General features: G+C 43.5%; 1 protein-coding gene across 4 annotated transcripts; it reads left to right on the top strand.

Moving 5' to 3' along the window:
• Window positions 1–6094: 6094 nt before the first annotated feature.
• HTR1A (5-hydroxytryptamine receptor 1A) lies at window positions 6095–53172 on the top strand. 4 transcript variants are annotated; one of them, XM_083465426.1, is made up of 3 exons: window positions 6095–9948; window positions 49431–49633; window positions 50240–53172. In XM_083465426.1, exon 1 carries the CDS (start codon window positions 8150–8152, stop codon window positions 9476–9478), a length of 1329 nt encoding a protein of 442 aa, XP_083321552.1. In that variant the 5' UTR covers window positions 6095–8149; the 3' UTR covers window positions 9479–9948; window positions 49431–49633; window positions 50240–53172. The 4 variants fall into 4 exon arrangements, with proteins under 4 accessions (XP_083321552.1, XP_083321550.1, XP_083321551.1 ...); XM_083465424.1 differs by having other exon boundaries at window positions 49431–53172; XM_083465425.1 differs by having other exon boundaries at window positions 49456–53172.
• The last annotated feature ends 18917 nt before the right edge of the window (window positions 53173–72089 follow it).

Genomic DNA, 72089 nt, shown 5'->3' on the forward strand with positions numbered 1-72089 from the left:
ACCTCCTTTTTTGTATTCTAGTTCAATTAAATGTTCTAGCAAGTCCTCTCCCTCTTTCACAAATTTAGTTCCATAGTTTAATTTAACAAAGTTTTAAACTTAAATTTACATCTTTACCCAATGTCAGCTATTCATACTTAATTCTTTATAATATTTCTACTAAAGTCATATAACTTCTTTCCAGCATCTTTCTAACATTCATTAATTTTAGAATATTTCTGTAAATAAGCTTTAAATTTCTTCCAAACTTCTTCCACCGACTCTTCTCCCTGGTCTCAGATTCTGCCAGTCATTTCCGCCAATTCCATATAATCCATCAGCTTCATCTGCCATTCTTCCCTGGTAGGTAGGTCTTGAGGACAGCAGAGTTCTAAATTGCTACAGTAGGTTCAGTGAGGTCATGTCCCGCTTCTCCTGAGACGAAGGGATTAAGACTTGTTTCCTGTTCCTGTTCCTGTTCCTCTCCCTCCATCCCTCCCACCCTCCCTCCTCTCCACTGCAAGTGATGGAGGCAGACATACCTCAACATATCTCTCTGCCTCAGATATGTGTCTGAGGCTGCCTTTGCTATACATTTATGGACATATTTTTAGCCGATTTTGAGCCCCCAAATCGCCTGTGCCCCTAGCGGGGGCCCACCTCACCACCCCCTAGCTATGGCCCTGAGAAGGCATTAAAATAAGGATTAATAACCAATTCCTATGCTTCTTTAATCTGCCTACTGGGTAGAGTTTTATAAACTCTGCTACTGGGGCTGTTTATGTGCTAGTCCCACGGTTTTAAAACAGGCACCAGTCATTTTCTCATTTGTTACTTAACCCAAACACACGAGTCTGTAGACGATTAAATATAACTGATATACCCTCTTACTAGTACCCATGAAATAAAGCTCAGAATTATTGTATGAGTAGGAGAATATCTGATGCTGGAAGCATGGTGGTGGTGGAGAAATGGGGTACTTAATTCTTTTCTTTCTAGCTATTTCCCTTCACTAAAATGCCACATATATTTCAGTTTTGAGAAAGAATGTTACATGGGGAGCCAATTTTGGGCAGAACAATCGCCAATGTGGAAATGACTATGCCCCTACTGAGTCTACCACTGACGCTTCCACTTCTGATTTCACTCTCCCAATGCTGCTTTTCAGTTAAAGAGAAGAAAGAAAATAAAAATGCGGAGGTGCCATTACGTACATGTGCATGAAGGCAGAAGTTGGTGACCACAAATACAGGGTTTACCTCTAACCGTGTGAAGGTTATTGGAAGCCAGGAAATTAAAACCTATATTGTCTCCAAAAGGAAACAATAAACCAATTGCAAGCCAGATCTTAGGCAGGTCTACTCAGGAGTCCAATGGTGTTGCAGCCTAAGTCACAACTATGAATCAAAGAATTGTGGAGTTGGAACGGATCCTGAGGAGCTAGTCCAATTGCCTGTGATGCATGAATCTCAACTAAATCATACATGACTGATGGCCATCCAACCTCTGCTAAAAAACCTCCAAGGAAGTGTGAGAACTTAACAAGAGATGGTCACATAAGAAAGTGATGTGCTGGAAATGTGTGTTCTATGGCAGTCTTCCCCAACCTGGTGCCCCCTAGATGCTTTTGGATTGCTACTCCCATCATTCCTGTCCTTTGTGGACATGCTGGATGAGCCAGGAGTTCAATAACACCTGGTGGGCAGCAGTCCAGGGACAGCAGCTCTATGCTTTTGAAAACAGCCCAATTAAATGTATCTTGCCTGACAGTGGAATTAAATAATGTTCATTTTGTATTCAGATGGTACAGCAACTCAATAAAATGACACAGTAACATCACAAACCATTCCTTTACAGTTGTGCCTGTTGTATTTCCTTCCTATGTTTATTTCTGCCCCTGAGACTCACTGATCTCAGTGAGACTTACTCTCTAGTAACACAGCAATCCTAGCATGCCTACTCAGAAGGTACCACCTTCCTCCCAGGTAAGTGGGTATAGGATGGGTGGGAAGGTGTTATGGAGTCGGGGTCAGAAATGATCTGGAGCCATCAGTTAATAGTAAGAGGTAAGTTTTTGAAACATCATGTTATTGAGGGGCAACACAATCATAGAGTTGAGATCAAGTGTGTGTAAATGTAAACTGCTGCACTTTTCCCCACAAAAAGAACAAGAACACTTAAGGGGGAAAATAAATCCCAACTGCTATGGAAATCTAGAATAGCTGCAGTTGCCTACAAAAGAGGTCATGGGGCAGAGTAGAAAGCTCAGTAGAAATACTAGCACAGTCCGTTGCAGCAGCAAAATAACTGATTATCAAAAAGTACTAAGAAAGGGACTGCAAATAGAACACTGAGCATCATTGGGCTTGTTTGGACACAGTTTAGGAGAAGAATGAGCCTAATCTCTCTCCAGTGTTGCTACTTCTTCTCTGGTGTGACCTTGAGGGCTTTGGAATCCTCTATTTTTTAAAATTAATCAGAGCATGCTATATTGTCTGAACCCAAATATTTGTTAATATAAACCTTGATTTGAAAAATCGACTTGTTTCAGCAAACCATAGTTAAGATTAAACACTGTTTAGGGTTCAGACATAACACAAAACTGCACTTAATATAAAATGGAAGTGGAAGCTTGGAACTGCTTCATCGTGGTTGCATTGGAGGAGAAGAGAAGCTGCAGCTTGTCCTATGGTTCAGCATTACATGTGAAACCCTCCCCCTATGTAGTCCTGAGCGGAAACTTCTATGAAGGTGCCAAAATTGGAGAGTGGAAGAAAATGATTGAAAAGAAGGGGGGATTGGGGGAACTCACCTTTCCTTTAGTAGTGGCTTCTTTCTTTCTTTCTTTCTTTCTTTCTTTCTTTCTTTCTTTCTTTCTTTCTTTCTTTCTTTCTTTCTTTCTTTCTTTCTTTCTTTCTTTCTCTTTCATTCTCACCATCTGTGTGTTCCTCTTCTGGCAGCCACTATTCCTTTCCAGATTTCCCCACACCCCACACCCTTATATTGTCATTCAATGGCCATCCTAGGAGGACAACGTGGTATACCAAGTCATTTTACTGGGGCTGACAGTCCCAGTTTTAGTCCAAAGCATCTGAAGGGCACCAGCTTAGGTTTGACTGGTCTACACTGGTCTGCTCTGACTGGCAGTGGTATTCCAAGGTCTTGTACATAATTCTCTCTGTTCCCTGCTTCCTCAGATCCTTTTTAACTGTGATGAAGCACCAGAAAGAGAACCCAGGGCTATAGCTGTATCAATAATGTGCTCTTACCATTGAGCTATGGCTCCTTTTATGTAAGCTCATGTAGATGTAGGATTATGAAATCCACAATGCAGTGTTCTGTTTAGGAAAGAAGATATGTATGCATGCATGAAGGGCCTCATCATAAAGTTAATAATAGTCTCCCCTGCCAAGTATTATTGGGGACCCAGCAGCAGCTGATATTCAAATTCACAGTTGGAAATGCAAACACAATTTCTCTTTGCAGGTTTCACATATGACTGCTTTACCCAAAATGTGTCTAATTGCTCAAGAGAAGGTGGGACTAATGTTATTAGACACTTCAAGGGGCACCTCTGTGACTAAATGTTGCAAAAGGAGTGCTACTGTTCAGAGTTCCAGCCAATTAATGCCCCGTTCCAGGACATTCCATTCCTTTCTCCCTGATTTTCCATTCCACTCCCAAAAGGATATTCTCCCTTCTATGTCGCTCTGTGTTCTGTGGCCACTGACCATGCTGAGTCCTCACTAGACTATTTTGGGACTCTCCTTGGCCCCCCGCCCAATTTTGTGGCATTTCTGCAAATCTTGGGGTTCCTTCGAGCCAACTCATGTGCATGATAGTGCCATTTTGGCTACATAATTATTAGCACTCAGATAATGAGTTTGCTGTTAGTAGTATATATGATAGCTGAAAAAGGAGCTTGTGTGTGTGTGTGTGTGTGTGTGTGTGTGTGTGTGTGTGTTGTGGACTTGATTGCTAGTTATTAAGAACCAAGGACAGAGGTAGTTATCTTCATCATACCCTTTTTAAGGGTATCTGGCTGTCATGGTTGGAAAATGAATTATAGATTAGATAAACCTTTGGTCTGATCCAACAAGGCAATTTATAAATTATGTTCTTACGAGCAACATTTTTAAAAGAGAAAACTTTGTTATAAGTAACATTTAACTCTAAAAATGTGTGAGGGCAAACTGGGGTGCAAAATCCCCTTTCTTTATTAAAAGAACCTTGTAAAGAGATGCAAAAAATCCCACCAACCTAGTGACATTATTTTCCTCAGGATTTTCAGTTCTTTCTTCCAATGAAACTGACACTCTTGTCAACAAAATAAAATTGTCAGCTAATTGTCACCAGCCCCAAACCCCCTGAACTTTTTGGAGATGTTTACCAGCTAGAAATGCATTGATTTACGATGTGCCAATCTGATGCTCATTTCAGATTGTTCCCAGAGATACTGTTTTCATTTCATGCTCTCTTTTAGTTGTTGTTGTTTTGGGTTTTTTTGCCTCTTTCTATCAAGTGAAGCTATAGCATCCTTTATCTTTTGGAGATCAGCAATTTCAATACTTGGTTGCATTGTAATTTCCTGCAGTGCAACTTTCCTTTGAGCAGAGAGAGCAGGACAGAATGGATCCTTGCTTTTGTGTGTGTGAGAGATGACAGAATCCAGAAAACAGATTCAGAAACAACCAGGCAAACCTCTCCACTTTCAGTGACCAGTATCTAGTGGATGGATAAGATTTTCCTAAATGACTCTGTGCTACAGTGCTTCCAAATGATTTGAGTGGACAACATGTAAACAAATCCATCTTAAGATACTTCAAGGACATGGCGCTATAGAAACCTGCCTTGGTCTATTCCCCTTACTCTGGCTCTTTTATTGATCATTGTGTGACCCAACTAATTCAGTTCAAAGGTTCTAGGACAAAACGATTCATTTACTCTAGTGGAAGTGGGAAGAGCTTAGAAAAACAGCTGCACAGTCATTGACAATGACTTTCTGGTGCGATTGCACACCCAGAAACGAAACAAACTCTTTAGCGGCTATACAAGTCACCATTCCTTACGGGAAATTTCAACGGGCATATAATTCTTTGGGTTGGGGTTCTTTTTCATTTAAGTTCACTGAAAATCATTGTTGGCTGCAATTAAAAAGTATCTGGTGACCGTATGCCTTCCCATATGCTTATATTATAAAGTGTTGGTGAAAGCTAAGAGTCAGCTCCAGAACCTTTCCAGGGAGCTTAGTGGTAAATCATTTGCTCTGTCTGCAGAAATTTCCAGGTTCATTTCCCAGCATTTCCAGATAGGGCTGGGAGGGGAGCGGGGAACATCCGTGTCTGAAACCATAGACAGTCGCTGCCAATCAGTGTAGACAATGCTGAGATAGATGGGAAGACTCAGTATAAGGTAGCTTCCTGTGTTCTTGTTTTTAGTGACAAAGCACCCCCCCCCCTTAACCCTGAAGTGATAGCTAAGAAAGGAGTACCTCTGCAGAGCACTTTTTCCTAACTGCTTAGTAACAGCCACCTTTAAAGATCACCTGCAATTAGGAGTGGGGTCTTTCAAAGCAGATAGCGTGGCTTATATCCAGCCTTTGTGCTCCATCATTTTGGAACTGAAGTGCTGCCTTTTATGGATTCCCCCACTCCAAACAATCCAAACCCCGTTCGAGCCTTTGTGGTTGGGCGAAATAAAAGGGCTAATTGTAACCTCCAGGCAAATGCGCCCACACACCGACACTCCGCTGCTCTGAAACACCAGGGCGGTCCGATTTACCTGTCTGTGAAATGGTAGCAACAAAAGTTCAAGGAAAAAGGAGAGGAGGGAGAGAATAAAAGACGGAGCGTTCGAGTACATTTCGCTTCAAGGCGCCCAAGCGATGCCTTCCCCCGCCCCTCCCCCCGCCCCTGCTGACCCGAGGTGGGCAAAGGCGACGTGGAGTTTCAGGGGCTTTTCGGGCAGATGCATTCAAGCGACCCGAAGCCTTTTTCAGCGGGGAAGCAGCTGCCCACGGCCGTCCTCTGCCTACAGAGCTATCTGGGGAGGCTTTCCGAGTCTCCCAGCGCAGGTACGCGAGCTGAACAGGCGAAGCCCGACGTGGCGCGCCTGCAGGTGGCGACAAATGCCCTTGAAGCTCAGCGCTGTCCAGGGTGCTGAAATGCTGGCGCTCGCCAGCCGGCGCCGAAACGGACTTCGTCGCCTCTGCTGCCGCGAGGAAGGCGGGGAGCGGAGCAGGGATGCCCATTCGCCGCCGCCGCCGCCGCCTTCCTTGCAAAGCGCCGGATTCCAGCTAGGGAACGAGATGGCTGGGGGGGGGGAGGGAAGGGGGATCCCTTCCCTACGGTTCTCGCAAGCCTCGCCAGTCATCCTCCGCTGATTCAGCGGAGCTGCTTCCCCGGGCAAAGCGCTCCAGTGGAAACGAAGCGAAATGAGAGACGGGGAGCTCAGTTCAGCGGTTCTCGCTGCTTTCCCTCGTCAAGCCCCCGCCAGTTCCTCCGGGTCGCCTCCGGCCAAGACGAAGCTCAGTCTCCATTGCATCCTGCCTCTTTGGCACTCCTGGCTGGGTAGACGTGAGGGCGCACCTACAGGGACTGGGTTTTCAAGGGGAGGGGGCTGACGCGCGGCGAAGAAGTCCCAGCAACACCACTATAACTTTTGCTCTTTTTTAACGATTCTCGCCTGCTGTTGGAGGGTTGCGATGGGGGGCGGGGAGCAGGAGGCGGTTTGCGTTGCGTGTAGGGGGTTCCCCTTCCTTTAGAGAATCTATCTGGTCTAGTTTCTGACATGTGTATGGATCATGTGTGAATGTGTGTTGGGGGGGGGGAGGAGAGAATGTGTCCTATCGGTCCTATCCTTACTCCCCTACGGCTGCTAAGGCACCCAATGAATGCTGCCCCAGATTCCATTGACGAAAAGGACCATCAGCCCAGAGTCCCATGTCATCCGGCGAGAAGCACCCACTAACACACACGAGGTGTCTATGTGGGGGCGTTGTGTGTGTGTGTGTGTGTGTGTGTGGAGGGGGGGGCGGAGAAGTGAAAGGGAGGGACCGAGGGGAGGAGGAGGGAGGAAATAAACCCAAGAGGAGGAGAATTGGGGGGAGGGGGGCAACAAAATGCTGAAGGCGAGAGATCTCAGCAGTCCTTGGCAATGGAGAAGTGAAAAGAAGAAGGAGGGAAAGGAGGAGAGGAGAGGAGCCGGGGGCAGACCCAAAGGCTGAAAGAGGAGCAAAGAAGCCGACGGGGTGACAAGGAGAAGACGAAGGGGAGGGCTGGCAGCAGGCAGCGAGGACTACAAAAAGTGTGTGTGTGTGTGTGGACGGGGGAAGAGCGGCTGCAGAAAGAGAGCAGCAGCAGCAGCAGCAGCGAGGGCTAGAGAAGCGGAGCAGAAGCGAGGGAGAAGGCGGGAGAGGGAAGACAAGGGAGGAAGAAGAGAAGAAGTGGGGCAGAGAGAAAAGGGATATAAATTTATAAATAAATGGGAGCCAGGCAGAAGGAAATAAATAAATAAATGAGACAAAGAAGTCGAGGAGGGAGCCCAAGAGGCAGCGGCAGGAAGAGGAGCAGCAGAGAGAGAGAGAGAGAGAGAGAGAGAGAGAGGACGGCGAGAGCGACGGGAGGCTGCGAGAAGCCAAGCTCAGTGAGTGAGTGACGGGGGGATGTGGCAGGGAGGATAAGAAGCGGCGGGCAAGAGCCAGAGAGAAGCAGAGAGACTTTGAGAAGGAAGGGCGAGGAAGAGGAAGCAGGAGAGCCAGCCCAGCAGCAAGTGGGGGCCGCCGGAGGGTTGAGCAGCGGCGGCGGCGGCGGCGGGAGGGGGCAGTGGCAGCAGCAGCAGCAACAGCAAGGAAGCTCGAGAGGAGGTGCTGGGCACTGCTCCCGGGAATGCCTAGCCGAGGAGGAACAGGAGGAGGAACAGGAGGTGCAGCCGGTGTGTCGGGACTGGCGCTAGCCCGAGGCGCTGCCTGGCTTTAGCCCGCCGAGGGGCGCGTGAGTCCCGCCAGACGCCGCCGCCTCTCTCTGCCCGTCCCGTCGGGGGGCCATGGTGCTGCTGACCCTCTGGAAGCACTGCTGCCCACCGCCGCTGCCGCTGCCGCCGCCGCCGGAGTGAAGGCGCTGCCTCCTCGGCCCCCCTCGCTCCCCGCTCCTCCCTCCGGCCCCCTTCCGCCATGGAGATGCCCAACAGCACGACGGCGGCCAACGGCAGCCAGCCGACTAGCCCGGCGCCCGCGGCCACCCTGGGTTACCAGCTGTGCACGTCGGTGGTGCTGGGCGCGCTGATCTTGTTCGCCGTGGTGGGCAACGCGTGTGTCATCGCCGCCATCGCCCTGGAGCGCACCTTGCAGACTGTGGCGAACTACCTGATCGGCTCGCTGGCCGTCACGGACCTGATGGTGTCGGTGCTCGTGCTGCCCATGGCCGCCCTGTACCAGGTGCTGGGCAAGTGGACGCTGGGCCAGGTGACCTGCGACATCTTCAACTCCCTCGACGTGCTGTGCTGCACCTCGTCCATTCTGCACCTGTGCGCCATCGCCCTGGACCGCTACTGGGCCATCACGGACCCCATTGACTACGTCAACAAGCGGACGCCCCGTCGGGCCGCCGTCCTCATCAGCCTGACGTGGCTGATCGGCTTCCTCATCTCCATCCCGCCCATGCTGGGCTGGCGGACCCCAGAGGACAGGGCCGACCCCAACGCCTGCACCATCAGCAAGGACCCCGGCTACACCATCTACTCCACCTTCGGCGCCTTCTACATCCCGCTGCTGCTCATGCTGGTCCTCTACGGGCGCATCTTCAAGGCGGCGCGCTTCAGGATCCGCAAGACCGTCAAGAAAGCCGACAAGAAGCAGCAGCAGCACGAGGACTCTGAGAAGGTGGCTGACACCTGCCTGTCGGCCTCGCCGTCCAGCGGGGAGCCCAAGCGGAGCAACGGGGGTCCCCAGCAGCAGGCCAAAAGCTGGAAAAGCACCGTCGAGCCCAAAGCGCCTGAGGGCCCGTGCGTCAATGGGGCCCTCCGGCTGGGAGAGGACGGCCCGGTGGCTGCCTTGGAAATCCTCGAGGTCAACCCGTCCAACTCTACCAAGAGCCACCTGCCCCTGCCCAACCACCATCACCATCACCACCACCATCACCACCACCACCACGCCCCTCCCCAAGGCAGCTCGGGAGCGGCCACGCCGTCGACGGAGCGCAAGAACGAGCCCAAGAACGCAGAGGCCAAGCGCAAGATGGCCCTGGCCCGGGAGAGGAAGACGGTCAAGACTCTGGGCATCATCATGGGCACCTTCATCCTGTGCTGGCTGCCCTTCTTCATCGTGGCGCTGGTCTTGCCCTTGTGCGGCTCGGGCTGCTACATGCCGGACTGGCTGGGCGCCGTCATCAACTGGCTAGGCTACTCCAACTCGCTCCTCAACCCGGTCATCTATGCCTACTTCAACAAAGATTTCCAAAGTGCTTTTAAGAAGATCATCAAGTGCAAGTTTTGCACGCAGTGACTGGAGCGCAGGGAGGGACTGCACACACACACAGAGACACGCTTTTTGAGGGTGAAGTGGGGGGCTGGGAGAGGGGTAGGGTAGGCACTGGGTGTGTGGGTCTTATCCTCCACCTCACCTCTTCATGAACTCCCCTCCCCCCAGGCACCTCCTTCTACCATGGATGCTTTGCAGACATCTGATGCCCTGTAATGCCGTCGGGGCTGGGCCATCCCACCTCTGCTGCGCCATTTTCATTGGGCACTGATGGCTCTTTTATTTTCGGGAGAGGAGGGCGGGGAGCGTCGCCTGGATCCCCCCCCCCCTTTCCCCATTTGGGACGCTCGAATGGAGGCTGCCCTGTGCCTTGGGTCCCAATACAGACCGGGGCCCAAAGCCAACTGCTCTCGCCCAGCAGTGTTGCTCATCCGGCGCCCTCGGGGGTCCCTTTTCTGAACTCCTGCTTCAACACCGCGAGGCGGCTCAGGAAGGTAGGAGCGTCCCAGGGAAGCCTGACAGTCTCGTTTGTTGTTGCTCCCGGCCTCGACTCCTTCTCAGAGTTTCCTCCTTACTCCAAACTGTGCATAGAAACAATCCGATCTAGGGGAGCTGATCTAGGATTTTGAGGGTGTGTGTTTGCGTGTGGGGGTGGTAGGATGGGCTGCAGACCAGGAGACTAACCAACCGACCAACAAACAAACAGGGTATCTGCCCGAATTGAAACCACACAATAAAACCATCCTATGCATAACAACGTAAATCTCGTCTGGTTTCTCTCCTTCGCTCGCTCCCCACACGCCCCCCCCAAAAACCCCCTCGGATTTATTTATTTTTATTATTTTAAAGAAGCTAAAAAACTTCTTTGCTTCTTTTAAGGCCGAGTAAGTACGAACTCTGAAAGGGAGCGAAGCAACCAAGCCAACTGGAGCGGCTTCCAGGTGGTCGCTGGCTTGGGCAAAGTGCATTTCGGTGGGGTGGGAAAGGAGGGAGGGAGCCAAGCGGATCCGCAACCCTGTAAGTGACTTGCTAACTGATCGGTCTGTACCATGTATTGTAGAGAGCGCTCTCCTGCTTCTATGTTGTCAGCCATTTCTATGTCCAGGACTCCCGCGAAAGGGCAAGCCGATCCCACGCTACGCATGTTTACTCGGAAGTAAGTCCTACCGAGCTCAATGCTCCCAAGGAAGCCCGCGGTCCTTGGCACACTTGGGTGGGAGGAGAACGGAGAGAAGAGCCATTGGCTGAGGCGAGATTTACTTCAAAGTAAAAACGTTCATCGGATCGGGCCGCCGTTAAGGCTTGAAGGCTGAAATGGTGGGAAACACACCTCTTATGAAAGATTTAGCAGACGAGGAGATAGCTTTAATCGGTGTTTAAAGCGCTAGAGGCAAGCTTCCGGGCCACACTGAACTTCCTGCAGCAGACAAACCGATGCGGTAGGGTTAGCTTGATATTTACATAGCTTTCGGTTGAGTTCAGCTAGATTTTACTCAGAGCAGATCCGCTGAAATGAATGTTTGGGGTGCCCGTTATTTTCGGTGGGTTTACTCTGAGTAGAACTAGCATAGAATTCAACCCTTTATCAGGACAAATAAGTAGTGAAATGCTTAATGCAGGCAGCGTTCATTAGATCAAAAATCCTTGATAAGGATGCAAATTAGAAAAAGTTGTTCCAGGGACAAAACAGCTTCTGGTGTCCTTTGGAAGCAGAACAAAGACAGATCTGCATCACTGGAGTCTCCCACAATGCTTGAAAAAGTGAAAATAAAGAAGGCAGTCCTAGCAATTATAAATTATTAGCAAATGCTTGCAACATTTGGTCCAGATAAATACATGGTCTCAGTTGAGTATTGCTCTTTCTTGTTTGGGATTAACACGTGAGACTTGGAACTCTTAATATTGCATCAATAGATGAACGTGATGCCCTTAACTTACCCTGCTGGCTTCAAGCCTCTAGACACTTACTCCCAAGTAGACACATTGTCTGCAGAGTAGGTGAATGAGTGATCTGTAAGCCCAGGGAGTGAGCAAAGAAGTTAAAACATTGCTCAAGAGATAGCAAAAGTCCATAAATCAAATGAAATGTGTAATATAATGCCATTACATATTATTTAAATGTCCCATCAGAGAAACGTGGCCACAGACTGAGTTTATCTGCATGCATGTCTGCATATAAAAAAGCCCTCATGTCTAATAAACTTTGCTGAAAGTTACAATGCAGCTACTGACTGCAGTTCACAAGCCCAAGGATGTGGCTTGTGGATTGCAGACTGTAGAAAACTGTCACTCTGCTTTTTTATTTTATTTGAAAAGAGCATTTTAAAGTACCACTAAAGATTAGTAGGTGTAAAGGGCATATGTTAGCAGAGGCAGCAAGAGGTCTCCTAACTCCTCCCACAATGACTTTGACTCATATTGAATCCTTTATTTTAATCATCTCAGTTCTCTTGCTGAAGATTAATGAAGAGAGGCAAGTTTTACTTCCAAAGTTCTGTGCATTCCATCATTGATATGAATGGAACTTGTGCCAGAGCATGGGAAGTGCTCTCAAATCCTTCAGAGGAGTTTGCACAAAGGTATGTCTGGCGTCTTGTGCATCACACAGCTGTAAAAATAGCCATGCAGCTGTAAATAAATAAAATGACAGCTTAAACTCATGAGCAACCATGTTAGAGTGCCCAGTGCTTCAGTCCCTTCAGCACATGACTGGAAAATGCATTGAGTTGCTTCCAGGGAATGAGATTTTCTGACAAGTCATGGACTGTAGAACATAATGGGCACCAGCTGCAACAAGCCTAAGCACATACACAAAGAAGTAATGGGCATTTCTATGTAAAACTTGCTTCCATGGGAAAGCTTTTGGAATACTTCTTATGAAGACATAATAGACCTAGGGAAAAAAGTCTTGTCGGAATTCATTAGCAGCACAGATTTTTAAAGGTTGAATTCATAAGGAGACTAGATTTGTGTTGGTTCAGTTACTGGGCTTCACCAAGAAAAACACACATGGATAACTACACAGCAGATATCTCCCTGAAGGGTAACTCCAGAAGACTAAGTTATAATAGAAACAAAATGTGAGTCATTTATTGTGAAGGACTCAGATATATTCTCTGAAAGCTATGCTTCTGTTACAGGGATCCAATATCCAATTTCCACTGCTCTCCAACTGGTAGGATCCCAATAGTGCATCCATTGATATTTTTATTATTGTGTAGAATGTGGCAGCGTCAATGTTGCAGGCACATATTGGAGAGTGTCTGTGACATTATCAGTCACAAGTGGTACAACTCTTCCACATGGCTGCTTCAATTTCATGTACGTACAAGAAGTCCAATTTAGCAAATTATAATTACCATTAATCTTCCAGTTAGAGATGGGAAATATGCAGCCCTCCAGATATTGTTGGACTTTAACGCCCATCAGTTTCAGCCAGTGTGGACAATGGTCAGGGATAAAGAGAGTTGGAGTCTGAAAGCCTTTGGAGGGCTGCAGGTTCCCCATACTTGCTTTATATGTGCAGCATAGCAATATTTGTGTAGCTCTTAAAAAAATAATTCACTCCCAGAATTTCTCAGGCCTGAAGCCTACATCCGTATTTTTTAATATATAAAAAAGCAGCAATATTGTTGTTCCCCTAGAGCAAGATTATTATTTGCAGCAAAGCTACTTCAATCTTGACCCAATATCAAGCTATTACTTTTGAGTTAGTCCTTGCTGAACAAATTAACACAGGCTAAAATCCATATCTAGAATACAGTTTGACTGCTAATTATTTAAGTCTAAAATCCTAAAAACACTTACTAGGGAGTAAGTCTCACTGAACACAGTGGGACTTCCTTCCAAGTCAACATGCAGAAGAATGCACTTTTCCTTATGGGACTAAAAGTAACACCAAAGGCATATCAATGGGACATAATTTCAAGTGAAGTCTATCCATGTTTTAAGCATATTTATACAGAACTGAGTTCACTGAAATCTTATGGGGGCATGCTACTATGAAAGTGGATTGTTACTACCTAAGAATCATATTTGCATGTAAGGTTTTAATAGCTATGGGTTGATGTACACATTACATCTTTATTGTATAGAGACAATTCCCAGGTAGTTAACAAAAGTGTTCTCCATCATTTCAAGGGTGCTTTTGCAGCCAGTGTGCTGATTGGGCAGTTGATACACTTTACAGCAAAAGGATATTTAGTTGTAGTGGATCTTGCACAATTTTGCAATTCTTTTTCTTCTTCTTTGGCGATCACTCGTAGCCGAGTAAGATTGTCTTCCATAAACACAGTTTTAACAATGAGTCCGTAAGTGACTGTGGAGGCCAATTCTGGATCCACATGTCCTTCCACAGTGGGGACATTGGTTTCCGGGCAGGAGTTGATCACGGTGTGAATGAGCTAATGCTATATTTATACTAAATGCCCATATAATTGGAGTTAGAAGCAAAGGTTGTGATTCAGGACCACTTATTCTTTTTATTCATTCATTCATTTAATAATAATAATAATAATAATAATAATAATAATAATAATAATAATAATAAATGTGCACCCCACCCCTGAAACTATTCCATTGTAACTATCCAACCTCCCAAAATTTCAACATCTCTTGCGATGGTTTGACCCCTTTCCATTTTAACAGTACAAATTCTACAATTACCTTCCATATCTCCTCAAAATCATTTCTCCTGCAAATGGGACCGCTTATTTTTGAGCATGGCAGCTGAAGTCACTTTGAAGGCTCAGTGACAGTACCAGTTCAAGATACTTCTGCAAGGGCCAATACTTGAAAAAGAAGCCAATTCTCTCCTTCATCTATAACCTGCCTTCTCCGTGGTGCCACCTGAAGCAGGTTACTTCACCCTGTTGCATAGCAGGGGCCGGACTTGCTATGTGAATACCTTGACATTGCTCCAGAGCAACTGGCATGTAGGGTTTAGTCTTTTACATAAGTTACTTTGAAAAGATTTATACCCCACCATCTCCCAGGCCTCACGGTGCCTCACAGCAGCTTTACCTATATGCATGTCCTGCCTCCGTGGGACTCAAAGCTTTAGGCGCTTAAACAAACAAGTAACTAAAGGAAGCCAAAACAATGAAAAGCCCCCTTTTATGGCAGGGTTGGGGAAACCATTGCCAGCCCAAGGGCTGCACTGTCTTCTGGGCAACACTTTGGGTACCACATGCTGGTGATGGATGAGGCCAAAGGCAAAGGTTGGCAGGGCAACATATGTGAATTTTACATATGTACAGTAGGCTGGTTTCTATGCACAGCAAGACAGACGCATTATCCAAATTCAAGGATACATTTATTCGAGACAGAAACACTAAATGCTGGGTGTGACCTGGGGAGAAGGATGGTGGTGAGAGCTTGAGAGCCAGATGGAGATGCCTGGAGGACCACATTTCCCCTCCCCACCATCCCGAGGTTCCTGATCCCTGTTTTAGAAAAATCCACACACAAAAAGGAGTTAATGTAAACCAGTTAGCAAGCAGCAAGTCCCATTCAATTTCCTGGAAACTTACAAATAAACAGAAGTCGAGTCATGTTGCATTTCATGTTGCATTTCATTCCAACCCTTTCCTGCTGTTTCTTGCCCCCCCCCAATTTCCCCAGCCCCTCCTATTACACATAGTTTACCTGACTGGCTTGCCCCTTTCAATGTAATCCTGACCTAAACGAAATCCATTGACATCAGCAGTGTCAATAGCATGGATAGAATTAACCCAAGTCCCATGAAAACCCATTTTGAAAATGAATTTTGTTTTCTTGGCTTCAAGCCCAAGCACTCTGGCTTGGAAAGATGTTCTATAGAAATCCACCGGACCTGTTTCCAAATATATGTGTTTACAATCCAGGTACAGATCTCTCAGGTGCTGTTAAAATGTCAACCTTGTTATCTCGAGCCTGAAAACAATTTGTATGAAAAGAGAGATGTATGTGTTTGGGGTCAGTTTTCCAGCACTTAAAAGTTACCACAAAGAAGACAGAGAACACTGAGGGATGTGTATGGTGAGATATTTTAACATGCTGTAGTATAAACAAATGTTAGGTGTTAGGACTCACTTCCTGACTGCAAGATCAGTTGGGCAATAATACAAGTTATTGAGAGTCTTCTACTCTGGAATGATCCTTAACCTGGATGGGTTAAGGAAGGCATGTGTTGTCTTAAGGGAGATGGGTTTAGAGTAGATGATCCTTGAGGTCCTTTCCAGAATCAGAACTCGTAGGGAGGTGACAGAATGCCCATTTTGCACAGCACCCCCTATCTTCATACAGGGTATGGATTGTGATCTAGTCTAACGTTCCCAACTCCTGGTTTGACAGGGATGCTAATTTTGCACTATGAAATAGTCTGAAACCTTTGTGAAGTTCATCTACGATCTCATGCTTGAGCCAAAGACAGAGAAAGAGGTGATTGTCCTGCTTAGTTTGATACAGTATGTGCTACCTAGCGATAAAGGGAATGTTTATTCTGTGATTCATGTGAATGTATATGTCCACTCATGAACTGATGCTACTACATACTGTGTTCGATGACGTTGATAATTTTAATATGTTCTATAAATAGTCTAATTTTCTGATTAAAATGGACTGCATTTTCTCAATTAAAGTGATCTTTGATCTCACTTTCCCCTCTTTCTTTGATCGACACGTTCTTGAATTTCCGCTCTTTGAAAATGAAGTTGAGGTCTCCACAACATTGCAAAAGGCGAACACACAAGAATTAACAAGTGTTGCTGATATAGCCAAATTAAAGCAACAGACACAACTTGTACACAGGGATGCAGGAAATTTGTTAGCCATACATATATAAACAACATTTCAGGGGACTTTACAAATTAATTCATTAGCTCTGTGTTACTGGTGGGTGATATTTGTTGAAACAAAAAGTTCCCTATGCATGAGTAGTGATGATGATGATGATGATTTGAAAAATATGCATCATTTATCTGTGTAGGTGTGGAACTGTTTGCATCTGCAAATTTGTTGGTTCCTACTTTCCCTTCCTTCCTGTAACTCAGTGACAGACAGCATGGTTTGCATGCAGTGGGTCCCAGGTTTAATCACTGGCATCTCCAGCTAAAACTGGGAAAAGACTTGCATTTGAAATCATGAAGAGTTACTGTATGTTAGTGTAGTCAGTAGTGAGCTCAGCACAAGGCAGTTTCCTATGTTCCTTTCCCTTTCCTGGTATAAAGCACTAGATACTTTCTAAATGTAGTTATGTCAGCTTATAATGCCGGATTAGAGCTGGATTTATTTTAGTGGAAGATTAAATGGGATAACAAATGGGTTGTATTTCTTGTTTCACCTAACTATCACATGGTCAGAAGCTGGAGGTGATCTAGTGAAGCACAGGGTGCTCAGAGCTGCTTGTTATTTCACACACTGAGAGGACCTAGACCTGGCTATGTATGAGTGTCACCCTACTGGAATAGACAGGTCATTGCCATAAAGCTGTTCTTATACTATATTCTGATTTTCCTGCCCAGTTTAATGAGAACTTGAGGATCACAGGGGAAGGACTAGTGCCAAATCTAGTCCAAGGCTGGATGCATCTAGATAGTAGCACTAGTGGAAGCCACAATGGGATTCCCCTCTCCTCATCCGTGCCCCCTAATTCACACTAGGAGGTCAGGAGAATCCCCAGAACAGGGCAAGAGTGGAAGAGAGGTGATATCATTTCATCAGGCTAGTAGAGATGCTAGTGCTGGTGGAGTGATCTCCTCAGCACTACTTCAAATTCCACCTCAGGTCACATCTTGGAACACGCACTGTCCTCTGGAGGAAGCTACAGATGATGTTGTTTCTGCAGAGATGTTGTAGGCTAGAACTAGAATATGGTAGGATCTGTCTCTCTGGAGGAGCTGGCTGGTTATTTAAAGGGCTCTTGCCTTGTTTTGTAGGGACGCAGGTGGCGCTGTGGGTTAAACCACAGAGCCTAGGACTTGCAGATGAGAAGGGTGGAAGTTCGAATCCCCATGACGGGGTGAGCTCCCGTTGTTCGGTCCCAACTCCTGCCAACCTAGCAGTTCAAAAGCACATCAAAGTGCAAGTAGATAAATAGGTACCGCTCCGGCAGGAAGGTAAACGGCGTTTCCGTGCGCTGCTCTGGTTTGTCAGAAGTGGATTAGTCATGCTGGCCACATGACCTGGAAGCTGTATGCCGGCTCCCTTGGCTAATAAAGCGAGATGAGCGCCGCAACCCCAGAGTCGGTCACGACTGTACCTAATGGTCAGGGGTCCCTTTACCTTTACTGTTACCTTTACCTTGTTTTGTATCCTTTGCCTTTTGCAGGGCTGGGGAGACAGAAGCAATTCATGGGACTCATTCTCTGAGTTAGAGGGTGTTGGCAGGGCTGTGCCCTCTGACATGCTCATGGCTGTCTTCTCAAAGAAGGCATCTGAACCTTGTCATCATCAGAGTCCTCTGCCATACGCTGCAAGTTCCCTGTGTTGTGGGTCATGATGGTTGCCTCTCTTTCTTATTACTCCTTTCAGGGAGATGTATCACAAAATGGAAGGAATGGTCAGTCTAGATCTCTTTTATATGCACCACTAGTGTGGAATATGTGGTCTTCTACATGGTGCTAGACTACAACCACCATGATCCCTGACCACTGGCCATGCTTGTTGGGGCTGACATAATCCACCAACCCTTGGAGGGCCACAGATTAGAACCCATACCCTGATATAGGTATGCACAATCTCTTTCATTTCGTTTTTTTAGTCAATTAATTTTCTTTTGCAACAGTTTTATGAGTGTTCCACTTTGGCTGGGCAATCAAAGAGCTTTGAAGCAAACAGAAAGCTACATGCATGGCTTCTGCTCTTAATGGACGATCTGGAAGAGGCTATATTAGTCATCAGTGGACTATGCCTTCAGAGAAATTATGCCTTTAGAGAAATATAACTCGTAAATCATACTTCTATTTCAACCACGTGTCTGCCTGACATAATTTGCCATTTTAAGTGGAAGTTGAATTATGGGTTGTGGGTGATCAGTAGGACCATATTTACATTATAGACATGGACGATTTTTCACACCACTTTGACTGTCAAGGTTTCCCTAAAAGAATCTGGGAATTGTACCTTGGTGGAGTGTTGACAAATCTGCTTCCCCTCACAGAACTACAGGCCTAGACTTCCCTGGAGAGGGAGAATGACAGTTAAACAAATATATCTATCGTAGAGAAGTCATTTGACTCAGCTTTCTTTCAGCGGAACTGATTTGAGAAGCAGATTCACATCCTTGGCATCAGTTTTATTTCCCACAGCCACATATTTGTAATAATTTGGATGCAGGCAACCCACTGATGATTCACATAATCAAACTAATCACCACTGGATTGTTTTGAATAGTTTTACGCACAAACATTGTGCCATGGAAGCTGAAGGGATGTTTCCCTTGGAAAACATGGTTGTGGGAATGTATCCTGAGTCCTCCAGTTTACTATGGTAATTTCCTTTTTCATGGAGAGGTGGAGATTGCTTGCATGGTTCTATTATTGTTAATTAAATTTGTTAGATGCTTTACTTTGCCCAAGGTAACCCAAAGTGACTTACAACCAAGCAGAGAGGGTTGCAGAGATGCACCAGATTCCATGTTTAAGCATGAACGTGAGAGGGAATCTTTTTATGAGGGATGTTGTTTCAAGTATATTGGAGTGCTTTAGAAATCAGTCTGAATACATACAAAAGCCAGTAGTGTGGAGTGCTCCTGTTCAGGGTGATAGTCCAAGGAAACTCCACTCCATTCCTCCCCATTCCATCTCCCTCTGGTTTTCCATCCCTTCCCCAACCACCAGTCAACATTTCACAAAAATGATCACGCTCAGCTCTCAGTGGGCTCTTTTTTGGGTTCTTTCCTTACATTTTCTTAAAAAAGAAAAGGGCTTCTGCAAATTTTGGGTCTTCTCGATCCTGCTGATGTCTCTCTCTTGTCTCTAAGTGGTGCAGTTTTGGCTATGTATGTAACGACATTTAAGCACTGGATATAAAGTGCTTTATATCCTGACTTTAGCACAGTTATAGAGGAGCATAAGAGTTCAACGGATATTACCGAGTGTAGTAATAAGCAGAGGGTTGTGGTTCTCTGTGGGAATGTTTCCCTAGCCCAAGGTGAGCTCGGATGCCCCTGAAAACACCACCCATCAAACAACAGGGAACCACAGAAAAAAATCCACTGTTGCTTTACAATTCTATTAAGCTCATAATATTAGGTTAGAACTGGATTCATCTTCCTTGATTGGAAACCTGTTTCCAAAGTGATAGTTCAAATGAAGCTTTCTGTTTTTTGACTGCTATCAAAGTAGTTCATTTTAGGTACTCAGGAGTCCTCTTGGTGGATCTGTGTGTCTAGCAAACAGGTGCAGCGTTCAGAGAACCTTGATAGCTCCAGCGAGTTACAGATGCCAGCTCTCCCTGCAAAAACCTCACACAGAGCTCATTAAGGAAATTAAGTCTGATGCTGATTCTGTGTCTTCTCTCTAAGTTGGCAGTTCCTGCTGTACAGGCAGGCTTAAGTTTGTTGATACTTTACTGCTGAATATCGTTGCAACAGGGTACCATAAAGAGCTGGCACTAGCAGACAGCTGATGCTACCAGATGGAATATTTCTACAGAGGAAATACGTAGTACTGCTAGGGTAACTCAGCAATGGCCATTGCGAGCATAATTAAAGAACCCGCCTAGAATTGCTGTGGGAGAGGAACAAGAAAAATAAGGCGGCAGTAAAATAAATGAAGGCATTTTAAAGCTGCCTAATGGGTTTTATAAAAAGAGAGAGGAAAAAAATCCTGTTTTCACTTGCCCACCTTCGTTGGACTTACCTTTAAAGGGAACTAGTTTTCATTAGCAAAAAAATGAAACTTCATATGAAAAAGCAGGGGTGTGATATATACTTATTCTCCACCTAATCTGAACATGTATCTGGTCAGTGACCTTCAATAGCAGATTGGAGAGATGAAAAAAATAAACCATCCATGTAGTTATGCATGCCCAGTGGAGTTCAGGAAACTAGGAACATGCCATATCAAGCCAGGCCATTAGTTCATCTAGCCTGATGTTGTCGACACTGGCTGGCAGTGGCTTTCTTTCTTTTTTGCAAGGATCCACCCAGCCTCACCTGGAGACGATGGGAGACACTTGGGACCTTCTGCATGCAAAAGAGATGCCCCCAAACTGAGCCATAGCACTTCCCTCTAGCTTGGGGCTTATACTTCGCAAATAGCATTCCTTTCTACAGAGATGCTCAAGGTAATTTGTCCAGCACTTTAATGTGAACAGACCAGAGCCACACTTTCTAGATCAACATATAGATTGGAATACAACCATCCTTTGTTTTTCACTCTTCTCCAGATTATGCAATACTGAATGTACTAAAATGTGTACACAAATGCATATTTGGGGGCAAAATGTGCAGAATACAATGCAAAATTTGTGTGGGAAAACTTTACAATTTTCGTAATAATAGATGGGGACATGCAGCTGTTGCAAATACTGCTGCGGTAACAGTGTTGATAATAAAAAATAGAATTACTGATGCTTTGGGTTCCCCTTTTAAAACTGGAATAGGTAATTTGGAATGTCAAAATCCAGGGAGAAACTCCAAGGAGAATTTTGGAAGGATCCCCACTTACTGGTTTAATCCAGTTTTGAATATTTGCTTTCTCTATTATTGACTCTTGCCCAGTGGCAATAGAGTGTGGCTTTTAAAAAATAGGTGTCCTGTGGGCAGCTAATTGCCATTGTTAAAGCTCACATAGGGCTAAGCCCCAGCACTTGTTTTCTCTCAGTTCATTTGCTCTGATAAGGAATTAATGTTGAGAAATTGCACTTGTCTGTAGCAGCTTTCATAGTACCCTGGTCCGACTTTCTAATCGCATTATGGACTTGTTCTTGTAGAGAAGAATATTAAATCAATATTTTGAGTAGCAGGTATGCACAAATGTGAATGCTTTCTTTAAGTCTTAAGAAGAATGTTAGCACAGGCAATGATGAAAGAGAAAATCTAAATGGACAGCAAAATAATTTTTGCTCCTTGCTGTGGGGAATAGGTCCTGCAGTCATTTAAGGGCGGAGAAACTGCATTACCAGAGGTACTGTATATGAACTTCCCTTGAAGACTGCTAGAATCCTTCTTTTGATATTAATGGAGGTTGGTAAAAGTTTCCCTGAAAATGCAATATCTATAGAGAAGATTATGCTTATTTATTTTGTTACTGTAATATACAGGCAGAGAGGTGAGTGCAGAAGTCAGCATTCTGGGGTTTTTTGGTCACATTTTCTTCAGAGTAGACTCACTGAAATGAACAGCCTAAGTTAGTCCTGGCCATTAATTTCAGTGGGTTTACTAGAAGCAAACACTAGTTGAATACAAACTGGCAAGTCAAAAGTTTAACCTTTGGAAAGTAAAAATCTAGTTCTTAAGTTTCCAGCTGTTTTTGGACTAAAGTTCCCATAATACCAGATCACTGGCCCTGCTAGCTAGGGATGATGGGAGTTGTAGTCCAAAAACAGCTGGAGACCCAAGTCTGGGAAGCACTGATCTAAGGGAAGGATTGGAACCTGGTTGATGAAGATGGGGCTTCATCCCCTTCAGTAGCTGAAGGTGAATGAATTAGGTCAAATAGGTAATTCTGATGGTGTAGTGGGGTCTGGGTTTGCATGTAACGCTAAATTATGTTTAACATTAACCAAGGTTTATAAACCCACTGCAAGCCTTGGCTGACAAGAATCCTTTAACTATAGTTAAGCTGCTGGGCTGGGTTAACACTTAAAGGAGAACTATGGTTCAATATCATGGTTTAGCATTGCTACTGTACTGCACAACATTATTTACTGTTACCTGTGCAGATCCCTATTTATGCAATGTGTGGCTTTGAAAATAACCCCTGTGCCTTTGTAGACTTGCATGGCACAGAGGCACACTTCTCTTCAGTACAGGGCTAGGAAAAGCTGCATCTTCTGGTTTCTTTATATTTTCAAACAGCTTTCAAAGGCACAAAAGCGATGAAAGGTTTTGATGAATAGTTTGGAACTGTATGTTTGCTGACTCAGTATCTGTGTTAAATACCAGGGGCTCCAAAATGGGCCATAAGTGTAAGCAAGTGTACAATGATGAACACTGGGACAAAAGGCCCTGTCTTTACATACACACCAATGGGCTCAGTACTGGCAATGACTGCCTTGGAAAGAGACCTTGGGGTCATGGCAGGTCACTCAGTGAAAATGTGAACCCAGTGTGCAGCAGGTGTGAAAAAGGCAAATTCAGTGTTGGGGATAATTAAGAAAGGGATTGACAATAAAAACTGCCAATATCGCAATGCTGCCCATTATATGTATCTATGTATCTATGCATGCAAAAAGGCCTGCATGCCACACGTCAAAAAGGATATTTGTAGAACTGGAAATGTTTTAGAAAAGGACATCAAAAATGATCAAGGGGTTGGAGCAATGCTCCTATGAGGAAAGGTTGCGACATTAGAGATAAGGAAAGTGAGGGAGGACATGAAGTTAAGCATGAGGTGGACAAAGTGGATAGTCCACTGACCCTAAAAGTTGGAAGATTTAAGACAGATAAAAGAAAGTACTTCTTCATGTATCACATAATTAAACTGTTCAGCTTACTTCCGCAGGAGACAGTGATAGCTACAAACTGGGATAGTTTAAAACATCTTTCAACAAATTAATGGAGGACAGGACTATCAGTGACTATGAGACAGAATGGCTATGTTGTTCCTTCATTGGCTGGGATACAGGTGGCCCTGTGGTCTAAATCACTGAGTTTGCTGATCAGAAGGTCAGCAGTTCAAATCTGTGTGACAGGGTGAGCTTCCATTGCTCTGTCCCAGGTTCTGCCAACCTAGCAGCTCGAAAGCATACCAGTGCAAGTAGATAAGTAGGTACCGCTGTGACGGGAAGGTCAACGGTGTTTCCATGTGCTCTGGCACCCGTTATGGTCCTCCATGCTCCAGTAGCGGTTTAGCCATGTTGGCCACATGACCTGGAAAGTTGTCTGTGGACAAACGCCGGCTCCCTCGGCCTGAAGTGAGATGAGCACCGCACCCCATAGTCGCCTTTGACAGGACTTAACCACCCAGGGGTCCTTTACCTTTACCGTTGTTCCTCCATTACTGGAGGCATTGTGGATCTGAATGCCAATTGCTGGGAATTACAAGTGGAGGCTGTGCTGTAATACTCAGGTCCTGCTTGTGGGCTTCCCATAGGTTGGCCACTTTTTTTATACAGGATGCTGGACTGATGGACCATTGGTCTGGTGTCCTTCCTGTGTCCTTACCACAAATGGATTGATTACTAGCTGAAAACAACAATGATAATTATAATGATAGAACAACAACAGTAGCAATGATTCCTTCCGTGTTCTTCCACTCCCCGCCCACAGAAACCTTCAAGATAAAAAATACATGCAATACATTCCTAAAATACAAGACAATAATCAAATTGCCAACAGACAAAAACATATATAAAACAATTACCTAGAAACCTGACAGCCTTAATCCTAATAGATATTGTAAATGAGAAGCCTGTTGAAACAACAGTGTCCTCAGTTTCTGTCAAAACACAATCAAGGAAGACAACACTGACTTTGACAAAAAATGGAACGTTCCATTGTGTTGGTGATGGCTGGGATCTGCTTTAGCGCTCTCAGAATTTTTTTAAACACAGCGACGGCTGTGAATTCCAGAGATTATTGAATGGTTGCTTTGCAGGAGAGATCCTGGTTTACAGCAGAATAGGAAGCCTCTATTCTGGCTTGCCATTTGTATTATGTCTGTGCTGCACACATATATCCAGCAAGATGATTTAGAATACATTAAGGGCACTGTGTCACCTTCATAGTGCTGAACAACATGTATTTCATCTGCTCTGTGGCTTATAGTACCCATTCACCAAGTCATTTCCCTTCTACAAGCAGCTCTGGTTTAATATATATTTAGTGATAGCAATGCTTGTGCAGAAATCAGCAACAATATGCCCATTATGTGACTAGACAGCCAATGTGATGTAGTGGTTAGAGTGCTGGACTAGGACCTGGGAGACCAGGATTCAAATCACTCCTCAGTCATAAAGCTTATTTGGTGACCTTGGTCACAGTCCAACCTACTTCCCAGGGTTTCTATGAGGATACAAATGGGAAGGAGGAGAGACACATGTGTCACCTTGAGAATGGTGGGATATAAATGCACTAATAAATGTGCAGAATTGATCAAAGTGCTGCTAGATCTTAAGCCAGTTCAGCATCCAGATGGGGATCCAGTCTGGGCCTCTGTAGTGTACCAGCCTCAAGCTGTTGTTGTTTAGTCATTTTGTCGTGTCCGACTCTTCGTGACCCCCTGGACCAGAGCATGCCAGGCACTCCTGTCTTCCACTGCCTTCCATAGTTTGGTTAAACACATTTTAGTAGCTTCGAGAACACTGTCCAAACATCTCGTCCTCTGTCGTCCCCTTCTCCTTGTGCCCTCCATCTTTTCCAACATCAGGGTCTTTTCTAGGGAGTCTTCTCTTCTCATGAGGTGGCCAAAATATTGGAGCCTCAGCTTCAGGATCTGTCCTTCCCGTGAGCACTCAGGGTTGATTTCCTTCAGAATGGATAGGTTTGATCTTCTTGCAGTCCATGGGACTCTCAAGAGTCTCCTCCAGCACCATAATTCAAAAGCATCAATTCTTCAGCGATCAGCCTTCTTTATGGTCTCACTTCCATACATCACTACTAGCCTCAAGCTAGCATAGCATAAGTTAAGGCAAAAACTGCCTCCCCCTTCTGCCCTGGCAAAAGGCAGGGCCCAAAATGCAGTAGTGGAGATGCTGCTCCATTCAACACAGTTTCCCCTTGACTAGGAGCTTTAATTGCTCTCTAAACAAGTTTGTACTAGCCATCTCCCCCAGGAAAACATTGTTCACAAATCCCTCTCAAATGTTCCCTTTTCCTACATATTGGGGGATTGGCAATTTACCAGCAAAGCCCTGCTTAAATGTCTGTTTTTAGACTGGCTGTGAGATGTCGCTCTGCATATTTACATCCTTTGTCACGTTTGCTCAGCTTACGTTAAAGAAGAAAGTATAGCGACCTAATTAAAAGAACACCATAAAGACCATGCAAGGTAGTAGGAATATTTGGGGGGGGGGGAAGGTCTGGGAAAGGCTGGAGTTATGGAGACATTTACTTATATAGGTTAGGTGTTGTAAGCAGTGCTTTTTTTCTAAGAAAAAATGTTTAGGGGTACTCTCATTTTCCTACTCATATTGAAATGCTGCCCCTCAATGAGGCCAAAATGTTTAGGGATATGCATACCCCTGCATCCCCCCAGAAAATAGCACTGGTTGTAAGATAATTTAAACAAATACATGAGCAAGGGGCATTATACCTGATGAGAGTATTTGTCCACCTAGTCTCATAGTATCTACCCCAGGTGTAATCAATGTGATGCTCTCCAGATATTGTTTGACTACAATTCCCATCATCACTGGCCATGCTGTCTTGAACTTATGGGAGTTTTAGCCCAAGAACATTTGTAGAGCAACATATTGGCTATCCCCAGGCTACCCCAACTGGCAGTGGGTCTCCAGTATCTCAGCTTAAAGCCATATCGAAACTCCATCACTTGCACTGAAACATATGGCCCCTTTGTGTGTTTTTAAAACCTTTGGTTTGGGGGAAGAGAGAAGAGATTCTAAAAAGCATTCATGGGGAAGTTTAATTGGGGAACCTTAATTAGGGTTTTCTCAAGCTACAGAGGTCCAGAGGGCTGCATTTCACCCACAGTTCCGAGGTTCCCAATCCATGTCTTACAATATGTTGGCCAAGGCATACAGAATTGCTGTGGGAGGACAATGGGGCACTGTGCACAGATACTGGGTCCCATTCTGGTTTGCCGGGTAAAGTGAAGACTTTGACTTTATTTGCCTCTTTTGTCAATATCATCTTTTAAAATATACCATCTTTCCATAGATGCTTGAGGAGGTTTACATCAAATGGATGAAAACATTACAATTAAAAGAAACATAGACAGTTAGCCTACACTCTGGCCAGCAGTTAAATGTAAATTAATACATAAGGCAACATGTAGGTATCAACATATTACAACAGAAAACCCCTTAAAGCAACTAATTGAAACATAATCTATCATGAATGAATTTACTAGATCATAGCAATATTTTTTTTAAAAAATGACTGAAAAGCATAATTGATGAATAAACAAATAATAAGCAAAGTCTTCCAGCAGGTCAAGAAATAACCAATTAGTATGAATCATAACGCGTCTGCCATTTTCAGTGGCAGCTCCATTTTTCTTCTAAGATGCAGATCTGCCCTTAGCAGAGATAGCTGTGACTGTTCTATGACTATGTGAATGTAATTGGAAATGTATGGTATCTGTCAACTACCAGCTCAGTATTTTGCTGTACTGCATAGACCTAGGTTAGACATATGGTGATCAGCATGAAAGATGCAGAAAATGCTTCTTTCCCCTTGCAATCCTGCGCTTCCGAGACAGATAAAAGATATGTCTTAAGCTAAGAATATTAATGTTCAAGAACACACCAAGATAAACCATTGGGGATGCTTTTGTATTGAAGCCACTTTGCTTGCAATAGAAGGGATGGGGAACCTGTGTCTCTCCACCTGGTGCTGGTTTACAGTTCTCATCTTCTTTGACCATTGGATGGGCTGGACGAGGCCAATGGAAGTTGGAGTCCAGCAACATCTGGAAGGCCATGGATTCCTTATCCCTGATCCACCATAAGCAAAGTATGGCATAGCATGCCAAATATAAGTGCCTTGTAAATATAAGTGGTGAAATTCTCTTTAGCTAAATGTGAGAAAATCCTGATTCTTAGCTTCAAACAAGCATGCTCCTGTTTTCAGTTCCCATTCAGTATCTGTTTTGATTTAATAGTAGTCTTGGCTACCTGTCAAAATATTGCTGCACATCAAGACGCTGAAATAATTATTCTGGACCTCTGTCAATTTGGCTGTGGACTTGGTTGCCTCTGCTGTAATAATATTGATCAGGCCTTTGACAGCCAAATTATATGGCTTGTCCTGATTGAATAAATGGTACTGTCTTCCATGCTGAGTAGTTGCTCTGCTGGGTGATAACTTCAGCTTTGTATAAATGTGTACGGGGTAAATGGCAATAAAAATCACCTGGTTAGACTGGCAGTGCATTTGTTTGTAAGACTGGTTACCTATAGCATCCTCTCTAGTTTAGAAACGTTACAATGCAATCCTATGTGGGCATACCCAGAAACAAGTCACATGGGGTTCAATTGAACTTACTCCCAGATACATGAGTGTAGCATTGCAGTCTTAATTAATGAGAACTTGTGAAGTCCAACTTGTCTCTTGTGTTCAGAGCTACTTGGTGAGTCCATCTCTCTTTCAAGGTTGTTGTTGTTTAGTCATTTAGTCATGTCCGACTCTTCGTGACCCCATGGACCAGAGCACACCAGGCACTTCTGCCTTCCACTGCCTCCCGCAGTTTGGTCAAACTCATGCTGGTAGCTTCGAGAACACTATCCAACCATCACGTCCTCTGTCGTCCCCTTCTCCTTGTTCCCTCAATCTTTCCCAGCATCAGGGTCTTTTCCAGGGAGTCTTCTCTTCTCATGAGGTGGCCAAAGTATTGGAGCCTCAGCTTCAGGATCTGTCCTTCCAGAGAGCACTCAGGGCTGATTTCCTTAAGAATGGATAGATTTGATCTTCTTGCAGTCCATGGGACTCTCAAGAGTCTCCTCCAGCACCAAAATTCAAAAGCATCCATTCTTTGGCTATCAGCCTTCGTTATGGTCCACCTCTCACTTCCATACATCACTACTGGGAAAACCATAGCTTCAACTATATGGACCTTTGTCGGCAAGGTGATGTTAGGACTCTTCTTATTAGCAGGCACTGTCTTCGGTTTGCTTATTTATACTCCTGAGACTTGGCCCACTACTGGAGTATGCTGTCCAGGACTTTGCAAATCTCCTTCCTCCTTTACCCCCTTCCTCCCTGCTTGGTAATGCATGCCACCCCTTTATCCAGCTGTAAGCTCTCTTCTCTTACTCACCCCGGAAGGTGCTCTTTCCTGTTATTACAGCTGCAGTCAGTATCTTACTCCCATCTTTGGTTAACTTCACTTGTTTTTGCCTGTTTACTATCTGCCTCTTTGCTTGACCCTTACTCATACATTCAAACTCATTTCCTGTCCTTCCTTCTCAGTGGCTGGAAGTACCCCTGGTGTGTCTCTTTATCCTAACAGGCTGGGTGGCTCTGCTCCTCAGCAGTCCCTTCACACATTACAGTACTTTAGTTCTGAGCAGCTCACCTTCTGATGGAACAGCAGCACCTTGACACACTGCAGAGGAAGCCTCCTTGCCCTCTCCTCGCTGAATATTCAATTCACAGAATGTTGAACTGAATATTGATTTCTGCATGCATAAAGTCCATATACTTCAGTTGACTCAAGTAGTCCATATCCCAATTCCTTAAGTTCTTAAGTTTATTCATTGCCACATATCTCTGCAGTGACTTGAGTTTGACATTCCTTTCCCCATCCCAATGGAGATTTTCCTTTCCCATCCCAAAGGATTTGGTGGTATTTAGTTGCCAATATTTTATTTATTCCTACAGTATGCATACCACATTTCCCCATCTCAATGGCATTTCATTTTCCTATCCAAAAGGATGTGGTGGTATTTTGCTGCTAATGTTTTATTTATTCCTTCACCTAAAACATTTATATGCCAGCGTTTCAACCAATGGTTTTGGGGTCGTGCACAAGAAAGGAAACAGCACTAACAACATGCAAAACAACCAGCAGATAAAAGCACAATGAAAGGTCAGACTAAAAAAAATAAAAAAAAATAATCCCTGCCCCTCTCTCTCTGTATCTATAACAACTGACTAGGTTATTATTTTTTTTAAAGTTTTTGCCCACTGCCCAAAAGATAGGAATAGTTAGCAGCACCAGCCCTACTGCTAGACCGAGTAAGGTGGCCAATTCAAGCATCAGGTGCTGAAGATGGGTGGGAGATGGTGGCAAGGTGTGGGAGGACAGAGCTGTAGTCTGCCCTGTGCCTGCCCCAAGCTAGCCTGCTGCCTCAGGTAAGGTGAATTTGGGCCACCTGATTCAAGCATAGTACACAGATGTCAATATTTACTTTAGGTCTTAATTAACTAAGGTACAATCCTATACCCATTTAATTGTGGCCCTATTAGCTACTGCATCATCATCATCATCATCATCATCATCATCATGTATTATTTGTACCCTGCCCATCTGATGGGGTTGCCTTGACTCCCCCTGACAGGGCCTTATCAGTGGTGGCTCCCCATTTGTGGAATACCCTCCCTGGTGAGGTGCATCTGTTTCCTTCATTATTGACTTTCAGGATAAATGTAAAAGCCTGAACATGGACCACCTATGGCACATGTTACTTCAGGTGCATATGGAGGGGATGATGTGCCCTCTCTAAGACTTTTGGAATTGCAGTTTGGCAAGCATATAAATTAGGCCTTAAATCCTATCAAGTAAGATCTGTAGATCTGCAGGCCTGGGGTTTTCAAATAATTAATGATGGCGCCTGTGCATGAGCTAGGAAGTGAATCACACTTCATGGCTAGGTTGGGTCTATCATAGTTCTGCTGCTACAGCTGCCCATTGTGTTCATTCGGAGATAGGTAACTCAAGGCAGGAGTCCTAAAATAAGACTTGGGGAAGATGCCAGCTGAAAATAGAACAGCTTTTACACGGTAGATTGGTCACAGCACAAGGATGATTCAGCAGAACATAGTTCCACTCAGCATTTATAAGGATTGCACTAGCTTTACATTAGGGTAGTCATGTGCCCCACTTTATGGAAGTTTGAAGGGCTGTCAGAGGTCAGTCCTTTGTCTGAAGGAGTCCTCTATTTGAAGGATTGTCTGGTCCATGCCTGGTTTAAAGAGTGATCAGAAGGGAGAGCAGGTGGGGGGGGGGCTTGTAGTTGCCCATCCACACTTACTGTCTGGACAGCAGAATGAGCAGACACACGGGCCACCTGCTCACAGTCTTCTCCGTGGTGGTGAGCTGTATGATGTTTCTATTTAACTTATATAGTAATGCTATCTGATTTTGCATCTATACATATAAATTAGCTCATGCAAATCTGTGTCTTCTTTTTATGATGTTTTCTCTTTTTTTGGCAATGTTACTGATGTTAACCTAGAAAAGACTTGATGCTTTATTGCTGAGTTTTTTAAAATTATTAATAATAATAATATTATAAAAAAGAGTTACTATGCAAGTCTATACATCTTAGTCAGAGGAAGTTCTACTGATGGGACTTACTCTCTAGTAAGTGTGCCTATGATTGCAGCTTTTAGATCACAAATGTGAATTTTCCCAGGTTACATTTCAAGTCTCAGTTTTGCATTTTTAGTCCTGTAGGTATAAGGGGGGGGGGGAGGGAATCCATAATGCCATCTAACGAGAAGGTGCTTGCAAATTAGAAAATGGGATTTAGAAATGCCAGACAACAGCTGGCTAGAGACAATTCCAGTCAGATCCAAGCTTTTGTTCATAAATCTACAGTGTTTCAAAACAATCTTGCTGATCAAACTCCAGAAAGAGGCGATAACTGAAGAAAAAGCATTTCTCATTATGAAGATAGCAAGTGCACAGGGCTCTCCTATTTTCATTTGATTACCTGAAGCTTTGAAAGATGATCTGCAGACAAGGATGTACTTATCTGGATGCACACAGCAATAGTTCAGACAGATGCAGACAGAACCACCAAGCTAGAAAAGCACGGGGGCAAGGAAAGCACCTTTCTTCTCTCTCAAAATGGGAATGGAGCAGGGAGAGGGAGCAACCTGGCCGCCAAATTCTCCACCAGCTGCTCCATCTCCCTACTCCATTCCCATTTCACCACCATGAGGCGGCGGCTGCTGCTGCTCCATTCCACTCAAGTGCCGCTGCTGGAACTGACTCTTGAAGGATGACAATTCTGTTTGTGTTACTGCTCCCTCCCCGGAATCTATAGAAGTTCAACCTTGGAGGGAGGAGTGTCCAGTGGCGTAGCGTGGGGGGTGCAGGGGGGGCTGGCCGCACCGGGCGCAACACCTGGGGGTTAGGGTTAGGGGGCGCAAATCCACGGGTTAGGGGGCGCAAATCCACGGGTTAGGGGGCGCAAATTACTTGCCTTGCCCCGGGTGCTGACAACCCACGCTACGCCACTGGGAGTGTCTCTAGCGTGCATGTATTTCAGTGCACCAGAATATTTGTGGCAGATCCATTCCTTGACCCCAGTCAGTATTTCAGAATGCCCTGGGTTAGTCACAGAGGCTAGTCTACCCCAGACGTCTACTAGACCACAGGGGGGAATGGGAGGAAGAGCTGAATGGCTGTTGTGATTCAGGGAAAAACCCCAAACAAGAAGGAACGCATCCAATGCCACCCTTCCGCTCATGCAAATGACTTCTGCTTTCCCCTTCTTCTCCTCAGCAGATTCCCCCTGCACCCTCAAAGTCTGCTCCAGATGCTTGGGGGACCTCTGGAGCAGATGGGGGGTTGGAGCAAGGAGAAGGGGAAGTCCTGTAGCATGAGTAGCACGTCGCTTGCGCAGTGTTGGATACAATAATTCTGCTCTGCATTTGCTCAGCCTGTTCTGTGACCTCATTCTTATTCCCATGAGTCCCAGGCCCTGAGCCCTACTTACCACATGCACACACATGAACACCAAACCACTGTTAAGGACACAGTCTGCTGTTTCACATACTGCAGCTGCTGAGGTAATTTGGCACTCTTGTTAATCTATTGTGGATATACGTATTTTTCCTGCCGAAAGAGCAGTGGATGCAGTCTTTCAGGACCTGCTGTAAGTGAGATTTGGGCTCCTAGTCTTAGCTGCCATTTGTCACATCTAACAAACACTCTTCAGAAACAAATCTTGGCCCTTTGAGTACTCTTTGCCTCTAGCACTTGGTGATTCCTCTCTCTCTCTCTCTCTCTCTCTCTCTCTCTCTGTGTGTGTGTGTGCGCGTGTGTGTGTGCGCGCCTGTGATTCATCAGCCAGGTTACATTGCCATTATTTCTTTTCACTATTTAATTGGATGACACTTTACAAATTGAAATAATGAGCTCCCAGCACATCATATACATGTTTGGTAATGTATACATATGAAAGCTACAAGATCAAGTAGCCTTTTATGGTGCTGATGAAGATGCTCATAAATAGGCTATATTTGAAGTTAAGGCTCAGCGTATTAACTGCTTACGTTTATCACTTGCCTGCAGAAAGTTATCTGCATATATAATGATTAAAGGGTGAAGGCTTCTTCTTGCAAAGAACCTGCTAATGATGGCCCTCAGGTGGAGAATGATGAAAAATGCATGTATAGGGTAATCTCCAGGTGTGGGGTTGGTGTGGATAATTTCTATGTAGTTCCCCACAGAAAGAATTTCTCCTGCCTTATTGGAACAGGTTGGCAGTCTTGGTTTAACATCAGTGCGGGCAGAAAAGGAGTGCACAGCTAAGGTCAAAGTCAGTTTTTATCAGTTCAGCATGCTTGTCAATCTTGTCAAGGATCAAATTATCGCGAGGTGCCTTGCTTTTCATATATTTCTTTATCATTACATTTATATCATACTTTCCCTCCAGGGAGCTTAATGTGGCAAACACGGCTCTCTCCTGCTTATTTTATCCTGATGACAACCCTGTGAGGTAAGATTAGACTGTGTCTCAGTCACTGAGTGAGCTTTATGGCTGAGTGAGGATTTGAACCTTGGCCTCTCAGGTCCTAGGTCCACGTCAAAGAAGCGATTCAGTTAAACACATTGCAAACTCATACAGGGAAATCCGGTAGGGAAAGAGAGGACTCCACAGCACCATCTGGTGTCACAGTGTTATATTGCATATACAACACATAGAAAATGCTTTTTCTTTGCCAATCTAGCTGAGTCCCTAGTTGAGGACTCTAGTTGTTTGTGTGTGTGTGTGTGTGTGTTTTCATCACACTTAACTCTATGTTTGATTGTGACCATTGTATTTACCACTTTTACCTATATGAAAAGTAAGGCTACTGTTTAAGCTTAAAGATCATGGTCATGGTTGAGGAAAATAAATAAAACATTTGTTCACATTACACTGTGTGTGTTTTGTTGTTTTCTTAGTATTATTAAGTATATTTTATAATTTATCAGAGTAGCTTGTAAAAACCTGATGAATGAAAAATATATATGCAGAGGAGCCCATGAATGATCTGTGAATTGAACTGGAATAGAATTAGTTTAAGTTTGCCACCAAAAATAAACAGGAAGGAATTCCTTTTTTTTCAAATGACTTTTCTAACCACACAGCAGATCAGGATTTACTGGTAGATTTCTGGGTGATTTGCAGTACACCAGCAAGTGTTCCTGACTCCCAATTGTTTAACAATAGCAAGAACAAAGCTATATATTCCACGTAAACAGGACTGCTGAAATGATGAGAGGTAATCAGAAGAGATACTGTGTGTGAAAGGACCAATAATTCCATTCCGTTCTGGTGCTGAAAACAATTTCCTAGACTCAGAATATGCTCAGAGGCATCATATTCTTTAATTCTAAGCACATGTCTTTTGCATCTAGCGAAAAACAAACTACCGTATTTTTCGCTCTATAACACGCACCCGACCATAATACGCACATAGCTTTTAGAGGAGGAAAATCCGTAGGCATGCCACCCGTAGGCATTCCCTCCATAACACGCACAGACATTTCCCCTTACTTTTTAGGAGGAAAAAAGTGAGTGTTATGGTGCAAAAAATACGGTAAATTTCAGAAGTCTGCCTATGCCTGCTTTAAAAGTTATCACCATAACGCTGAATTGTGCTCTAAACAAATTGACAACCCATTTAGGCAATCCAGGATATGTGAAATATGGCCCCATGTGTGAATACCCACTAACATCCTTGTAGCTTCAGCCTGAACCATCTAAAGTTTCCAAAAACTCTTCCAAAGGAGCTCCAGAGTGCATTGCATTCATCCAATGAAGCTACTCTTGAAGAATTCATGCTGAGTTCATGTACTTAGCATTTGGCATGACCTTGTACTCCTTGTTTTGTATCCATCTAAGGCTTAAGTACATGGACCTCAGTCATCAGTTGATGCAGCAGTCATCTGCTTGTGTGAACCGGCCTTCAAGCCATCTTCCAATGTCCTGGAATAACTACTTGGGCACTTTTCCATTTCCTGTTATGAAAGCCACCTTCATAAAATCAGTTCACTTTTGTGGTTGAATGTATTGAACATATTGAACGTATAGTTCTATGAATGTAGCTTTTTGCATTTCAGCTCCACCAAGCCAGAGATGAGGAACCTGTCTAGATGTTGTTGAACCCCAACTCCCATCAGCCCCAGAGGCAAGGAATGATAGGATCATCCTTGCAACAAGCCCTTCTCCTATAGCGGTGGAGACTTGTGCTTACAATGTTGAAATTTGTGTTATTTTAAAAAATCTCACTATTGACCTCTGATAGATTACCGTATTATTTTTTGCACCATAACACTCACTTTTTTTCCTCCTAGAAAGTAAGGGGAAATGTCTGTGCGTGTTATGGAGGAAATGCCTACGGGTGGCATGCCTACGGATTTTCCTCCTCTAAAAACTACGTGCGTGTTATGGTCGGGTGCGTGTTATAGAGCGAAAAATACGGTAATTAGGAAATTTGCAAGTCAAGTTGGTTTTATAGCTTATCCCGATCCCCCCCTTTTTTGCCACCATCATTAATGCCAGCCAATAAATGTAAGAGCTTCACAACAATTCTTAAAAACTGCCCAATAGTTCTCAAGCTTTATTGGTCAACTCCTCCTCCTGGTTCTGTTAAAGGGCTCCCTCTTCCTTCACTCTCCATCTTGTTAAAACTAGAATGCATCCGTATCAAGCCAACTCCTTCCAACTGCAGATAATAAGCTGCATTACATCTGTATATATTACACATTTATTCACCCCTAACAAGCCAATGTACTTAACGGGTAGCTTATTCCCCACATATCACATTTGTCCTTGATGCATTTCTTTGATTAGATTCTTGAGCCAGCCAAAAACACACCAGCCGTTATTTTATTTCATTTTTTCTTTTTTGGTGCCTGGGCTGGAGAAGTTGCTTTTAAAATGGCCTTTAATTGTTGGCTCGTGTGATCCAGAAACCAGGCAGACTTTCTGCCTAATGTCTTGCATCTTTATTTTTTTAAAAAAAACCCAGGAAAGATGCTGAATAAACAGCACGTTGCACAGCCAAATTAGAGCGGCAACGAAGCATTAGCAGGATGCTGAGATTAAAGGAGACATCATGTTGCTTGTCCTACCGGTGATGTCTTGTCTTTTATTTCCCAACCCCCCTTCCCTTGTTTGTTTTCCTGAGTCTGGAAGAAGCTTCTCTATTGTGGGAATGAATTTAAGCCTCTAGAACGTTTCCCCCAATTCATTACCATTTCCCATTGGTCTCTTTCTGGCTCAAGAAACCCAGGGAAATGTGATAAATTAAGAAAATACCACTACCTTACACTTCACTAGAGGAAAAAAATAATCAGGGGTGAGATCTAGCCTCCCCACAATGTAACAGGAACCAAAGGCACGTTGGTTTGTGCAGTGGCAGACAAACTTGTACTCCATGGGGTGGTTCTCTGGCTCACTGGGGAATGTGTAGGGCTCCAACTTGAAGGGGCTGGGGGTGGAGCTTAAATGCTCTCGTGTGCAAACAGAGCAACTGTTCAAACTGAGTCAGATGTATGTCCATACACAGTTGTCTACTTTAACACATTTCTCAACATTTTTAATTGGGGCCAGAGAATTTTCTGGGCTAAGTACACTATTTGTATTCTGGCTCTGTAATATAGTTAGGGATGAATGATTAGTTTTGGTCCCTGTCAGTTTATCACAGGTCCATTCACAAATTTATCTTGTCCTCATTCCACAGGAATCTCTCTTTATTTTTTAATTTAAAAAGTGGTATCAAAACCCATATTTCAATCCATATTTCATCTCCATGTACACATAAACGGCCTCGGTCCAGTATACCTGAAGGAGCGTCTCCACCTCCATCGTTCTACCCGGACACTGAGGTCCAGCACCGAGGGCCTTCTGGCGGTTCCCTCACTGCGAGAAGCCAAGTTACAGGGAACCAGTCAGAGGGCCTTCTCGGTAGTGGCGCCCTCCCTGTGGAACGCCCTCCCACCAGATGTCAAAGAGAACAACAACTACCAAACTTTTAGAAGACATCTGAAGGCAGCCCTGTTTAGGGAAGCTTTTAATGTTTGATGTATCTTGTATTTTAATATTCTTTTGGAAGCCGCCCAGAGTGGCTGGGGAAACCCAGCCAGATGGGCGGGGTATAAATAATAAATTATTATTATTATTATTATTATTATTATTATTATTATTATTTCTAAATTATTTTAAAATATACATTTTAAACACATTTTGGCATTTTTTTTAAAAAAGTTGAGATCTGTACCATAAAATTTGAGGAAGTGTGAAATCCAGAGTATAATTACATTCTGATTCAGAAGGTACTAATTATGTCTGCTTAAAAATGCAGAATTTAGATTCCCCCTCCATCCCTAGTAATTTTCCCTTTCAGGGCCAACCCTATTGTTAGGCAGAGTGAAGCAGCTACCTCAGCTAGTTGATTTGGGGTGTCATGAAACCAAATGGTTAATTATTCCCCATGCAATCCAAACCCAGTAACTGCTGAATTGAGTGAGTTTGGAATAGCTGGATCTTGGGTTGTCACAGATGCACTGGGGCTTCACCAGTGTTAAGTCCCTCATCCTGGCTCATGCTGGCATAAGTCCCTCTACCCAGCTGAGCTGGGCCGGTGTTGACTCAGCCAAGGCTCAGCTGGCAGAATTTAACTGGTGGAACTTACACTAGCATAAGGCACAGAAAAGGAGCGTTCTGGGGGTAGGGAGGGAGAATGAGATTGCAAACCATTTTCAGCTCAGCAACACAGCACAATGCATGCTGGCAAAAAGGGTGGTGTAAAAACCCCCCTCTGCTTTAATGGCTTGTTTCCCCTCCGTTGGGCTTGGGCTGACTCAGGAAGTGGTAGATCCGCTCCGCAATGTTTTGGAATAGGGGCGACTGAATGCTGGCTTCACTTAAGACAGCATAAGTTCTGCCAGCCTCCTACACCTAGGATTGCTCTGCCAGTTTATTACTGCCAGGGAGAGATGCTTGTGGGAGTAAGTGCCAAAATAACTTGGCCACCTTTGTGTACTGTGCTCATCTTGACCTGGTCAGCAGGGGCACCATTTGTTACTCTGCCTCAAGCAGCAAAATGTATTGGGATGACCCTGGCCCCTTTTAGCACTGCACCTCTCCATTAGTTCACCTTGACTTTGCCTTGCTGGTAGCTGCATTCACTCGATTGACAGTATAAAAAACACTATACTATCCATTACTAAGAACAAAATGCTGTTTAAAGTGTTCATCCATCCTATACATTTTCTATACATAATATAGGAGGAGCACATTCAAGGGATGTCGTACTGCAGAGAAATTATTATTTCATGTCACAGAGTTAACTTCTGTTGGGTTTCTCCCACAATCCTTTGCAAGTCTTCACTGGCTGATTTTTATTCTTTTATGCAACAATTCCCGGCATAGGATTGTTTCTAGAGAGGAAGCAATCAACCTTTTAATGGAGAAAGAGAAGGCTGAGGAAAGGTTAGGTTCTCATAAAACAACTATTTAAAAATCAGAGTAGCTAATGAACCAAAGGTATACATGATCCCACAACACTGCCGAGTAATGCCTCCATTATTTCTAAATTTGACTTTAGTGCTAGAGATGGGTAATATTTTCTGTCTTTTAAAAATGACTTAAAAGTTGTATAATCTACCTACACCATCGAGCTCAAGGCAGTTTACAGCCCATGAAAGTAAAATAAAACATCAAACTTAGGAAGATGACAATAATCACACAAAAACTAAACTAGCCTTGTAGCAAAACAACCATAGTTACCTTACCGCCAAAGCCTCAGAGCTACCATTGTGAAGGCCCTTCTTTCTTACTGTGTCCACCTTTATTGCTCTTACTGATGGCATTAATCTCAAGGCCCCTCAAGCTAGATGTTTAAAAGGAAATGGACCTTATGTCACTGGCAGAGCAGAAGATCCCAGATGCCACCTGAGATAGTAAGAAAGAACTCCACCAGTCAGAATAGACAATATTGGCCTAGATGGCTCAATATAAGGCAACTTCATGATGTAAAAGGGGAGGCTCATAGGGGGATTGGTGCTTTCTGAGGAAAAACCGGAGGCCAAAGAAGGCTTTCAAAGTCAGCACAAGCACCTTGAATTGATCATCGGAAACCCAAAGCAGCTACTGCGAAAGTGTTTGAGTATGACTCCTCCCTCCTTCCCCAATTCACCAGATCAGGCAGGCTGCAGCTTTCTTCAGGTCCTGAACCATCAGCAGTTCTCCATTAATCCTCAAAACTGCGAACTACAAATTTTCAGGCCTCCATTGTGCTGTTACAGGAGGCACAAGATAAGCTTGGATCATGAATGTGATCTTGCTAAAATGAAACAAGGGGGTGAGGGAGACATGGGCATGGGTGGGTTGTATAATTGGTGACAGAGCCAGCTCCAGGGTTGAGGAGCAAAATGCTGCCAAGTGGGGTCCTCTCATGTAATGGTGCTGCTCCTGGGTTCGTGGGAAGCTTGCTTTGGTGGCTCTGGATGGCGATATTTCCCCCTAACAATGGCTTCCTGGTCTTTCAAGGCTTTGTCAAAAACAAAGATGGCGGTTGAGGAGCCAGTAAGTGTGTGTGTTTTAAAAGATGGCCCATGGCAAGCATTGATGGTAGGCCCTACTAGGGTCTGGAGGCCCAGTAGCTACTGAAAGATGGCAACTGCTGATCCCAACCCTGCTCATTGGCATAGTTCCAAACAGTAAAGATGAGAGAAGAGCAACTGGTTGTTAGTTAAGATGCTCTATCCAGGGTTAGCACAACAGCATGAAAACGCTCGGGAGAAATGTACAGTTTCTTAAAAAAAAATACGCAGCAAAGACTAGCATATTAAAAATGACTTTCCCTGTTGTGAATCTGCTTCAGCAGTTGCCTTTGTTGAACGCCATCTCTGTTTAAGCAGCTGTAATATGGTGGCAGCTGGTCTTCCATCAGCCTTCTGGCAAGGCAGTGATGAAGTATAATGCAGCTGCTGGAGCAAAGCAAGGCTAGATTAAAAAAATAAAATAAAAAGCTTTAGTATAGATCCAATGGGAGGTGTTGTGCTCAAATGTCATTGACAAGTTTATAGTCTGACATCTCCATTTAACCTGTGGCAATCAGAGGGCCAGATTCAAACTTGGCCAGCCTTTTGGGGGCCATATTCCAATGGTAGGTGGGGCAAAATAACAACATAAAACCCCAAAAGACAAAATGTGCATAGCTATCAGGATCCTGCAGTCAAATCCCCCACCTTCAGGACTGAGGGTGAGAACCAGAAAAGGAAGGACATGCAACGGACAGCCCCACAAGTCTTTCCACCAGATGAGCCTGTGGAGTCAGTGAACCTCTGGCCTGAGGATGTGGTACTGCTATCTTCAGAGGACTCTATTGCAGAAGCCCCAGTGAAACCAGGGGCTCATTCAAATACTGTTGCCTGTTACTGTCAGGTAAGCCTACCTGGTCTCATGGAGGGGGCACTCATGCAGGAGGAAGCCAGCAGAAGGCACTATGCTGAAAGCTGCCCAAATCCACACTCAACACTCATGTCCCCATCCAGCTCTCTGCATGATGTAAGTCTCCTTTGCTTCATATATGCTAAGGGGAGATCCTGCTCTCAAGCCAGGAGTGGGAAATGTTCTTATGTTACCTGAACCTTTGAACAGGAAGCTAAATCCCAGCCATGCAAAAGCTACAGATTTTGACAAACACACACAACCCTCCATCCAGACAAGCAAGAAGTGTCATCACACTTCAAGGACACACACCAGCCAGGCAAAAGCATTTGTGGAGGATGTACAGTAGGGCTGGTGAGAGGTGGGAATGTCCTGTGGCCTAGAGAGAGTCCCAGGTGCCAGACAGAAAAGCTTTTGAGACCTGAGTTTCCCCATCCCTGCCTCAAGCCTTGTTGCTCGCAGTGCAATAGACTTGCAGATATATTATGGCAGTGTGCGATGCAAAGCAGGTGTCTGCACTGATGTATGTATTGGGGGTAAATGAAGCTGTTCGTAAAAGGAAATGTTTGAAGCTAAGACAGGCAAAGGAGTTTGAATGGGGAAATTGACAAGCTCTGACTCAAACCAAACACAGGTGGGAGGTTGACACATGATATGGGATGATCCACTGAAATAAGAAAATCATGTCTAAATATTGGGTCAGCTTTTTTTTTTGTTAACCCCCCCCCAAAAAATGAATAAATAAATGCTTACTCATTAAGAGTGAAACCCAAGACCAAACATTCTGGGGCTAATAGTCTATGACTAGACTTACCCTTAGGAAATTTAATATTTGGGGTGCCTGTCCATTGACTTGCACTGTTAGGTGGCTACTGGGAAGACCAGAAGATTGCATATTTGTATAAAGGACATTATGGCTTAGTAACTTGGGGAGGCCTAAGTATTTGGGCTTCTAAGCATATCCTGCTCCTGACGTTTGTGCCTAGAGAGCTGGCCCTACTTCCAGTTACTGCTCAGGATGAAAACAAAGTTTTCAATGGGAACATGTCCCTTTTGTTTGAATCTTCCCTTCACACTAGTGCACATTAAAAAGTTTAAATAACAAAAAGTTTTTAGCATCACATTGCTTTCCTCCTCTCTGGATTAAAGTTCTAATGTTTGTGTGCTGCTCTCCAACCCTTAGGTTAACATTTTCAGTCTAAAGATACAGATTTGGGGTGTGTGTTGGAGCAGAAACATAAATAATCAAGGCAGAGCTAAACGGCGCAACTGGGAATGGAGGCATTTCCCCTTTGTGCCACTGGAGCTGTGCTGCAGACGAAAGCAGCCACCCATGAACTCTGAAGCTAAGATCCAATGTGGTGCAAATCCATCGACAAACACCCAGCTGAAGAAAGGAGGTTCCAGTGGGATTTCCACACTTTTCATGGAGTTTTGAACAGTGTTCTAATTGTGCTTTCATTTTCTTTTAGAATAATCCATTACAGTTGTTATGGATTCATACTAGTCTTCCTCAGCCTGATGCCACCAGATGTTTTGGACTGCAGAGGAACCCAGGAAGCTGCTTTCTACCAAATTAGACCAATGGTCCATTTAGCTCCATGTTGCTGTCAATCCCAGCAGCAGCTTTCCAGGCTTTTAGGCAGGAGTCTTCCACAGCCCCTAGGATTAAACTAAGAATTGAAGCTGGAACCTTCTGCAAGCAATTTGCATGAGCTTCAGCCAATATGGCCAGTGGTCAGGGATGATGGGAGCTGTAGTCCAAAATTGTCTGGAGGGCACCAGGTTGGGAAAAGCTGTTTTATACAATTTGGGGAAGTTGTAGAAATATAGAAAACAAAGTCACCTAGTTTATAATGGCATTGGCCAGGGGTGGGGAACTGGATCCAGCTAGTGAGATACCTTAATTCCTTCATCTCCATGGGCCAACTTTGACAAGTGAGTGGGGCCACCCATCTATCACAGTTTAAAGGAGCTTGCTGTAACCACCAGTCAACTGATGCCAATCTTTGACATCCATTTGCAGAAGCAGTTTGGATTCAAACTGCACCTGAAAATGGACATTTCCCCTCTGTAGACACTGTCCTTACCTGTCCAACACCTGACATCACATATGATGCCACAACCTTATGAGCCAAACTGGGATCTGTGCTGGTCTTAGTCAAGCCAGTGGGCAGGAGCCTCCCCACCACTGACATAGACCGAAAGTTCCCTATGTTGGAAGTACAGCAGCAGAGATCCTTCAGTGCATAACTTAAGGGTTAATTCAGTTCTCAGTGATAACTACCCAGAGAGGTATGTGCAGAGCTGTCACTTAGCAACCACTCAGAGTGGCATGATCTCTAGTGCGGTAACACAGGCTCTGATTGGCTGTGGGGGTCTGAGGTAGTTTCCCCCTCTGTGTGTTTGGTTAATGTCACCCTGTACGAAGTCTGAACCAAGAAACACAAAACCTTTATATTCATTTTGCCTCAGATTATACGCTGTTATGTTTAGTTTCCTTAGTAAAGTGTTATCGAGATGCTGTCTCTGTTATTTATATGACTTTGCTAATGTTTAAATTCACCACATTGGGTGGAAGATTCCTGCACTGCAGGGGGTTGGGCTAGATGATCCTCGTGGCCCCTCCCACTCTATGATACCATGCTTTTACCAGCACTGTTTGGGACTATTGATCTCTCTCTACCAGTAGCTGCTGGTGTGGTAGAGTAGAGTTGTGACGCCATCCTCACAGCACTGGCATTGCTGCAGCTTACCTGGGTGGTCCTGGGGCTTCACAGATGCACCAGTGAGAGCTCTGAACCTCTGCTCCACCATCCCAGCTGCTACTGCTCTCTGCGCAAACTCTTTATTCAACGGAAGAGATTTGCTCTGTAGCTCTTGGTTCAGTTTCCATTCAAATTTGGTTCTTCCAGGATGTGAGGAGTTGGCCACAGACTGTTCTATCTACTGTCCTTGGAAATGAGACCTGAACATCTTTAACTAATCATATACAAATCAAACCCAAATTGGAAGAAGCATCAACAGAAGCATAAAAGCTCAGACCTAAACAAAGCAAAATATGGTTTGACAAATTTCCTTGCACTGAAAATCTTTAGGTTTCCCCCCCCTCTGAAATTCCAGACAGATAAACTGTTTGAAAATAAGTAAGTGCGTTGGCTTATTTACTGGTTTTCAGGCATTCTCACATCCAGGGCAGTGTGCAGAGAGCTCCATTTGAAAAGAAACTCATTTCAGACCCGCTCTCCTGCTGATAAATTGTAATTGGTGCCTGATTGAATATGAGACGGATTTTGTTCTTTTCCACCCAGCCTGACCTGACTGCTCCGGTCATTTCCTGTCAGTGGTTGAAATAGGCTGCCTCAATCAGTGGCAAAATGCATTTAGCTTGCTGAGAGAAAGCACTTCACTTATATCTTGAAAGACTCTCATGTACAAAGCAAAAAAAGGAAAAGGAAAAAAAAAGGAATTGAATCACATGATGGGAGTGTTTGAAAGTTAAAGCAGAACATTTACATAGTAGCAGATTACAAATAATTGCTGCAGCTCTATTCATGTACCCCAGTTTATAAAGGCCATTTGAGGAATCATCTACAGATATCATTACTTCATGAGATTGGCCTGGGTTAGCTGACTAACAAATTAAATAAATCGTAATCATTCATTGATTGTTTACAATAAACAATATGTTTTGCACTCCACTTTTCTTTCCAAAAGGAAACCCAAAGCAGACAAAACAGTTGCAGTAATATCAAATCAAACAATTGTGGAAGAAAAAAGGAGCACTGTGTCAACTAGGTTAAGTAGAGCATCTTCTGAAATTCATGAGGGGGGCACCTAGCAAAGCCTCTCTACATGATCTTAAAGTAAAAGGGAGAAAATGTATTAGTTCCAACTGGAAAAAAATGGATCTTGGAAACTTAGGGCAATCACACGCCAATTTTCTCTCCTAATGCATAGTTTACTAAGGATGTTGCCACACTGCAGTTCATGTGGTTGCTGACAGGTGGCACTGTAACCTGCAGTCTGGTGACAAACTGGGCTCTCAGAGCTGCTGGGCCATCACAGTGGTATTAGAGGGTGAGGAGGAGGGAACTAGAGACAAAGGTCAGTGAGTGAGTCGGTGAGAGGCCCCGGCCAGCAAGCAGAAGTTTGGTGAGGTCTAATGGGAGAGAGGAGGGGTGGTTTTGCTGAGCTCTGGGGGAGGGGGTAGCTTTGGTGAGGAGTAAGCTGAGGGAGCCTAGAAACTAGCCTGGTGTGCCAAGGCAACATTTATATTAGTTGCCCCCCCTTTTGCCTCTGGCCCCACCCACCACTGCCATGTGACCCTCAAAAGGTTGCCTAGCAGGGAATACATTCCTCAGTCTGAAAAAGCGCATCACTCTTGACCTGTGTCTTCAATCCATGTATTGTAATCCTAAGAACACATCTGCAAAGCTAAGCAGGGTCCAGTATTGTTTCGAATTGGATGGGGAACTGGTTGTTAAGATTCCTATGTTGCCAGGGGCTGGGCTAGATGATCCTCAGGGTATCTTACAACTCTACAATTCTTCGATTCTATGATTCAGTCCACTTTCTGGGCCCTTAGTGAAGGGGACTACCAACACTTCTCATCCATCTGATCAATAAATGTATGAGTGAAGGTGTGCCTAATATTGGTGTCCTCCTCTGGCCATACCCCTGACACCTGTGCATTCAGTAGAATACATGAAAAGGAATCTGACTGTTTTACTTGCCTAGAGGCCCCTTTCACACATTCTGCTGATTGCATGGATACTGAGGGCATGCCCCAAATATGGAACCCCCCAGATATGGTTATAAAGTACTTATATGCCTGGCACGCTGTTGTGAACTATGCCAATGACCCGGGCACAAGGAGTCCTTGCTCATGTCGTTACCAGGGAACTAGGTCGTCACCAGGTTTACACTAAATACTCAGGGATCCCAGAAAGTGACATTTCTGGGGTTCCTGGTGTCTGAGCTACTGCCGTCTCAGAGTCCAAAGTGCCAAGGATAAAGAATTGGAAGTCTCTCTGTTGCTGGCACTGATAAACTGCATTGACAGGGTATATGATGCTTGTGACAAAAGCATTACCAGCTGACCCAAAATGTTATAGGAGTTTGGGGTTGGCTCATAATGATTTCAAGGAGAGGGGCATGAACTCTTCAAGTTCACTGTTGTGAGCTCTTCTGGTCTAACCTTGGGCCCCATGACTAGTTAACAAGGTTGCAGATCAGCCTATTAAACCTCCAGCTCAAAACTGCTCAGCTAATATTGGGGTACTGCAATTTGTCTCTGAACGCCAGTTGCTAGGAATTTCAGACGGGGAGAGTGTTTGTTGTGTTTAGGTTCTGCTTGTGGGCTCCAACTTCCATAAGCATTGGCAGCATGGACCCCAGGGATGATGGGTGATATAATCAAAAAACATCTGGTTCCCCATCCCTGCCTCCCAGGACACAGAGAAGGAACCTTCCCACTGATGCCAGCTGCTATTAAGAAGCCTGTATTGCAACCAATATTATGTTTTATGAATATTGCATCAAAATGTAATGGATTGGGAGCTCAAAGCCAATTCGGAAAGTGCTGAATCTTTGTAAGTGGACAATTTATAGCTGTGGGTGATGATACTGCTGAATGTTATAGCAGTTCAGTAACCTGAGGAAATAGAAAGTTCATACAAATGAAATATCACCCACAGAACCAGGCTCTCTGAATTAAGATAGACTGGTGAGAGATGTTATATGAAGGGCATAAGATCTTCCTTGATGGGTGAGACCAAGGTTCTGCCTGTTCTACTCTTCTGGCATTTCCACTCATAGTCACATAGATACCCCTGCTAATCAGAGCCATGGGGCAGTTCTTCCATCTTATAACTGATTTTATCACTGGTCTTGCAGCCCCACTGGACTTAATGGTTTTATGCCTACCTTGTTTAGATGAGCAGATGTATTATTTCAGTTCCTTCAAAATGTGCTCAAAATCAGTCATCCTGCACTGCTCATTCAGCTGAGTGGGGCTCTAGAATGTCTGCCTTAAAGTTCTACCCTGACGGCTGCACTGAAGGTGATTATGAGCTGATAATGGCAGGACCAATTATCAGGAAACTTTTTACAAATAAACCTTTTGCCCTGCAGCTTCATCAGGCTCTCAGTAGTTCCCTTCCTTGCCTATTCAGATGATTTGGCAAGGGTTAACATGAGGACATTCTAGATATGTGACTGGGCCCAGGAATCTGCCCAGCCTCTGCAACCTATTTTGAGTTAGGCCAGGCAATTAGTGGGTTCTTGAATTGAATCATTAATGGAAAACCAAAAAATCACCAGAGAAGAACTACCATGGGGTTTTATCTTCCCAAATCAAAAGGGGTGCCAGTTGAAGGGGAATTATGGTTTCCTTAGAACTCAAAACCCAGGAGAAAATTCCATGTCCTGCCTTATGCTATCAGACCATCTAGCTCAGTAGACACCAGCTCTCGATGGTTTCAGGCGGGGTTCTTCCCCAGCCTTTGCAGGAGTTTCGAGTGATCGAATGTGGGACCTTCTGTATGCAAAGCAGATGCTCTGATACTGAGCAATGGCCTTTCCTAAAGTACTGTAGTGGTCTGAGTGTTGGTGTAGGGTTTGGGAGACCAGTTTGGAATCTCCACTCAGTCATGAAGTTCACTGGTTGACCTTGGGCCAGTTGCTATATCTCAGGTGGGGAGAGAGAACCATGTAAGCCTTATTGAGCTCCATGGAGGAAAGGCTGGGTACCCATGTATTAAATAAAGAAAACGCCTCTCTGTGCCTCTTCTTTTCCTTTGCTACGTTTAAGTGCTTAACACAATCATCTGTGTGTCACCCAGTAGTGTGAATGCTGTTGAGACTTCTCTTACTTCTTTCCACCTAGAAATCTTTTCGATGAGAGCAGGGCAAAGCAAAGAAATGAGAAAAACAAAGTGAGAAAATGTGAGGGGGGGGGGTATGGAGGTGTTAGGTATAAGTGACAATCACAGAAGTGGGTAAAGGGTGGGAAAGAGATGTCAGAGAATCTGAGAGAGAGAGAGAGAGAGAGAGAGAGAGCGCATAAGGTATGGTGGAGAAAACAGAGCTTTCTAATTAAGCAGAAATTCTCTCTGCTGTAAGGAGAATGAAAGATTCAACCACACCAAACCTTTCTAGGAAAGAAATCAAGTAAAAAGCAACACCTATTTGAATCTCGAAAGACTCCATAAACACAGGGCAATTTGTAGTCCCGGCACAGAAGGTGGTGGATTGGTTATGCAGGAATTTCTCTTGAAATGCAACTCAAGACTATCGTTTTCTCATTAATCAGGAAAAAGCTCTCCTTGAGCTTAATTACCATTCTTACAATAACTTGCATATATCCTGCTCACTCAATAAAAAGTATGGATTTTGGTTGCTTTAAAGAACCTTGAACTGCCTGAGCTTCTGTGGCAATGAATTCCACCTTGACTCCCATGATAGATGAGTGTCTTTTGCCTGTGTGACTCTCTCCATTTTCTCCCAGTCTGAATGGGTCAGTTACTTATACTGAATCAGACTCCTTTGTCAAAGTTAACAGGAGTGCCGTTCTATTATATGATATCTCCTTATCGTATTTGTTCTGCTGCTTATAGTGGGAATAGCAAAACAACTCTCAAGTAAAAAATAGATTGGCCATAGCCCACTCAATTTCCAGTTCAGATTCCAGAAACAGATTTGAAACTGTACAGTTAGAGGACATTTTCAATGCTGTGAGTGAAAAGAGCCCCTATTGCCCGTACAATATTGCAGTCAATGCAATCATAGTCCCATGACCCCAGTTCAAATCCTGAGGTTGACCAGGTCACCAACTTTTTAAAAACAGCAACAACCTTCATAGGTAGGGTCTGCATTGTATTTGAAATGGCTTCTGTAGTACACAGACAGAGCTCCTTAGGTGAATTCCTTCCCGGTTGTTTTACAAGTCGAACCCCTGCACTTAGAAACTGGTGCACCAACTCCTAGGGGCAGAAGTGCCTTCCACCCCCTCAAAATTGGCTGGCACAGGGCTGGGCCCCCTCAGTGTTGAGGGGGTGGAGGAGGCCAGCCACTGAGCTGAGTGGAAGCCGTGTTGCGCCAGGCCCAGCGCTTGTCACATCATGCGTGTTATGCATGTGTCGCACACATAATGTCACATGCACGCCCTGAGTTCAGTGGAGCTTTCTCCTAGGAAACTATGCAAAGGATTGCAGCCAAGCCAGTCCCAATAAACTGAGTATTATGTTATGTACTACTCTTCTTTGGTGTGTGCATGTCATAATGGAATAGCTGCCTTCAGTTTTGGACTCTCCTTGGAGGCATAGTTTTGGACTTGCCTGGCGAGTATGGCTATGGACTCTCCTAGGGAGTGTGGCTATGAATGTGACCATGATTAGCTCCTGAGCATCCGAGTTTACCACTAAGCCACTGAGAATGAAGCTTTATTTTCTCTGCCCCATTATGAGCCACCTACAGCTTTCACTTTTCAGGCTACTCCATGAAATAATTGCTAATTGGAATATTAACCTAAACCATTGGTTGGATTTCTTGCTATGCGATGCTGGGCATATTCAAACTTTTGGGCATTTATTAACATCTCCAAGTTCTCGAATACGGGCTTTTCCAACAAATAATGTTTCAGCTTCTGATACTATCATGATGCTGTGACCTAATGCATTAACAATGTCTGTGGAGCTGCTCTAGCCCAGGAAATGAAGTTATAACATTCTAGTTAGCATTTCTGGGGTTCTTCTCCATGGATATAGGAGAATGTTTCTGGTAAAGAAAGCTGATAAAGGAGAGGGGGAAAAGTAAGAGGCTGTTACTCCCAAAGGAATCCTTAAGATGTGCTGCAGAACTCTGTTGGAAGAACAGAACAGGCGGTTGCTGTGCATCTCCAAGGACTACACTAATACTTTAAATCCATGGCATGAGCCAAATATTTAAGTTCAGCCAGTCTTGCATTTCCCTGCAGAGAAGTGTTTGTACATAACTTTGTCTCATTGCTTTTGCATAAAGTTTAAGGCAAGTTTCCCCTACTGTTCTATAAATAATGATGGGATATGCATTCATTCATATGTATTTTGATCTCGGGAAATCTAATATGTGGCTTGGTGTGATCTGCAATGCCTTTGCATTGAATTCTGATAAGAATCCAAAATATAGAGATTTCAATTTCATGTTCATCTCCCTTAATATATTCTTTCTTCCCCTGCCTTACCTTTAAAGGCCCTTTCCCCTGATACCCGACTAGTTAAAACTGGCTCCAAGAGCAGATACAGCTCAAGCAATATCTAATCCACAGAAAATGTTTACTTCTTTACGCCAAGGAGCTTGGGAAAGGAGGACTGGAGGAAGAGACATGCAAGGACTCAGTTCAGATTGGACCTTTGTTGAAGCAAATTTCTCACTCAGAGCTATCCCTGGGGCTGCAACCACAGGCCTGTCCATTTTGGTGCCTGGAACAAATGGGTCAAAGCAGCAACACATCACTGGTCATAGTACAATGTGAGTATAGGATTGTTCTGAAAAGTGGTTTTTGGTGTTTTGTTTTGTTTTGCAGGTTTGAGGGGAGCTGGAGCTGAGCCCTGGTGGGTATGGAGGAAGAGTTAAACCTGCTTCCCTCTCATTCTGTGGCCCCAATTCAAATTGCCCTTTCCTGCAGTGGTTGATGGTTTACTTGTCCCTCACCCCACCCCGAAAATGGAAAAAAGAAAGCCACAACCAAACACACTGGGTCCAAATCATGCCATGGCTAGTTTGACCCACTGCCCAATTAGAGAAAAGTAAAGCAGAATATATTGTTATGTATGAAACATTCAGCAGGTGGCGATATTGCTTTAGTTAATTATTGCAAGGAACTCTCTGGTTAAAGGAACTACTGTCCCGTTGGAGGGCAGTTACTAGGTACAAGCTATAGAATTATATAGAGCTTATTTACCATGCCCAAGATCCGCACGCTCCATTTGACCACATTGGGATGTTGATTGTTCCCCCACCCTCCCATTTAGATGTACTTTGCAAATTGAATTCCCAGTGCTGCAATGTATTCCCAGTTGAGGTTCCATATACCAGACCAAAGGTTATTTCTACTCTCTGCCCTCCTTTACACAGCCTGATAATTCTTTCTCTGAAATGGGAATCTCTCCAGCGTTAGAAGAACACTATCAGAAAAACAGAAGATATCTATGAAGACAGCAGCTTCCCAGCATGGAAGCTGAGAGTACATTGTGTGTCCTGTATACTTGAGGCTGCATGATAGCAGAAGCTGCCAATCTTTTTGGACCAGTAGGCACATCTGCAAACTGCAGAAACTACCATAGGTACCACAACCCCACTGTCTTCAAGCACAGGCTGCAAGCTAGTCTATTGACTACAATAGGATGCTCCTTTCAACTCTCATTTCAGCAGGGCAAGAGGGAGGGAACTTGGTGGACCCTCTTTCAAGTTCAATATTAACACCAAGAGGCGTAATAGAGGGTTGCACTATTGTTTAATCCTTTTATAATAAAACATTTCAGGAGCTCTCTTCTTCCCCTACTCAATCTTATCTTGACTTTTGCTCTTATTTAGTTATTTGCAATGTCTTGATATTTCTTTATGCACTCGATCAAAACAAAATATGCTGGTTGCATTGGTAAGGAGTGGCTGCATTCAGACATCTGGATAAATTATGGTTTATAGTGACAGGAATCAACCTAGCCTCCTCCAGGATCATGTGGCCCGCTTCCCTCTCCTCCTGCTTGGCTGTTGCTTCCTGCTTCAGTTAATCACTGAACTCTAAACTGTGGCTAATCTTAACTATCATTATTTGAAATAAGCCAACTTTGTAAACTATGGCTTTACGTTGGCTTGCTTCAAACAAACTTCACTTAAAGGTTCACCACAATTTGTTGGGCTTGTACAACATAGCAACCTGAGCTCAATCAAAACCAGAAAAAAATGCTTCTCATCCCCTCCCCATGGCTGGATTGGAGAAGAAGGGCAAGCACATGAGCCAGGGGTCAGGCTAGACTTTTTCTCATTATGATAAACTATTGTTAATCACGATGACCAAACATGGTCATTGTGATTTCATATACCATATAGCCTCTGCTGATCCTTCTAATGAGACTGAATCTTCCCACAGATCTACCACATATGCATATCATATGTACTGGAACCTTGACAGTTCCAAACATATATCGAATGTTGCTCTGTTTAATTGGCTGAAGTGTTAAATTAATAGCACAATACTCTTTAGGGGGTGGGATTTAACTAATTGGCCCTGATTGCAGAAACCTGTGCAAGGACTTCTACTAGTGCAATGGGGCTTCTCCCTCCCCCTATGTGCCCCCATGCCCCCATTGGCGCTGGGGTGTCAGGAGAACCCCCAGAAGAGCACATGGGGGAAGAGAGGGGATATTGTTCTATTGGGCAAGCAGAAATGATGGAACTTTTGTTAAACAATGGAACAATGTTAAATTCCACCCTTAGTGTTTATTTTGTTGAATACATCAGATCCTTGCACTTTATTGGATAACATATCTTTGTTTATTTCTGTGTGGCTCTGTCTATGCATTGCAAATGTATGTGTTCTGTACAGTAATTTGATAGCTTACTCATCTCTTCATGACCATAGTAAATAGAAACCGAGAGCCTAATAATAACAAAGTCTGAATTAGAACACACAGATCTTGAGTGCACTATTTTCCGGGAATGGGAATCTTGGCAAGCTGTCTTGCAGGTCTTTTCGGAACAGCTTGTGGCCTTGTCTAATTGGTTAAGGGTAAGAAACAAACATATGGTGTTTAATTGGAGCAGAGAAACTTTGGAACATTAATTCATTTTATCTGGTCATTGAATTTCTGTTGGGGTGGAGGGCCAGAGTAACAGAGATTTCAGGCTTTCTAGGTGAAAATTAAATACATGGCCCAACCAACATTTAGCTCTTGTGTGGTTCATCGGCGCATCCCTGTTCAAGCAAATGGCACAACTTCTAACCTGAATAATACAAGAAAGGATAATTGGTATCAATTTAATCTCTTTCCTCAGGTTTTGAAAAGTTCTTTTTCAAAAATTGCATGTATTTTTAAAAAATCCACGTCTTGCATGCTGAAGTATTCCTAACCAGACTTAATGCAAACCTGGGTCTCAAGCTGGGTTCTAAGCACATTTGCTTTGAAGAAAGCTTTACTGAAATTCATTCTAAATAAAAGCATTTAATATCAAGGTGCATATGCTTTATCTTAATTCTTCCTTCCTGAGGGCTATTGCCTGGAGTTCAATAATCTCTTAGATTGGGTTGGAGATGAACTGATCTAGTTCTACAGTAACAGATTGTGGTATTTGAACCTCACAACCACATTTAGAAGAGGTTAAAAACAGGATGCCTGCAGCTGAAATAACAATTGTTACTATTTTAAATCATTTAGCTCTTTCCTTCCAGTTTTGCAATGTTTCTGTTTGCTTTTATTAAGTTTTGAAAGCACATCACTACCTAACATCACTGTAGAATTTTTTTTCCATTATGTAATTATACTTTTCTCGAAACAAACAAGGATTTGGCCCACTTTAGTTAATTATCTGACTTCACACCAGTGGTCCATCGAGATCAGTATTGTCTAAGTAGATGGCATTGGCTGTCCAGTATAGCAGATGGGGTTCTCTCCCAGCCCTTCCAAGAGATGCTGGCAATTGAACCTGAGACCTTCTGCATGCAAGGTCTAAAGCCTGTGCCCTTACTGGGACGTTAACTTAATCCCAGTGCAGTTGCTACACAGGTAACTCTCAATTTACATGCATTTAACTTGTACACATTCAGCTTTACATGCTCGGCAAAAATAAAATTAAAAAGGGGTGGGTGTCTGGGGAAAAATATACTTTGACAATCCCACACACCATTGAATCCAATGTGTCTTGACTATATGTGATTTTGCCTTTATGCGCTGTCCCTGAAACGTAATCCCCGTGTGAGTTGATCATTACCTGCGGTTCATTTCTATAAATCAGGAGTCTCTGGGGTCTCTGTGAGAAAACCCGGATATAATGTTCTAAATTTAAAAATAAAAGAGTGTGGAATATGTACAGTGTTGTTGTTGTTCATTTGGAGTCCTTACTTACATAGTTATTTCTGTCACTTTTCAACGGTCCATACAAACTTGCAGAAATGTTTTGCACAGAATTAATACAGATGTTGGAAGAGTCAGGACAGATAAAAGGAAGTTCTTCACCACATGGTTTAACTATGGAACTCACTCCCACAAGAGGCAGTGATGTCCACCAACTGAGATGGCTTTAACATAGGATTAGACAAATTCATGGAGGAGAAGGCTAATTGATGGCTAGTAGCCATGATGGCTTTGTTCTGCCTCCGCAGTTGGAAGCAGAATAACAGTACAACCTCTGTTCCCAAATGCCTCTTTAAAAAAAATATATAATATGTATTAAATTTTCCATTTTAACAATCCAATAAAAACCACATTAAAACATTCCAAATTAAAATGCAATCCAAAAAACCAAATATTCATTGTCAAATTATATATCTTTTGGGTGACTTCCCACGCTCTGAAGTTCTATTTTGGAATGTTTTAGCTCCCAAACGCTTAAAACCCAGAAGTAAATGTTCCAGTTTTCGAACATTTTTTGGAAGCCAAAAGTCCGATGCAGCTTCCACTTGACAGCAGCAGAAGAAGAGAAGAAGAGTTTGGATTTGATATCCCGCTTTATCACTACCCGAAGGAGTCTCAAAGCGGCTAACATTCTCCTTTCCCTTCCTCCCCCACAACAAACACTCTGTGAGGTGAGTGGGGCTGAGAGACTTCAAAGAAGTATGACTAGCCCAAGGTCACCCAGTAGCTGCATGTGGAGGAGCGGGGAATCGAACCCGGTTCACCAGATTACGAGTCTACCGCTCTTAACCACTACACCACACTGGCTCTTGCAGCCCATCGGCAGCCACGCCTCAGGTGTTGAACATTTATGACGCCAAATGGGCTTTAGGAATGGATTACGTTTGACAATCGAGGTTTGACTGTACCCTGTTTCTGAAAACCATGGGAAGGGAGAGTGCTCTTGTACACTGGGTCTGCTTGTTGGTTACCCAAAGGCATTCATCTGGCCACTGTGAGAACAGGATGTGGGGCTAGATGGGTCATTGGCCTGATCCAGCAGGCTCATCTCAAGTTATGTGCACACACATTCACAATTTTTAAACTTTCTACCTGCCCAGACATTGGCCAAAAGGAGGAGTAATTCAACCTGCACAACAATATACCAATTTGCTGGTGCAGGTCTCCAAAGGTGCTGCTCTTTCCAGTAGAATTGGATAAACATGTTCTATGCGCTTAGCAAAACAACCTGCAGATCTGCTGAGCTGTGCCCTGCTACTCATAATTGCTATCTGTAGTTGAAGTAAACAAGCAGCTGGAATAGCGCATTACTCTTGAAAAATAAATCCCGTTTTCAAATCTGATTGAATGCCGCAGAGATACGAGACGATATGAAGAAGATGCAGCAGCCACAAAATCTCTGCTGTTCACAGAGTCCAGACAGGGCTCTGTGTTGTGTGCGTAGGAACAAATGAGGAAATGAAGTTTGTCTGGACTCTGAGGTGAGGAGCATGTCAGCTGCATGCCTGACAAAGGCATTTTTGATAAAGTAGCCACTTATCTCTTACCCCAAGATAGGAAATACATCACCAAAAAAGAGGCCACAGATTTGTCTAAAGCCTACACATGGTCATTGGTACCTGTGGAAATTTTTAAAAGATTAGTAAGAAAGATTTTTAAAAAATTAATATAATTTATTTATGTTGTAAATTCTTGTTTGTGTTCATTTTAAGTAATCGATTTTATATTTTGTAAGCCACTTAGAAGCCTATCTTGGCATTAAGTGGTATATAAATTAATTTATTAATCATCACCTCACCATTGTGGGTAAAACAACCCACGTGCCCAGTATAATTGTAATTGTAATTATGCTGTAAATTCTTGTTTGTACTGTATTGATTTTATGTAATTGATTTTATATTTCTGAGCACCCTACTGCTAGCATAACACTTCTTTGTAGGAAACAGCTTAAGGAGTCAGTCCATTCAGTACAGTATTATTGACAGGCAGGTGCTCTTCCGGGTTTCAGGCAGGAAGTAGGTGGGGTGGGGTGGGGACTTGAACCCCCTCTCCTGCAATCAGAGTGGCTTCACTCATATATCGTGAGCACATCAGGGATGACTCCAAGGAATAGAACAGCTTCCCAGGTTGTTGTTGTTATTTATTGAATTTATATACCGCCCTATACCCAGGGGTCTCAGGGCAGTTACAGAATAAAATCAAGATATAAAACCACAAAATATCTCATAACAACAATGACAACAACAACAACAACAACAACAACAACAACAACAACAACAACAACAACAGTGTATTATTTATACCCCGCCCCCATCTGGCTGGGCTTCCCCAGCCACTCTGGGCAGCTTCCAATAAAATATTAAAATACAGTAATGCATCAAACATTAAAAGCTATCCTAAACAGGGCTGCCTTCAGATGTCTTCTAAAAGTTTGGTAGTTGTTGTTCTCTTTGACATCTAATGGGAGGGCGTTCCACAGGGAGGGCGCCACTACCGAGAAGGCCCTCTGCCTGGTTCCCTGTAACTTGGCTTCTCACAGTGAGGGAACCGCCAGAAGGCCCTCGGTGCTGGACCTCAGTGTCTGGGTAGAACGATGCGGGTGGAGATGCTCCTTTAGATATACTGGACTGAGGCCTTTTAGGGATTTAAAGGACAGTACCAACAACCCAATAGCACCCCCCCCATAAGACACATTTTAAAAGGGCATAGTATGTAAATCAGATCAACCAAAGGCCTGGTTAAAAAGGAATGTTTTTGCCTGGTACCTAAAGGTGTATAATGAAGGCACCAGGCAAACTTTCCTAGGGAGAGCATTCCACAGACGGGGAGCCACTGCAGAGAAGGCCCGTTCTCCTGTTGCCACCCTTTGGACCTCTCAAGTTATGCCCTATTTGTCACCTGACCAACTTTCTGTTAAAATATATTTAGTCCTTACTTAGTGTGGGGAAATCCTGGTAACAATAACAGTGGTCTGTGCCACTCCTTTAGTCTCTGGAACTATTTTTTTTTCTTTTTTTGAGTCATGCTATGGAAGTTGCTATTTATTTTTGTAATTGTTTACATGCCCTTCACCGTAACGTCCCAGGCTGGGTTACAACAATTAAAACACAACAGCCAGAGCTTCGATCTATAATATTTCCTTTTTAATAACTATTGGACACTGTTGATGGAAGGAAAAAAACCAAACCTGTGTTGGAACAGAAGGGTAAAAAATCCAAATGGAGGTAATTTTTGTTATTAAACCAACCATAATGTCAAAAAAATCATTGTGCTAGCTTTTGAGTTCTCCAGGCCTCTTCATCAGCCTAGACATGAGGAAACAAAGAACAGGGGTGTGGTGGTGGTCTTACTGAGGCAGCTCTATTAAGGGCTCTGCAAGTTTCAGGTTGGAGCTACAACGACTGGGAAGAAATAAAAATATACAATGGTTGATTCCCCCTTTCTGAAAATACAAAATGCAGCTGTTACTCAGATTTGCCTGCTGATGGAAAGACCATCTTCCTGTTCTGAGCCCTGTTCCTTGTATAGTTAACGGCAGAATTTAGATCTAGGGCATGGAACCAAATAAGACCATATATATCAGTAAGAGGGGATGCTGAGTGCCAGTTCCTGATGGGCTTTTGTTAAAGGTCTTGGATGCTGCTCCCCATTGTGAAAGTACAAAAGGGCACATCTGCCCTGAAGTGAATGAAGAGCCCGTATTGTATGCCTCACCTTGACTGCTAAAGTGCATTATGTCTGATTCTATTCTCTCCGGTAATCAATGCCCGCTTTTAAATATAAGTTCCTCGTGTCTCTCGCTTGCTTCCTCTCCCTCTCTCCCTTTCTCATGGCAAATAGTTCATTTTAGTTTCCATATTGGAATGTGATCAATTTGCTTACATGCTCTTTGTTGTATCACATTGTGTCAAATTCCACTCAAGCAGAAAACATGCTTTGCTGTCTGAGTTTGTAGTATGCTTATTTTAATCTCCTCCTGCCTTACTCCCGAGTCCCACAGCAAGGATGGCAGATGCGTAAATGCTGAGGAATTTTATTTTTACTTAGGGATTTTTCTGTTTACCAGGTATTTTTAACTTACATTCCCCCCAGCTGTCATCAGTATTGTACATAGTCATTTCAGTTGATTATTTCATATACTGTACTGCATTTAGACTACCTCCGTGGTAACCATGGCAACTGCTTCCCGCTTAAGCGCAGTTGAGCATGTGGGTTCATGTTAATTTAGTTGCAGAAAGGGAGAGTAGCTCTTAGAAGCCCTAAAAACATTTAAGTTATTACTGGCTTTCATTTGAGGTTCAATAAAGGTAGACTATGTGGATTCTCTCCCTCATTATCAAAGCCAAACTTAACTAAAGGTTGGGGAATGCAGGAAGGTTGGGTTCCAATTATGAAGTATCTAGACTTGAAGTTCATCAGTTATGCATGTTTATGTCCTGGCTATGGATGGGAGAAAAATTAGGTTCACTTCATATTTGAAGATGAGTTTACCTAATTCACACTTTCTGAAAGAAGGTATGCACCAAAAACAGGGATGTCTTGGGCATTCTCACTTCTCTGAATTTTGCGGTGCTGTTCTTCAGACACGTAATGTGCACAAAAATGCATAAAGCACGCAAGGAAATGTGCATATTAGTGAAAATAATGTAGGAAGAATCATTACATTAGGGGAAATTGCCTCACCAAAATGATTCTATTAGGTAAAATTGCATTTTTTTAAAAAAATCTGTATCATTAGAACAAAAATTGTACTAAAATGAAGTCTCACGAGGACTAAAAAAAATGCAACCTGATGTGGAAATGTAGAGAAATGAACTTAAGTTTGGAAAAATGAGAAAGGGAGAGGAACAAAAGTTGACAGACTCACTTGTCTCTAGTTCTGGCTCCCATCTAGAGATGCAGCCTTTAGACTTTCAGCTCAGATCAGGTTACAAGGTGTAGAGATCAGCAGCCATTTACCTCTAAGGCACATGGCTAGGAGTAAGTTGATACATTTCCCAACACTAGACATGTCCTCTGAGCTCCACTTTTGAAGAATGGGGCGGGTACAGTCATTTTCTGTTATTGTTGATGTATTTCTTTCTATTTAGAGTTGTAGTGTGGTAGATTTTCTATTCTTTTCTAATGATCTTATTGTGTTCTATGTAAATCAGTTAGGGACTTGGTATATTAAGCTGTATATAAATTTTGGGGTGATTTGTTGCGGTGGCTGTTGCAGTTCAGAAACTGAACAGTTTTGGGGTTGTTGGATTTTTTTTGTTAATGGCACATATCCAATTTGCTCTCACACCAGCACTTCAGACAGAAAGAATAGTGTGGACTATGTATTAAAACAGGAGAATAATTGTATTCCTAATACCTATTTTTTTTCAAAATTCTGCAGCTTGCCCTTCAAGTGTTCCTCAAGTGACTGAGAAAGAGAAAGCTTTTAAATTCGTTATTGTTTATTATTTATTAATTAAATTTCTGCAGCACCCTTCACCCGGGGATCATAGGATGGTTTGTAGTATTAAAACACAAAATAATAGCCAGTGCCTTTTTTTTCTTGAGGTCTTCCCTGGTGAGCCACCTGGCCATTGAATTCTGTACCAGCTGAAGTTTCTGAACCACCTTCAGAGGCAGCCCTACAGAGGTAGCCCCATGGAAGATAAACCAGGAATGGCCATTCAAAATGCAATTTCCTGCCCCCTGAGCAATCCCAATTGCTTTAATGGAAGAACTCATAGTTGGGGTCCATGCAACCCAAGGCCAGGCACATTTATTTTATATCCAGTATTATTTTCTTGAGATATTGTACACTGCTCTTCTTTATATGATTGGATTGTTTTATACATTGTTGCTGGAATATGTTGGTTCTACTTCACAGTACTGTTTGAGATTTTCTAAAAGGTGGGATATAATGCAAATAGTAGCAATAATAAATGTTTGCAGAAGGCTATAATGGAAACAAGATAGCAAAGTTTTCTTTGTTGCATGAAAATAATAGCACCACTCTTCCTCACTGAGTGGCAGGCAATTCACACATTATGACCCCTTCCTACTGTCAAATGTGACATCACAGCTCTGTGCTAATTGAAAAATGCACCTACTTGGCTACTGCCATCAGTAAGGGGAGCTGAAAATCTGTCTCAGCAAAGTCCCAGGAGGCACCAACTTGGGAGTTCTGCATATTTGTCTTCTTTGTGCTGATGCTGTTTTGATACATCTTGCTAAACTAGGTGACTAATATCTGGGAAGGGAGTGTGTGTTTAATAATAATAATAATAATAATAATAATAATAATAATAATAATAATAATAATAATTTAGTTATACCCTGCCCATCTGGCTGGGCTTCCCCAGCCACTCTGGGTGGCTCCCAATAGGATATTAAAAACACGATAAATTTATCAAACATTGAAAACTTCCCTAAACAGAGCTGCCTTCAGATGTGTTCTAAAAGCCAGGTAGTTGTTTATTTCCTTGACATCTGATGGGAGGGCGTTCCACAGGGTGGGGGCCACTACCGAGAAGGCCCTCTGCCTGGTTCCCCCTTCCTACATTGACACATAGTCAAAGAAACAAGATACCAGAGAAATAATGTTCATATTTTGCTGCAGATCATCATCAACATGCTAATCCTCACTCCCCAAAGATGTGTTACATGGAAGTAGAAGCTTGGGTATCAGTGGCCCAGGAAACAGCATTTTCTGCAGCAGTCCCTATGTAGCAGAACTGCCTCCTCACAGAGGATAGTCTGGCATCTTCACGACACAGTTGTCATTGAATGCTGAAGACACAACTCTTTACCCTGGCCTCTATATTTTTAGGACCCATCCTTAGTGTGACGGGTGGGTAATAAATTATAATCATAATCATAATATACAGAGACAAAAGCTATGCATACAGAAAAGAACAGCCAAGTAGTAAAAGCCATATCCATTATGACTGGAGTTTTGAGATTAAATGCTTACAATCATTTTCTATTGAAATCTCTGAATTGAAGAAAAGGCAGCAGACTGGCTCAATCCATGTCAAAAATGATGACTGACTGAAATAGAACTCACATTTTCCCCCCAGGAACTTTCCAGCAGAAATGAAAATTGCCTTCTCTCCCCCTGCAATGACTTTGCAGCACTCCTGAAAATTCTTGCTTACTCAGTCAAATTGCCCTCATTTGCCTTCATATTCAGTTGCTCTGACTTGCCCTCAGTGGCATCACCATTCAGCCAAATCTGGTTGCTGCCAAGTGGTGTGATGTCATCTCACTCACTATGCAAAGTAATTGAGCGCGGACGTGTGGCTAATTCATGTGACTAATCAGGAAGGAGGAGGGAGCAACAACCAGAGGAGAAAATGGCACCAAAGAAGCAGAAATCAGGGGATGCAATGGCAACATACATGACTGGGGAAAAAAGAAAGATGACCACACAGTAAGTATTCTACAGGGTAAATTTCCACCATGCAAGAATGGAATGTTTAGATCTGAAACTTGAATAATGAGCACAGCCCTGTTGGTAATAAATCTTTGAACTGGGATGGAGGAAAATAGTGGTGTTATGGAAAATGTAGAATGCTGGAAGTTATTCTGTACACTTTTGCAATATCTGTGTTCCAACATAGTGTGGAATGTCAATGCTTACAACATCAGATTTTTATGTAACTTTGGTTAAGGATCTGCCTCTTGAGAGTGTATTCTTTTAAGAAACATGAGAAGTTTGAGGTCTTATAAAGAGCAAAGGCTTTTCCGAATGCTGAATGGTGGGAACTGAAAAAGAGCCTCAGAAGCTCTTAGCAGGTGGTACAAAGAAATGATGGGGTGTGCCTGGTATGGAACCAGAAGCCAAGGCAAAGCTTTCAGAAAGACAAATGCTTTATAATGTGCTCTCCTTATCTACTGCTTTCATGATGTGCCCTCATTTGGCAAGGAAGCTCTGCTCCTCTCTTTCTTCTCATTGCACACTTTGCAGATCTATCTCCTTGCAAGAATCTAAGGATATCAATCAATAACTAAGCAGTCTTCACTTCTGGCATTTGCTTCTGTTGAGTGACAAGTGGCTGATTAAGTACCTCACCCCTTTCCCTTGCAGGTACCACAGTCCCTCTATTCATGCTATACGATAGGCAAAGAAGAAACAAGAGGGAACTAGGAGGAGGTTGATGTCATTCTTCAAACTTCAAAGGTCTAGAATTTTAGCTATTGAATCAAGAGGAACTAGAATTTCACTGCAACTGTTTTGTTAAAAACCAATTGGTCTGGATGGCCATGAAGGCTGCAGAAGACTTGAAGGCTTTCATACTCACTATAAGGTAAGCCAAAAGTTTTAGGGCTATGCCTTACCATGTCTCTTGACATGGGCAGAGTTGAGCTCGCCTAAGACTGATGCTGAAGTTACTTTTCCGCACTTCTCATTTCCCCTGAATATATTATTAACAAATGTTGCCCTAGTTCAACTCATACTATGTGTCTTCTTTCTTCTATTCCTGGGTCTGGTTGCAAACAATTTGTACAGAAATTTCACACAGATCACTGGTTTTATGTACACTGGTGACAATAATGATGGGGATATCCAATGTTGTGCTACCCCTCTGCATCACCCAAGCCCCCCACATTCTCTCTGGGTAATGGAGGCTCCTCTGCACCCCCCCCCAGCAGGTGTGGGAAGCATGCAGGGGGTGCAAGGAGGAGCAGAGGAGGCAGTCCATTTGCAGGAGGGGAAGCCCATTCTGCCCACAGATAGCCACCGTTAGATGCTATCCAAAACAACAATGTCAGCTATTTTGTTCTGTATTCCGACTGAGAGAGATGTGGGCTAGAATAACTGCCTAAGTTTCTAATTTTGCAAGGCTCCTCTGAAAATGTAATGCGAATCTGTACCACAACTACAAAAGATGGCAATAAGACCTGCAACCTGAAGGTGGAACTTCCAGGAGGCTGGAGAAGAGGATTCATCAACATTGCCCTTCCCAGCATTCACGTTTTGCTGCTGTTGATCTTGTTCGGAGGTGAGCTGCGGGAGCCAACTGTATATCATCCCCACCCTCTCTGAACTGTATTTAAGCCTAGCTGAATAAATAGGACCTGCACCAATGACTGGACCTTTATTGTCTGCTGACTCTATTTTTGCTTTGTATTTAGGTCTAGATTATTTATTTTGTAATATTAAATTTATTCACTGTCTGCCAAATTGTTCGTTTTTGTCTCCTTTGAACTTACTGGTGTGCTTTTTCTTCCAGCTTCCAGGCCAGTGATTTGATAATAAGACAATGTTTTGGTAATAATTTGATGTTTTGATAATGTTTGTTGTAAGCTGCCTCGGGCACAGCTCACCATGGAAAGGAGGCATAAAACAAACTGAATCAATTAATGACAAAGCCTGAGCTAGCAACATCTGAGGGGAGAATGACTAGACTAGGTGAGAGCAAGAGTTTATTTATAACTGTTACCCATCCATTCTTTGGCAGGAGCTGTCAACCAGGGTACAATATTTTGCGATTCAAAGTCTGGCAAGTACACCTACATGAGCAGCTCCTCACACTGTGCCATCAGGAAACAGGTAGTGAAGCACTGTGGATGCAGTGGCTCTTAAGAAAGTCCTTTAAAAGTCTTCCCATTGTTCCACAATTTTTTTAAAAAAACAACAACAGCAACTCAGCAGCCCTGGCTCAGTGTGTTTGGAAACAGTCAAAGGGCACTCACCTTCAGAAGAGCAGGTGAAAGAGGAGCTTTCAAATAAAAAGGTCTGGAATAGATGCCATAGAAAGGTTTATAAAGAGAAATGAACTCCCATAAGCCCCCAGCTCACTCACTGGTACTAGAAATAGAGCTGCACTGCCGTCAGATAAAAACCAGTAAAATTGTATTTTATTATTCTTACTGTTAATTTATTAATCTCCTTCTACACAAACGTCTCAAGGCAATGTACAACAAGAACTGCAAAAAAAACATTTCACACACAAACACACACAGAGCTACTTGTTAAAGGAATTAGATGTTGGTAAATAATTTCAGGATTAGGTTAAAGCTATCTACGATGGGTCCTGCACTGCTTAATGCATAAAGAAGAAGAACTCGAATTATTTTCAAGTAAACAGAAACAGGACAGAGTTGTTCCTGCTTTACTTTTTGTAATATGTAGTGAACCATTAGTAGTCCTTATAAGATCAACAGAAGATGTGACCAGGGTAAAGTGATATCTACAGGTTATAAAATATGTGTGCTGATGATGCTTTTATTAACTAATCCTTTAAAGTATGAACCCACATGCTTGAAATAATAGAGAAGTTTGGTCAAGTCTCTGGCTACAAAAGGAATCCATTGAAACCTGAAATTATGGGAATAAATGTGTCACAATCAATCAGCAAATTTGATGAAAGTAAGCATAATGAATTGGACAGCTAAGCCATAAAATATTTTGGAAGGTTTTCTTCAAACATAGAAGAGCTGTATAAATTATGAGTCAGTGATGGTTGCACCAGCAAAAAGAATTTAATCCCCCCCCTCTCCCAGATTGGATTTCCATGGTTAGGTAAAGTTGCAACAATAAAAATGCATATAATTCTTGGAATAATTTTTCTATTGGAAAATATAATGATGAAGATCGACAAAAGGATATTATTGAACTGGCAAAAACTACTTTCAAACTTTGTGTAGAAAAGATGGAGTTCCCATGGCAACCTTGGAAAAAAGCTACAATGAAGGATGAATAAAATACAGTAGATTATTATAAAGCTATACATCTAAATGTAATAGCCCAATGGCTGCATGTTGTAAAGGTGGTTCTATGGTTAGAGCAGGGTTGTGTTAAAAGCTTGCTAGTGGTTCTTCCATGGTACCACAAAAAGAGAGAAAAGGACAACACATTTTTGGTCCTATATAATCCTTGTATAAATGCAGCCCTAGATGTTTGGAAAAACTTAAAAATAATGTTTATATCCAATATAACCTTGCTTGCATCTTTTATGTTTATCAAAGATGTTAAGACTAGAAGACAACTATCTAATTGGATAAATAATGATGCAATTACATATAAAGTGATTGTAGATAATGATAACTGCAAAATAACCCAAATGGGTCTAATCCCCACAATCGTTTCAATAGAGACAACTGAGGAGTAATGTAGATGAAACTATAAGAGGGAATAAGATGGCAGGAGTACTGTCAAGTTTTGAGGAAATAATTTATAAGAAGGAAAATCTAAAAGAGGTTCAATCTAAAATATATGTTTTTCTGAATACTTCGAAATCACATTTGCTTCTAACTTTAAGGAAAAATGGGGGAAAAATAGGTAGACCAATTTCTGAACAGGGATGGGAATTTCTTTTTAAACTGAAGCATGAACATGATCCCTTTGTGCTAACATTAGAGAAAATCATTACAAACTGCTCTATCAATGCTATGTGACTCCACACAGATGGAGTTAAATTTACAATGTCTGTGATGGAGTCTTGGAGATGTGGGCATTTGAAGGTGGATATGGAAAATATCTGGCGGACGTGTGGAAAAAAAAGTTTTTCGGGCAGAAGAAAAAAGGATAAAACAGAAGACACAAATATATAGAATAAGCAATAAAATGTTACAGACTGAGAATATAAATCAGCTGGGAATATTTTTCTTTCCCACAAATAAGGTTGTTAAAGGAGAATAATCACTTGCACTCCACCCAAGGGCAATATCTCATTCCTCCTTGGTAACAGTAGTTGGAATGTGCAAATATTCTATTCCGCAGGCCAAATCTGTTTCATGGAGGAACTTTGTCCTCTTGAAGCTCTGCAAAATCTCAGCCAAGCTTTGGTAAAACGTTGTGTGCCAGAATTCACTTATAAGGAAAAGAAAGTTTTCCAAACTGTTGAGAGACAGAGAAATTCCATATTCATGGCTGTATATAACATCCTGCCTATGTCCAACTGTCCAACTGTGAACATTTTAGTGCTCCATAGCATCACCATTTTAGAACATGAAAGCTCAAGAAAGCTCTATGAATGTAGAGTAAAGTAAATTTCTGGATCAATGGTTAAGAGAACAGATCAGATCATGAAAATACAGAAGTTAGTAATTCCTAGGCCATGTGTACCACCACCACTGTGGTGAGGTTTCAGTGGAATATAAAGAAAACTTATAATGATGCTGCAAGCTATTGGCTGGCCTGACCGCATATGGCTCACTCCTGATGTAAGCATACAATGCTTGTATGATGGAGCATTTAATCATTTACTTCCCTGAAAGAACTGGGTTTGAACACTTATGCAGACTAGATGACTGTAATGCACTTTGCATGGAGCTGCCCTTTACAACTACAAGTGGTAAAGCATGTGGCTATCACGACGCCATTGACTGGAGTGGATTGTAGAGAACTTATGAGGGCAATCCTGAAACATCTGCTTTGACTACCAGTTAGTCTACAGACCCAGTTCAAGGTGCTGTCTTTAGCTTTTAGAGCCATGAATGCCCTGGGTTCAGTGTGTGTACATGTGCATGAAGTTGCGGTTCGAGGACCCGATCTCCGCATAGTGGAATGAAAACACAAGGACACGTGATATAAGGTTAATGGGCAAGAAAAGGCCACAACTTTATTGATTACAGCAAGTGAAAAGGTATTGGCTTAGGCATTGGATTACATCAGCTGACTCCACCCCCTCAGAGAGGGGTGAGTCTAAAACAGGGGGGTTTATTCACCAGTAGGTGGAGCCTGTTGGTGCTAATCCAACTATAAGCTCTCCCCTGATGTCACCGAGGGTCGTGCCATGGCCTCCCGTCACGCAGGCATTGGACAGAATACACGACCGCCGGATTCCTTTAACGGAATACCAAAAATTGAAGGCATGGGCGATGGCCACACCTAGCCCTTCGACACACCACAACACATTATTCCAATGCCTAACCACCACCCGAGCCCAAGAGGCTCGCTGCCAGTACCCTCACAGCTGTAACCAATCCCTGATGCTGATGATGATGCTATTTAACCAAATGTCATTCCCTTGGTCTGAAAGATGAACCCCATCATTCCGGTACAAGGCCTGGTTGCCAATCCGGATATGGTCATGAGAAATGACTCGGCCATTCATAAAGTGCACCCAGCGGGCTATTGCACGATTTAAGAGTTTCCTGGATTTTTCAATGGCCATATAGTTCTGCGCACCGCACCAAACAATTCTCTTCAGGAAGGAGGACCGGAACACAAGGCAGCAATCTCATCAAGATCTCTTTTTATGTTCCACGACAAGTCTGCACTTCTCCTGTTAACAAGGTCATTTCCCCCCAATTGAAGGATAAGGATGTCAGGAGGGACAAACGCGGCAATTCTCTCTCTCAGCAACGGCATAAGGTCCTCCCAACGCATGCCTCACCTCGAAAACCAGGAAACTCGCACTCCAGGTGGCAACCCAAGATTAGGGGTGAGGCCGCAGCAAGCAGACAGCACGCGGGCCCAATGGACTATACTGTGGCCACAGATCCAAACAGTTTTTCTGAGAACGGCTGAGAATGAAGGAAAGAAAGAGACGGGTAAGTAGCGGTAAATGCAGAAGAGCGCATTCTAGCGAATGTAACCTTTATAAGCATCGGATTTCCACCGGCCCATTTCTTTAATCTTATCCGCCGGCAGACCCAAGTGCACAGCTGTTGTGGCGGCGCCAATCCTGAATGAGTGTGCTGCATAATCCTGGGAAGATAAACCACAGGCATCAATAGCTTTGCGGAGTACCCTTGTGAATTGGTGTCTCGACAAAGGTGACCCATCCTCGTGAAGCAGGGGCGGGCCAGGACCGGGCGGTCTCAGGTAAAGGTACCTACTAGTGTCCTTGACCGGGCATGGGCCCCGCTGCACTGAAGCTGTAAGTTTAACAAGGGAACCCCTACCAGCCTGATCAGTTTTGGATTGACGTATCCGCACCGTCAAGCTAGCTTCGGACAGCTGCACGTCCCCCATGAGGAGGGCACGCGTTGAGCCACTTGCATTAACCTCGGCTACCACTTCACCAACCCTAAATGCACCAAAAAAGGCGATAGCATAAGCGGCGGAAAAGAGGCGGGCCTCGAACTTGGTCCAGCAGATTGACCTAAGCTTTGTGCGTATCTGAGAGAGCAGCCCGTAAGAAATTGGCTTACGGCCCTCGGCTCTAGGGGGTTGTAGCCTGCTCTAATCCTCTATGGCTCTGCGGATCAGGAAGTCACTGCACGGGTTGGAGGAAAACTTAGCTTTAGCGAAGAAGCTGATGGCGGCTACGTGTATCTTTAAAGTTTTGGGGGCCCATCCCAAATCGTCAAGATGGGAAAGGTATTGCAGAACGTCATCCGTGGTGGGTGGCACGCTAGGCGAAAGCCCCAATATCCCTGACCTGCAGCCCATGAAATCGCACCACGCTTTTTTGTAAGATCTGAGGGTGGAGGGTGCGACAGACGCCAATACTCCCTTAATCACTTTGCATCTCCAAGGGTCCCCAGGTGCTCCAGAAAGGGTTCGGGCAACAGTTGAGCTCCAGGTGCTAGCAGCCAGAAGCGAGGCATTGGAGGACGAACGACCGTAGCAGGGACAACACCCTCTCAGAACGAGATGACTGCCTAACCAGTATGTTCACCACTGCCTGGTTATCAGTTCTGAAACACACCTGGCGATTCCGGAACTCCTCCGTCCAGATATGCACGGCCACTACTATGGGAAAAAACTCAAGAAAAGTGAGATCCTGCGTGATAGCAACGGGACGACGAAGAGTGAGGCCGGGAAGATGGCACCGCAGCAATTTAGGCTGCTAAACACGCCCCCTCACAGGCACCTGGTTGGGTGCCTGCCCGTGGGTGTGGGCGCCAGCCAGGTGAGTGGGAGGCAGGGGGCTAACGCCCCCTGCTTGAGGCGTAGTCCGGATCCCGACCGCAACCACTCCCCTCTCTTGCAGGAGGAGAGTCTTTCTTTGTGTGATTAAGAACCTTGCAGGCTCTTTATTGGCTGGAATGAACCCTAGGAGTGTGAAAATGTGTGCACACACAAAAATGAATATGTGTGGGCTGGAGGCTGAGCTTACCACTGTGATGTCCTCCACGCCTACACCCGTTCATCCCACAATCTTAGAATGATTGAAAGGGACGTTTCTTTCTTCATTTCTTTCTTGGCACTATTTTAGGGAGGGAACACAAATTATTATTATTTCCTTGATAATCATTATAATTACAAGAACTGTGTTAAGTTTCAAAAAGTTTTTTTTCCAAGTGGATGGAATGCATAATTATACAGGAACAGCAATTATCTTTAATTAATTTTCTCTTATTTTAAAATGCTTGGAGAATTTTCCAGTGGGATGCAAGGTTTGCATTGGGGGCTTGGTTGAAAGGCTGTTTGATTAAACTGGTGTGTGTGTGTGTGTGTGTGTGTGTGTGTGTGTGTGTGTGTGTGTGTACGCGCGCGCCATGGCACTTGAGCAGACTGTATCAAATGTTGATAATGGAATATGGAACATTGTGGGGGAAATGGCTTTAATAGTCAAGAAATTCAGACTTACAGAAAAGAATAATAAAAAACAAATTTAGTTTAAGACTAATTCAATGAGCACCTCTAATAGACAATTTGGTCTTAATGTAGTTTCCTTCAGTATAGCTTGCTCTTTGAACTGTTGAAAGTCGTTTGGAGACCTTTTTGTGTTACAAGAGACTAATAAGTTTCACAAACAAACAAATACTGACGCCATGCTTGTGTTTACAGTCCAAGTTGCGGTTCAGGATTGTTAATTCCCTGGTGTTTATTAACTCTGCCCTTCCTGCTGCCAGAGCCCAAGGCAGCCAACAATATTACAACACCATTTAACACTATTTAAAATCACAGCAAACCAATAACAACTTTAAAGACACAGCATCAGGCTGTAAAAACGTCGCTGTACAGCTAGCCACTGTATAAGGTAAAGGGACCCCTGACCATTAGGTCCAGTCGTGGCTGACTCTGGGGTTGTAGCGCTCATCTCACTTTACTGGCCAAGGGAGCCTGCGTACAGCTTCTGGGTCATGTGGCCAGCATGACTAAGCTGCTTCTGGCAAACCAGAGCAGCGCACAGAAACGCCATTTACCTTAACGCCTGGAGCAGTACCTATTTATCTACTTGCACTTTGACGTGCTTTTGAACTGCTAGGTTGGCAGGAGCAGGGACCGAGCAACGGGAGCTCACCCCGTCGTGGGGATTTGAACCACCGACCTTCTGATCGCAAGTCCTAGGCTTGTGGTTTAACCCACAGTGCCACCCGCGTCCCGCTCATGGTTGTTAGGATACTTCTATTCCCTTCACGGAGCTACAATTTCCAGAGTTCCCTAGGAGATTGATTGTTAAACAGTCTGGAAATTGCAGTGATTCTGAGCATCACCTTCCACCCATAAATGTTAAGATGGAGACAAAAGTGCCCACCTTAATCTTATGCCGGCATAAGAGTAGTGTCAGAGTATTAATATGGGAATAGGTCAAGAAAAATGAATAAGCACGAGAGAGTGCGGGGTGCCAGTTACAAAATGGCTGCCATGGTGGGGGTGGGGCATGGCATATGTAGTGTATAATAATGAAGTTTCTCCCGTGACTGCATTTCCATATGAGAAAAGGCTTAATCTGTTGAATTTTGCCAAGGAAATATGACACAAGCAGCAAAAGTGCATTAACTGGGAAACAGCACTCTTTAGGACTCTAGCGACCCCTGTCTCATTCACCAATCACAGCTCTAGCTTCTGTCATTGGCTAAAAACATTGACAGACGGGAGCAGCCAGGCTTACTCATTTTGCAGAAATCACTCAGAAGCGTAGGTAGCATTTACAGGTGCACATTTTGCTTCATAACTTTCTTTCTAGGAGCGCCATAAGAGTCTGGGTCAGCTGACTAGAGAGACCAATTGTACCACAGTACAAGCAGTGGGTTGGCAGCCCCAGGCCTAACTGGATAAGAAAGGAAGAGGTAAAAGCAAAATGCTATGGCAAAGACCTTAAGCTTTCTTAGAAGATGTCTTTGGAATTCTCAGCTGTCAAGGCTTGGCTACTTTCCCCACAGTGGATATAATGTGTAATCAAGGTTTTTGGATGTAGCCCTGAGCCCACATAGTTCTGAGTACAAATGTATACTTGTCAGGCTGCTATTTGTGCAAAACTTTAATACAATCCATGTGACTGAAAAAGAAATCGGGAAATCTGAATGCATGATTTTAATGTTTTTTAAAAACTTTACATGACATCAAAATAATGAATGGCTTGTGGGCAAACGACTGAGCTGAAGCTATCGATGAAGCTACTGAGGGGTGGAATAGCTAAAGGTTCATTTTCTTTCTGTTCAGCATTTAAATTGCTCCAATCTTATGGTACTAACTCCAAGTAGTGGTGTTTTCTGTAGAGAGAACCAATCTTTAAAATGCACAAGCAAAACTCAAAGGGGAAACCATTGAAGGATTCTCTCTTAAAAAAAGATTTTTAAAAATTGTTTTCATTTTTACAATGAAAACAATTAACAATGATCCAAATACAAAATACACATTTAGTCTTTACCTCCCTCCAGCCCTTCCATGGTTCACTTCATTATTTTCTTTTCCACTACATATTCTAATTATTCCTAATATTTACACTCTCTTGGTTTTATATCCCTGTAATTGTTACTGCTGAATTTACTGTATTACTGATACGGAACGGAAGGGGGGGGGCTCCTTTCCCCCTTCCTTCTAGGAACATCCGAGGCCCCGCTTATTCCTATGGCCCCGCTTTAGCCAATCACAGACCTCCTGTTACAATGTATCCATTCTGTTTCTGCTTTTGCCCTATAGTACAGAATGGGTTTGAAATCATTGAAATCTTTAGAAATTGATATAAAATCAACCGTAACTCCGATTTCTTCGCTCTCAGTGTCATTCAACTCAGTTCCCCGTGGACTCCATGATGCTATCCCTACTTCCATAATCCCTGAAGCGGCAGGTCACGTACGCAGGAACTTCTTAATTCACCAAACCTTCCCTCTAGGCAATATTAGGTGGCAGACGATGCATATCTCTGACCCATTGTCTTGCCACCACCGGTACTCAATAAATGTGTATCTATGTATATTTCCCGCTCCGCATATCCCCCCTCCCTCATCCGAAAATGCTAATTAATGTAATCCCACCTTTTCATAATGTATTCATGACGTGTAAAGTATATTCATGATGTAACTGTTGGCTTTTTGCAGTATGGTAGCGCTGCAGAGAGCTTGCTGGGGAGACCATGCATTAAAAAGGGACTCAAAAAGTACTTAAAGAAGGTTTTAATAAGAAAAACAAAAACTCCATTAACACTAAATATATTAACTAACAAACATGACCCAACCACCAACCCATCCCCCAGGGTAATGGGAGAGCTAGGTGCTGCTCCTTATATACTCTACCCAAATGCTGACACACCTTAATCAAATACAACTCAGCAGCACCTGCTATGTTACACAGCTGTAAAGCTGGGTCTCGTTATCTTGCTCTGGCCCTTGCTCTGGCCCCTTAAAGACATACACATGGAGTGGAACAATGATGAACCTTTACATTTAAAGAAACCATTCAACATTTCCCCTGCGGTTCATCATTGTGGAACAAAAACAAAGCATACTTTGTACATGTTTTTCATGTGTAACCTTTGGAAGTGCTTTAGTAAACTGCAACCTATAATGTTTGGTATGTTTAAGGTACATTACCACTCTCTTAAGAGCAGAGAAACATTGCATAGTGGGCTTTTCCACATTGTGATGCATCTTTTAACAAAAGCTTAACTGTTTCATATTTTACACTTGGTGAATAGCACAAATCATAATCTCCTGGAATTTGTTGAAAGCCCCTAGCAACTAGTCTTGCCTTGTACCTTACAACTTCATTTTTGCCATTCATTTTAACTCTATAAACCCATTTTGAA

This window comes from Podarcis liolepis, assembly GCF_965112155.1.
Source record: "Podarcis liolepis genome assembly, chromosome: 11".
Taxonomy (NCBI): domain Eukaryota; kingdom Metazoa; phylum Chordata; class Lepidosauria; order Squamata; family Lacertidae; genus Podarcis; species Podarcis liolepis.

What these genes read in the sequence shown, in the direction of transcription:
- HTR1A (XM_083465424.1), top strand. Translation starts at nt 8,150, where the DNA reads ATGGAGATGCCCAACAGCACGACGGCGGCCAACGGCAGCCAGCCGACT.